This window comes from Rosa chinensis, chromosome 7 (assembly GCF_002994745.2).
Source record: "Rosa chinensis cultivar Old Blush chromosome 7, RchiOBHm-V2, whole genome shotgun sequence".
Classification (NCBI taxonomy): domain Eukaryota; kingdom Viridiplantae; phylum Streptophyta; class Magnoliopsida; order Rosales; family Rosaceae; genus Rosa; species Rosa chinensis.
In genome coordinates this window covers 49,792,838-49,864,637 of record NC_037094.1, presented here as the reverse complement: position 1 = coordinate 49,864,637, position 71,800 = coordinate 49,792,838, and the positions used below count along the sequence as shown (strand labels likewise).

The window sequence follows — 71,800 nt, the reverse complement described above, 5'->3', positions numbered from 1 at the left end:
AACATGTAATTGTGTGAGCCTGTTTGTAATTTAGTTTTACAAGCCTCACATACCTTTCAGTACTTCACCAGCTTCTCATAAAGCCATTTATACAATTTCCAGCACAATCCCTGATCGACACCACCAGTTCGATATTGGGCCATCAACAATTAATATGAAGTTTGAAGTGACCATGAGTAGGCAAAAGCCAAGAAATCATTTCAGTTTGAAATCCTCTTTGAGTAGCACGCAGTCGGAAGTAACCTGGGTTTACAAGCAATAAACCCTAAAAAGATAAATGATGTAGGACGAGAATGAGCCTGGTTTAGCTGGAAAACTAGAAAAATAAAGAAACAGCGTGGAATCAAGAAGAGTGATTGGAAAATAGGTAATTCATGCATAATGAGGTTACTAGCCGCTGCAATATCCAAGAAAATTTGGTTTCGGACTTTTCAGGTTTCTCGTGCTAAAAGTTAGGTTCTGGATTGTGAATCAGATTGGAGTAAATTTTGGCCAGAATATCCGTTTGAGACGCATGATACATTTCTGGAATGGGAATGACGAGATCTTCAAGACTCACATTAGTGAGCCCTAACAGATTTAGGCCAAAATATATTGTTTTGATTATCCGATTCGAGATTTAATATTTTTAGGCTAGTTTTACATATTTGTTTTAGGATTCTTTTTATTTAGGTTTTTTATTTTTCTTTTTAATTTGGATTCTTTAGGATTTCTTGTTAGGTTATGATTGTGATTAGGGTTATGACTTGGATGCCTATATAAGCACCATTATGCTTTGTACTAGAATCAGTTTTATCGTATCAAATTTAATAAAATGAGAGATTTTCTCAAATTCTCTGGTAGACTTTAGATTTATCTTTTTAGGGTTTATTGCTTATAAACCCTTATAAACCTAGGTTACTTCCGACTGCGTCAGGTGGTATCAGAGTAGGTCTTTTCTGTCTCTTTTATTTACCTTTGTAGCAATGGTTGATGAACATGCTCCAATTACAAGAGTGGATTTGGTTGCCCTTACCGCTCAGATGACTGCTGCCGTGAAAGCTCAACTGGCAGAATTTCGTAGGTTGTTGGAAGGAACGAACAACAACAACAACAACTACAGAGGCGGGGAAGGACAACGTGCTAGAGCTCCACGTGGTGGTGGAGGTGATATTAATTATGATTCCGAGGATCTCATAACCAAGGCTAATATTCCTTACTTTTCTAGTCATATGAGCGTGGAGGATTTTCTGGATTGGCAGGTTAAAGTGGATAGATTCTTTGAGATCATGGAGGTTCTAGAACACAAGTAGGCTAAGATAGTTTCTCAGAAGCTGAAAAAAGTTGCTGCTTATTGGTAGGATTAGTTGCAGAGTTCTCGTCAGAGGATAGGAAAAGAGCGTGTTCTGACATGGCGGAAGATGAAAGGTCTTCTTAGCGAAAAAATTTTGCTTAGAGATTTTTTAATTAAGAATTACCCTCCTACGGTTTTTGAGAAGAAGTTAAAGTCCAAAGAATTTTCTTTGCCCGTTGAGATTAATAGTTTATCTGAAGAAAAGCCAGAAGAATTTCTAATGGAAGAAACTCCACAACAAATCATCCATGGTAACCAAGAAGATGTTAAAGATGAAATTGCTCATGAAGACATGGTTATTAGTAATGAAGAAGTCTTGAAGCCTGAACTAAATCTTTCAAAACCAGATGTCATTCAAGAATGCAACCTTAAGAGCGAAGAAGAATCTACTAAGGTTGCCTATGAAAGCCAAAATGCATATGACAGACTCATGTATGGTATTGGGTTCATGATTGTGCCATCAGAATATGCAGAAGATCCGGCCAATAATCCACAGGTTCAATTGTCTAATTTTTTCTCAGGTCTTTTGTCTACCTATTCTTGTCCTTTATTCAAGAGGAACTCGAGGGTGAGTTCTTTCATAGTGGAAGAGAATGATGTAGGACGAGAATGAGCCTGGTTTAGCTGGAAAACTAGAAAAATAAAGAAACAGCGTGGAATCAAGAAGAGTGATTGGAAAATAGGTAATTCATGCATAATGAGGTTACTAGCCGCTGCAATATCCAAGAAAATTTGGTTTCGGACTTTTCAGGTTTCTCGTGCTAAAAGTTAGGTTCTGGATTGTGAATCAGATTGGAGTAAATTTTGGCCAGAATATCTGTTTGAGACGCATGATACATTTCTGGAATGGGAATGACGAGATCTTCAAGACTCACATTAGTGAGCCCTAACAGATTTAGGCCAAAATATATTGTTTTGATTATCCGATTCGGGATTTAATATTTTTAGGCTAGTTTTACATATTTGTTTTAGGATTCTTTTTATTTAGGTTTTTTATTTTTCTTTTTAATTTGGATTCTTTAGGATTTCTTGTTAGGTTATGATTGTGATTAGGGTTATGACTTGGATGCCTATATAAGCACCATTATGCTTTGTACTAGAATCAGTTTTATCGTATCAAATTTAATAAAATGAGAGATTTTCTCAAATTCTCTGGTAGACTTTAGATTTATCTTTTTAGGGTTTATTGCTTATAAACCCTTATAAACCTAGGTTACTTCCGACTGCGTCAGGTGGTATCAGAGTAGGTCTTTTCTGTCTCTTTTATTTACCTTTGTAGCAATGGTTGATGAACATGCTCCAATTACAAGAGTGGATTTGGTTGCCCTTACCGCTCAGATGACTGCTGCCGTGAAAGCTCAACTGGCAGAATTTCGTAGGTTGTTGGAAGGAACGAACAACAACAACAACAACTACAGAGGCGGGGAAGGACAACGTGCTAGAGCTCCACGTGGTGGTGGAGGTGATATTAATTATGATTCCGAGGATCTCATAACCAAGGCTAATATTCCTTACTTTTCTAGTCATATGAGCGTGGAGGATTTTCTGGATTGGCAGGTTAAAGTGGATAGATTCTTTGAGATCATGGAGGTTCTAGAACACAAGTAGGCTAAGATAGTTTCTCAGAAGCTGAAAAAAGTTGCTGCTTATTGGTAGGATTAGTTGCAGAGTTCTCGTCAGAGGATAGGAAAAGAGCGTGTTCTGACATGGCGGAAGATGAAAGGTCTTCTTAGCGAAAAAATTTTGCTTAGAGATTTTTTAATTAAGAATTACCCTCCTACGGTTTTTGAGAAGAAGTTAAAGTCCAAAGAATTTTCTTTGCCCGTTGAGATTAATAGTTTATCTGAAGAAAAGCCAGAAGAATTTCTAATGGAAGAAACTCCACAACAAATCATCCATGGTAACCAAGAAGATGTTAAAGATGAAATTGCTCATGAAGACATGGTTATTAGTAATGAAGAAGTCTTGAAGCCTGAACTAAATCTTTCAAAACCAGATGTCATTCAAGAATGCAACCTTAAGAGCGAAGAAGAATCTACTAAGGTTGCCTATGAAAGCCAAAATGCATATGACAGACTCATGTATGGTATTGGGTTCATGATTGTGCCATCAGAATATGCAGAAGATCCGGCCAATAATCCACAGGTTCAATTGTCTAATTTTTTCTCAGGTCTTTTGTCTACCTATTCTTGTCCTTTATTCAAGAGGAACTCGAGGGTGAGTTCTTTCATAGTGGAAGAGAATGATGTAGGACGAGAATGAGCCTGGTTTAGCTGGAAAACTAGAAAAATAAAGAAACAGCGTGGAATCAAGAAGAGTGATTGGAAAATAGGTAATTCATGCATAATGAGGTTACTAGCCGCTGCAATATCCAAGAAAATTTGGTTTCGGACTTTTCAGGTTTCTCGTGCTAAAAGTTAGGTTCTGGATTGTGAATCAGATTGGAGTAAATTTTGGCCAGAATATCTGTTTGAGACGCATGATACATTTCTGGAATGGGAATGACGAGATCTTCAAGACTCACATTAGTGAGCCCTAACAGATTTAGGCCAAAATATATTGTTTTGATTATCCGATTCGGGATTTAATATTTTTAGGCTAGTTTTACATATTTGTTTTAGGATTCTTTTTATTTAGGTTTTTTATTTTTCTTTTTAATTTGGATTCTTTAGGATTTCTTGTTAGGTTATGATTGTGATTAGGGTTATGACTTGGATGCCTATATAAGCACCATTATGCTTTGTACTAGAATCAGTTTTATCGTATCAAATTTAATAAAATGAGAGATTTTCTCAAATTCTCTGGTAGACTTTAGATTTATCTTTTTAGGGTTTATTGCTTATAAACCCTTATAAACCTAGGTTACTTCCGACTGCGTCAGGTGGTATCAGAGTAGGTCTTTTCTGTCTCTTTTATTTACCTTTGTAGCAATGGTTGATGAACATGCTCCAATTACAAGAGTGGATTTGGTTGCCCTTACCGCTCAGATGACTGCTGCCGTGAAAGCTCAACTGGCAGAATTTCGTAGGTTGTTGGAAGGAACGAACAACAACAACAACAACTACAGAGGCGGGGAAGGACAACGTGCTAGAGCTCCACGTGGTGGTGGAGGTGATATTAATTATGATTCCGAGGATCTCATAACCAAGGCTAATATTCCTTACTTTTCTAGTCATATGAGCGTGGAGGATTTTCTGGATTGGCAGGTTAAAGTGGATAGATTCTTTGAGATCATGGAGGTTCTAGAACACAAGTAGGCTAAGATAGTTTCTCGGAAGCTGAAAAAAGTTGCTGCTTATTGGTAGGATTAGTTGCAGAGTTCTCGTCAAAGAATAGGAAAAGTGCGTGTTCTGACATGGCGGAAGATGAAAGGTCTTCTTAGCGAAAAAATTTTGCTTAGAGATTTTTTAATTAAGAATTACCCTCCTACGGTTTTTGAGAAGAAGTTAAAGTCCAAAGAATTTTCTTTGCCCGTTGAGATTAATAGTTTATCTGAAGAAAAGCCAGAAGAATTTCTAATGGAAGAAACTCCACAACAAATCATCCATGGTAACCAAGAAGATGTTAAAGATGAAATTGCTCATGAAGACATGGTTATTAGTAATGAAGAAGTCTTGAAGCCTGAACTAAATCTTTCAAAACCAGATGTCATTCAAGAATGCAACCTTAAGAGCGAAGAAGAATCTACTAAGGTTGCCTATGAAAGCCAAAATGCATATGACAGACTCATGTATGGTATTGGGTTCATGATTGTGCCATCAGAATATGCAGAAGATCCGGCCAATAATCCACAGGTTCAATTGTCTAATTTTTTCTCAGGTCTTTTGTCTACCTATTCTTGTCCTTTATTCAAGAGGAACTCGAGGGTGAGTTCTTTCATAGTGGAAGAGAATGATGTAGGACGAGAATGAGCCTGGTTTAGCTGGAAAACTAGAAAAATAAAGAAACAGCGTGGAATCAAGAAGAGTGATTGGAAAATAGGTAATTCATGCATAATGAGGTTACTAGCCGCTGCAATATCCAAGAAAATTTGGTTTCGGACTTTTCAGGTTTCTCGTGCTAAAAGTTAGGTTCTGGATTGTGAATCAGATTGGAGTAAATTTTGGCCAGAATATCCGTTTGAGACGCATGATACATTTCTGGAATGGGAATGACGAGATCTTCAAGACTCACATTAGTGAGCCCTAACAGATTTAGGCCAAAATATATTGTTTTGATTATCCGATTCGGGATTTAATATTTTTAGGCTAGTTTTACATTTGTTTTATGATTCTTTTTATTTAGGTTTTTTATTTTCCTTTTTAATTTGGATTCTTTAGGATTTCTTGTTAGGTTATGATTGTGATTAGGGTTATGACTTGGATGCCTATATAAGCACCATTATGCTTTGTACTAGAATCAGTTTTATCATATCAAATTTAATAAAATGAGAGATTTTCTCAAATTCTCTGGTGGACTCCAGATTTATCTTTCTAGGGTTTATTACTTGTAAACACAGGTTACTTCCGACTGCATCAGTAGCTTCTTTACCATAAGCAGAAGACCCAATCGAAAGCATAGTTAAATGTTATACAATTGATGTTGTAATGAAGACAATAGCTGGGATCAAAAGCACCTTTGCACATCCATTTCCGAATAAATCAGGAGCAGAAAATCATAAAATTATTCCACTAGAGAACCATCATAGTGTAAGCTATTTGCTTCACATTAGCAAAGATCCATTCCTTCCAACCAAAATTAACAGGAATATTAATTAAAGACTTGCACACTTGTTTAGCTGTAGTACAACCTCGAAATAGTTGGAGCATATTACCATGATAATAACAACTATTAGGATCAGAAATAAGTCTTCTTCTAAACCATTGTTCGTTAATTAAGTATACCACTATACCTTGAATCAAAGAGCCGGATAAAAGCTAGCTACCTGTTTAGGAGGGATGGGAAGAAACCAGACTTCTTTCCAAGTATACTTGGGAAACTTTTGGCTATCACAATAAAAGCAGACTTCATTGAGAAGACTCCATTACAAGTACTCCCCAAATGAGTTTATCAGCAAACTCATATTTAGGACTACTACAAAAATGGATTTAAGGACATTCGAAAAACATCTTTAAAGACATTGGTGGACGCTTAAAATTTTTGACCTTATCCATCCTACAAACATATCAAGATAAAATAATATATACTTACCCAGTCCTTAGATTTATTTATGGCCCTCAAGGAGCCGTAAATTGAAAAATTGGATTATGAGATTATGTATTTTTTGATTGGATTAAAAAAAGGTTCTCTATCATGGAGTCATAGTAAGTAATCTTTTAGGACGTTGAAAAAACATCCTTAAATGTCTATAAGGACGTTGAAAAAGTGTCCTTATTTATATTCACAAACGTCTTCTAATGTCTACAAGGACACTAGAAAAAGGTAATTGAAACTAAAAAAAATGACATCTAATAATTATAAGGACACAAGAAAAACGTCCTCATATCTCTCATAACAACATCAAGAAAACTATAATATTAAGTGACATTCGATTCCAATCCCTTCCCTGCCAAAATTCTTGAAATAGAGCATTGATATTAACACGTGTAGTGTGATGAAGCTAATTTCGGGTCGTACTTCACAGTCACTGCCTGCTTCATTCAATGAGGACCATCAGTAGCTTCCAAGGTTACACTACTCCGCCACCTCAGATTAAACTTGAGATTACAGGATCTGCAGTGCATTTTGTAATGCTCTTGATCTTAAGAAATTATCTTCAATAAGATTCTATCTTCTTAAGATGAACAATTCCTAATCAAAAACCGAGTCTCCGAGTCGAAATTTGAGAAGAACGCGCCGTACGCTCTTGAGAGACAAATAGTAGGGTTTCACCCCTGTCCGGAAGCGTCCCCCTACGCCATAGTCTGACAGGCCATTGTCAGGCTTCACGTGAGTTAGGTGTGAGGCTGGGTCTCCCCATTAACGTTCTCGTTCCGATGGGAGAGGCTACGGTGGATGTCAGTGTGGTGAGGGAGGGGAAAATCGCGATTGTTGGCTTCTGGTTCTCTCTTCGATGGCCTACTCAACTGATTCGATCTCGGACTTGGAGGCAACCAGGTGGTGAGGCGTCCGGTGCGGCGTGGCCGGGGGCTACTCGGACCAATCCTATCTGGTTAGGATCATCTGATCCTGATCTGGGTTGGCGTGTTTCTATAGGACTTCTCCATGGTGCGCCGAAGATGGTTTCTTTGCAGGGTTTGGTTTTGATATGGGATGACAGATCTCCTAGGTGCGTTGAAAGATCGCTGGCGGCGGGGAGGCCATGTACAGGGTCCGGCGGTAGTGGCTGTAGTGGAGTTGGGCCAAGCCTAGCTGGCAATTTGTGGGTTTCCTTTTCCCTCTATTGTTGCTTGGGTTTGGGCCCTCCTTTTAGGCCCGACCTTGGCTAGTTATGTTAGTTCTATTTTTATTTACTGTAGTTTTTTTTTATTTTGGTTGCGTCTTTGGCTTGAAATAAGTGTCTACACTTGTTGTGTAGGACTGGTAGGGCCTTGTGCCAGTATATGCACTAGGTAGGCGGCGAGTTATTTGCTTCGTCAAATAGTAGTTATCGCCTAGTGGCAGAGTGAAGTTAAGTGTCGTCAGAAGTTTCCTCCGGCGGCAACATAGTAGGAAAGCTGTGCTTATGGTAATCATGCTACGTTGTAATCGTGTTACATATCGAGTTATCTTTCCGTTTTGTCATCGCTATGTCAAAGCAGATAGAGTAGCTAGTGGAGCACTCTTTGGTAGTTGGTGCCTAGTTGAATTCATTTCTTTGGTAGAGACTCCTGATATTATTTCAGGACATTTTCTAGATGCTTATTGTAATCAGGGGTTTAGGCTTAATGTTCCCCCCCCCCTTGTATTCGACAGTTTCATTAATTAAGGCCTGAAGGCAGCCGCACCAGCCCTTTATTAAAAAAAAAAATTATCTTCTTGTTCTGAATCACATCTATATATTCTTTTAGACTATTATATATAAACTCACGCTTCCCAGTTCTGATCAATTAGTGTGAATAGAAAGCGTAGGGATTAATTCATGTTACAGTGTGAAAAGAATAATAAACTCTGACGTGCAATGTTATGCTCTAAGCCTCTAAGTGTTAAAACCACATTCCCTGTTCCATCTTTTGCTAAGATCGACGCTGCATTGAGTAAGATGAGGAGGCTCTGTCCATAAGGATCAACAAAGCAATATAAATACAAGACTCAAGTTCTTGGCTACAAGGTCTAGTCTCAACTAATTCATGTGACAACGTTCCATGGATGGTTACGTTGCCATCACACTATTAAGAACAAATCCAGTCCTTCACACCCTTGGTAACCTTTTTCGACCTTGTTGACTGAGGATGAGTTTGGTTCACAGACTCCTTAACACTACTCTTTGGCTTCCATCAGCACCCAATATATCATGAAGTATAAGAATATTTTTTCCTAGAATTTTTATCTGCAACAGTTACAGACAGTTGCAAGTCCATTCAAAACTCTTTGGCATTCACATGTCTGCAATTCTGCTGTGACTCATCGCCCGAGTCAAATGTAGATGAAGCAGCGCCCCATCAACAAAAGTGTGGGATGCATGCAGCTTCTCCTATTTGACACAGTGGATGAACATAACCAAGCAGACTTGTCCTTGAGCTTGACACTAGTGAATAAACATTGATCAGTCACAGACGTGAGTCTCAAGAATATCCAAAATGAGTGACAATCTCACAACGTTATAGTCTTTTGCTGATACCATGATCGATTATATTCAATGTATATATGATCAACATGAAAGCAGCACGACGGTGACTGTTTTGACACCAGCCACGTACTGCTTTACCAGAATGATCTATATAGTACGACGTGTAAATGGGATGCGAAACAAAAAACCAAATACCTTTCTAAATTGTAATGTTCTTATGATGATCTAAGTAGTGCTGCCTGACGCCATTCAACTTCATGCAGACCCCTTCTCTGATGCTGCTTTTCTGTGGAAGGTTTGATTACCCACAAAGTGTATGCCCTAAGAAATTAAACTCCAAAGCGCGACTAGGGGGTCTGATGCAGATTTCTACAAGGAATGTGAGCTTCAGGCAAACTTGACTGAGTCCATGCGTTTACAAGAGATGTTTTGGAAGGAGAAATCTCGGTTGCGTTGGCTATCAGAGGGCGATCGTAACTCATCTTTCTTCCATGCTATGTGTCGGGTGCGACGCTCTCGTTCTTCCATCTCTCTACTTAGATATGGTGATCATGTTTTTCAGGATCCACTTGCTATTCAGAATCATATTGTAGATTTTTATTCAAACCTCTTTGCTAATCATGCAGATTGTTATGATTCGGGTCTCATTAGCCGTGTCATTCCTTCTTTAGTAACTATTGAGGAAAATGAGGCTCTAACAGCTATTCCATCACCAGAGGAAATCTTCTTGGCAATGAAGAATATGGACCCAGACAGTGCACCTGCACCTGACGATTTTAATGGACATTTCTTTGTTTCTTGTTGGGAGATCGTGGGTGCTTGTGTAATTGAGGCAGTTCAGTCTTTCTTCGAGCATGGTTCATTGCCACCTTCTTTTAATTCAAGCTTGATTATGCTTATTCCCAAGGTGGATCATGCAGACTCTATGAAGCAATTTCGGCCTATTGCATTGGCCAATTTTGTATTCAAGATTATCCCAAAGATTATCTCTATCCGGCTAGCTTCCATTGCTTCACGGATTATTTCTCCTCATCAACATGCTTTTGTTCCAGGGCGGAACATAGCGAACTGCATTATTACTACTTCAGAGTGTATTAATCTATTGGACTACAAATGTCATGGTGGAAATGTTGCAATTAAAATGGATATTGCCAAAGCCTTTGATACTCTTTCCTGGGATTTTATTTTGAAGGTTTTGGAGGCCTTTGGCTTTCACCCTATTTTTGTGCATTGGGTTAAGGTGTTATTGCATTCGGCGAAACTCTCTCTGTTAATTAATGGGAGGTCGGTGGGTTATTTTTCCTGTGGCCGTGGAGTGCGCCAAGGAGATCCTTTGTCCCCTCTTCTTTTCTGCTTGGCAGAAGAAGTTCTTAGTAGGGGTCTCTCTGAGTTGTTGAGTAGTGGCCGGTTGCACCCTATTTCTTCCCCAAGGGGGGCATTGGCTCCTTCACATGTTTTATTTGCTGATGATGTGATAGTTTTCTGTCAAGGAGATAAATGCAGTTTGGAGTTGGTTATGACTTTCTTTGAGGAGTATGGGCTTAATTCAAGGCAAAGAATTAACAAGTCTAAGTCTCAGGCTTTTCTCAGCAGACACATTCTTTACCAAAGGCATTCTATTAGTAGTTCTCTCGGCATTCCTATTGGGGAGTTTCCTTTCTCTTATCTAGGTGTGCCTATTTTCCGTGGGAAGCCTCGTGTCTCATATTTCCGGCCTTTGGTGGATAAAATTCGGGTGCGTCTCTCTAGTTGGATGGGCTCTCTACTCTCTATGGCAGGTCGTCTTCAATTGTTGAAATCGGTTTTTAACAGCATGCTTGTTTATAGTTTCCAGGTGTATGAATGGCCTATTTCTTTGTTGCGTCGGATGGAAGTCTGGTGTCGCAATTACCTATGGTCTGGCTCTATTGATAAGCGTGGTATCCCTTTAATTGCTTGGAAAACTTGTTGTTCACCGGTGGAGGAGGGTGGGCTAGGCCTTAAGTAGTTGATTGTTCTTAATCGCTCTCTCCTTCTTAAGCGGAGTTGGGAGGTTTTTTCTTCTCCTTCATTGGGTAGTTCTTTTCTTCGAGGTTGGTTTTGCCGTAATGGAGTTTTGCGTCGTTCATATGCTAGTTCCTCTATCTGGACGGGTGTGAGGCGCTTCTGGGATCTAATTCAGGAGAACTCAAGGTGGATTATTGGCTCGGGTGAGAAAATTTCTTTCTGGCGAGACAATTTTTTGGGAAAGCCTCTTCTCCATTTTTTTGGGCCTCACACAAATATGTCTACTATTGCTGATGGGTTGGTGGCAGATTTTATTCATAATGGAGCTTGGAGTCTTCCTGTGTTACTCCACAATCATTTTTCTGACTTGTGTGAGTTAATTAGAGCAGTGCCTATTGCTATGGTTCCTAACAAACCCGACAAGTTGATTTGGTCTCCATCCTCTTCTGGTGAGCTAACAGCAAAGGAGGCTTTTCATTTCCTACGCCCACATCTTCCGCTCACAGATTAGGGTAAGCTTATTTGGACAAAATTTATTTTTCCTAGAATCTCTCTTCATGTGTGGAAGGTCTTACGAGGTAGGCTGTTGTCAGAGGACTTGTTGCAGCGTCGTGGTATTTGTTTGGCTTCTCGCTGTGTTCTTTGTGGTTTACATGAAGAGTCGTTGATTCATATTCATATTTTTATGACTTGTCCATTCTCTGCTTCATTATTGGATAGCTGGGTGGCAGTTTTTAATTTGACCTATATGCCAGCTTCATTGTTGGATTTATTAAACCTGGGGTGTGTTGGTCATAGCTCCCAAGTAAAGGAAGTTTGGCTTATTTGTTTTACCACTACTTTGTGGTTTATATGGAGAGCTAGAAACAAAATGAAGCATGATAATTGTGTGGTTACTGTGGAGGCCACGAAGAGGTTAATTATGGGTCATGTTCAAGTTGCTAGCAAACTAGCCACAGGAAGTATGTATAATTAAGTGGTTGAGCTTCAAATCTTAAAATTTTTTGGGATTAGTTGTCGTCCTCGTCGGATTCCAAGGATTGTTGAGGTTAATTGGATTCCTCCAATTATGGGCTGGGTGAAGATTAATACAGATGGTGCATGGCAACGTGTTTCGGGAAGAGCAGGTTGCGGTGGAGTGTTTAGGGACTATCAGGGCTCTTTTATGGGTGCTTTTGCTTCTAATCTTGAGATTCCTAGTTCCGTCGATGCGGAGATCATGGCGGTTATTCAAGCAATTGAGCTTGCTTGGGTTAGGGAGTGGAAGCACATTTGGCTTGAGGTTGATTCAGCAATGGTACTTAATTTCCTTCGCGCACCCCATCTTGTTCGATGGAGGTTCCGTGTTGCTTGGGATAATTGTTTGCACCGTATCTCGCAAATGCAATTTAAATCTTCTCATATTTTTGGAGAGGGAAATCAGGTGGCAAATGCGCTTGCTAATGTTGGTTTGTCATTGTCAGGCTTGGTGTGGTGGAATAAGGCTCCTCCTTTTCTTCTGGATCTTTGTCGACGAGACTCACTTGGTCTTCCCAATTTTTGGTTTATTTGAGTTGTAGTTTTCTTGTCGCTTTTCATCTGTTGATTGACTAGGGCATAGCATAGCTTTTCTGTTTTTTGGTTAGGGGTATGGGCGTTGTCCTCCCTTCTTCTGTTTGTATCATCCAGCTCTTTTAATAAATCAGGTTGGGAGGCTCTGCTCTCTCCAATCATATTTTAACCAAAAAAAAAAAAAAAATCCAAAGCGCAACTTCCTTATGTTTCGGCGTAATTTAGATAACCCCAATTTCTACCAACTTCTTCAAGACTTCAAGTGATGCTGGCCATGTTTTAAGCAGAGTTCCTGGTAGTACTCTCTCAGTCTCTCTTGGTGTTAACTCAAATTCGTGGTCCTATCTCACCTAGACATGGAAATTCTGCTCATAATGATCATGATAACGTTTCATTCAACACTTCTGGAAGGAATAATGCTAGTAGACGGTGGCGGATCGTCATATATTGGGGCCGGACTGCTGGAGGTGGCCTGGCCCCCTTCCCCCTAAATTTTTTTTTTGGTAAATGTGACGTGCATATGGCCATGTATGATTGGCAGAAAATTATTGGAAAATTAGAAAGTAATTAGAAAGAGTACACCACCACACTAACCTTCTTACTTCTTGAGAGAATGTTACAAACTGAGTCTAAGACTCCTTTATATAGGGAGTGGAATTCAAACTTGAATTCAAACACACATAATCTACAAATAATTAAGCTCAATAATTTTTGTACTGATGTGAGTACTCCAGATAATTGATGTCGAATGAAAAAAAAAAAAAAACAGATTCTCTTTTGATAAGGTGCTATCACATTTTTTTAAAAAAAAAGCAAAAGATGCCCTATGAGTAAGTCACATGTCGTCGTCTACTTTTAAATTGTGGCCAAGCATGAAAGAGCTGTCATTTTCCATCTTTGCTGCAGTTTCATTCCCCTCTACGTCTGTATGTATCTGCATACATTTTGTAATTATTGTCATTTTCAATCTTTTAAATTAATCCCCTATGCCAGTAAATGAGGTTACAATTTTCAATGACTTGAGGCTCTTCCTTAAGGAAGAGGGACTCAGGCCACTCCATAAAGCTTGGAGCACTAGAAGGTGGAGGAAGACTGCTTGAGAGGAGGTTCCAAACATTAGCAATAATAGGACATGAACGGAAGAGGTGATTTGAGTCCTCCATACTAGAAGAAAGAAATATTAGTTGTTGTATTTTTCAGTCATCGATCTAATTAAAAAAGCAAAAAAAAAAAAAGGAAAAATAGAAAAAAGGACTTGATGAGCGCGTAAAGGGCGAGTTAAATATTAAATTTGAAATAGTTTGGTTTTTGATCACAGCCGCTCTCACTGGGTTTTCAAATGTCGGAGCCAATCATCCTCTCCGACGAAGAAGACCACATTCCGCCCTCAATCCTCGTCCACTCCGTCAAGAAACGCCGAACCGGACCCGGCCCAAACCCAAACCCTACTGTTCTAATCCTCGACGACGATGACCTCACCCCACACCAGTCCACCGCCTCCACCTCCACGCCCTACTTTGAATCGCCGAGCTCCGACATCGAAGTTGTGAAATGCACCAGAGCCCCGTCCGGAGACCTAACTAGGGTTCATGGTTCAGGCCACAAGTCCTCTGGTTCGTCAATTTTTCACCCTGATTTAACCAGTGAAACTGCTAGGGTTTTATGCTTGTTGTTGAATTATATGCTTATAATTCTTGTTACTAAACTTGATTCAGTTGATTGTTTGCTTCTTGTTATTGAGTGTTCATACATCACCGTTTGGTTTCATGTTGTTGAAATCGTTGGTTACTAATTGAGTTGATTTTCTATTATCTTATCATTTCAATTTCTACATTCAGGAATTGATGGGTTGATATGTTTGGAATCTGATGACGATGACTCTGAAAGCGGTTCTGGAGGGAAAAAGGAGAAGGAGAATGAATCCATCACTAGCAGTTTCGGCATGGTGGAGGACTTGGATTTGAGTTATAGAGATGTTACCATGACATGTTCTCTTGGTATGTCAAGGCTGTAATTTGGCTTCTACTGGATATTGGTTGAGTGTGTGCTTTTGTTTCTCGGCTTTTGAAATTTCAAACTGCTATATGAAATAACACATTTGGGAATATTTTTTTTTTCTTCCTCTCGTATGAAATTTTAAAATACATGTATCAGGACATGCTGATGTAGCAGATATTACGGAAGAGGAAACAAAAGAAGCAAAGAGAAGAAAAAAGATGACAAAAGATGAAAGGGCACAACTAATGGAAGAAAAGAAGCTGAAGAAGCTAGTAAGATGTTATTCTGATTTGTGCTTGGTTTTAATATTTCATTCAAACATAAACCTAAGCTAATCGATGTCCTTACAAAGCAGCAAGAGAAGATGCAAAGAGAAGCTTTGAAAGCTGAAGCAGCAGATATGAAAAGGATACAGAAAGAAAAGCAAAGGTGGGAGAAAGGGAAATTTGCCTTAAAATCGATTGTGGCTGAGATTGATTGTAAAGTTGTGGAACTGGGGTCATTAGGAGGTGCGCAGTTGATATTCATCCTTCAGAAGTAGATTGCGTGACCGTGTACCTCATGTCATTTTTTATGTGGTAGCTGACAAGTCATGTGATTTCTTATGTCAGGAAATTTGCTTACAAGGTTTGCTGAAAGAGGGCTATCATACCGTATAAAAGCAAATCCAATTGAAAGATCAATTGTCTGGACCATGACAGTTCCAGAACACTTTTCACAGGTAATATGTGCGATGAGATCAATTAAGGATCTTTCTTAAAAGCTTGCACTATGTCTATTATAAAGCATCTTTCTACGGGTACTTTATGGTCATGTCACTTCTCTAGTAAGTACTGTAAGTTCTACAATTGAATCCCACATTTGATATTAATAGTCTCTCTGACTCCTTTGCACCCTAATGTATCATAAATTCAGATTGATACAGGACAGCACAAGGTCTGTGTTTTTTAGGGTTATGCCATTATGGTGGGCTTTGACAAGAAAACTTGAAAATCTAAGAGATGGGAAGGTTTTGTTGGCTGCTTTAGGTTTTGAGAATTTAGAGAAATAGAGAATGAAAAGAGAAAGGGGAGAATTTGTGGGAAATAGATATCAAGACACCAAGCCTTTAACAGCACTCAATTTTCATTCTTTTCAATCTGTTATACTAGGCAGAAGTCAGCCTTGTTATAGGTTCAAACATATCTCCCATACTCCTACAGCTCTAGACTAAGATTCATTACATAAGAAACCTGTAGGCTACTAAGACATTCAATTTCCTAAAGACCCAGATTAGTACTCTTAATAAAATCTGACATTAAATCTTGAAGGGACTTTTAGTTCATATTGTTTGACCAAGTCTTAAGCTGTACATTCTTTTTGACCAAAAGGGCCGTAGTTTTAAACACCAAAAAAAGGCCTTAGTTTTACAGTTGGGTCAATGGCCTATGCTTCCAAATAGCGTAATTCCAATGTTGAAGCTACTGCATCACATTTTTTTGATAAAGCAGAGTTATAAACCATGAAGTTAGAGGTTTTGTGTGGGTTTCAACTGTATTGCTAGAAGCCTCAGTGTCAGAGGAACATGGTGTGTAATGATTGGTCACTAACATGGTTTAACTTTTTTGTTACATGCTTTTAGTAAGGTAGGTCTTTAAGGATTTTATGAATGTCGGTCTTACAAATTCTTTTGCATGAAGTCTTTGTTATATGGTCATAGGCTATTAGCAAGTATTAAGGCTAATTACTATAATTTGATTGAGCTAATTCCTATAGTTAATTTGTTGATTCTCTGTCTCTAACAAATTTCAAATGAGATGATGAATCAGAGAATAAAATAAACTGAAGTGAGACAAAATAGTGTACTTTGCGTTTGTCTTATTCTTCCACAGTTTAAATGTATCTGCTAAGGTAATTTAACATTTGTTAACAGTTAACTTCAATATCTAATTGCAGCTTTTTCCTGAAGGAATAGAGATCCATTATATATTGCTTGTGTATGAGGCAGAAGAATTTTGTAACCTTGTCATCAAGGATTCTCTTCTGGAACATATTGCCAGGGTTCGAAGTATTTATCCGTCTTATACAGTTTGTTATCTCATGAATAGGTCTATGGCGATGTATATTAATAATAGGTGAGAAGGGCTGGTTGTTTTTTTTCCTCTCAGTAAGTAATTGGGTATCTTATTCAGATTAGTCAAGCTTTTGTTTGTTCTTTTTAAATTGTGGGAGCCTATGCAGTGTTCATTGAAAACCTGAGTATCATCGGTTGATATTGAATACCAGCTGAATCAGTCTTTTGTTAGATTTTTAAAATGATATAAAGCAAAACGAAAGAAGTTGTCAAATTTATCTATTTTATGTTGCCATTCTGTTTGGTGTATATTATGAATGTATACCACAACTTTTCTTTTTAGCACTACTAATAATATAAAATGTTTTCACATCTATGTTGTCCATATAAATGTTGATTGCCTTGGTGAAAAACATGGAACAATATATTGTCAGATTTATGTTGCCATTTGGTTTGCTCTTTTATAAATATGATAAACAGCATTTTCTTCGTGGTACAAGTAACAAATACAAAAATGTTTTCACGTTGATGTCATTCATATAAATTTGATTGCATTGGTCAGAAACTCGAAATAATAATCTGTTAGATTGTGGGAACTTGTACTTGAATTTCAATATTTCCCTCTTTTCATTGCCAGCAGTAAGACCATGCATTTTTCTTGCTCCTGTCAATTGTTTTTCTTTCTTTTTATTTCTTGTGGTCTATAAATTTACCATATGTGATGAACCTGACATTGGAATCTCTATATATTGTTCCAGCGTGTTAGAGATCTCTTGAATTCGTGTATAGTAATGATGTAATGCTTCAACATTCTGTCAGGGAACAAGAAGCGTACAAGAACCAAACAAATATTGGACGGACATACCCAACTGCCAAGGAGGTTGAACTGGTAAGACAGAATCACAGAATACTCGTGATTGTGAGATGTAGGTGCTTTTTGTCTATTCATAGTTTTTTTTTGTAGAATAACTGATATTTATTTCTGTCAGTACCTTGACTTCCTCCCTTTTCGAACAGGAGTTTGCAAAGTTTACCACCAATTTTTTCAAAGTACATTCCAGGCAGTGCAGAGATGAGGTTGAACTTGCTGAACATGTTGTTGGTTTGACATGCAGCCTGTCAACCTGCAAATTTAGGTATCAAATATTCTTTTTTTTTTTTTCCTGATGAATTCAAACCTCTTTAGATCTGATGATCTGAGTATTCCTTCTAATCATACTCCCCAGTAAGTGCATTAACATCTTCATAATTTTATAATTATTATTATTAATTTTTTATTTATTTTGTATTCCTAAAAGTAGACCTGATGTAGTTACATACCTAAACTCAAGTTTTGATGTTCTAAATTCTGTGTTCCTTCGTATGATAATGATAGAGCATAACTTAGCAGATGTTGTAGTGTCATTAGGCACTGTATACTCTTTATTTCTTTGTAAAACAACTATGCTCTCTCTCTGCACAATTTCACATATAATTATTCGGTTTCTGATTTTGCTTTATAGAATTGCAGAAAGAAGTTAACTAGACTGGATGTAAATGCTAATGGAGCCCTTATCACGAAGGACCGCATTGACCGCGATTTATTAAAGAACAACTTATGGTGAGTAGTATGATGTAAATAGATCAACCATTAAAATAGAATTAGAAGATCACACTATAGCATATCGCATATCCTTAAGACTGCATTGTGAAATTTTTTTAAGGTGTGAGTATGTGACCTCCTATGATGGAGAAGGTAGCCACCAGTAATAAGGTGAAGCTATCTTCTAGGGTACTGAAATGAATATTTTTTTTTCTCTTAGTGCTGAAGAAGTCCATAGATAGTTAGGAGAAATTTTCTCCTATAGTTGTGATACTGAGGGAAGTTTGATATCTCGGCTTCACTTTCTGGGTTTAAAGGAATATCAATTCGAGTGTAAGCCTATACTGGGAACATTCTTTAGTCCGCGTGGAGATCTAGACGTGGTTTGATGAGGTTGATTTGACTTCTTTTGAGTAGGGTTGGATAGGACAGAAGTGAGGAGAGGATCCTGATGGACGTGGGGCGAAAGAGAGACTTAAAAATCTAGTTTCTTGTTCAATGAGGCAATCATCCTTCCCTAACTACTGCTCCCAAAGAACTGAACCATGGCCTTCTGAAATTAATACTGCATTTCTAAAATTCTGGGGTATATTTGCGAACTCGGTTCCTATAAATCTCCCAAACACTGGCATGCTTTTGCTTCACTCAGTCGTGCTCTTCTAACAGTATTATTATAAGCCAAAGAAATTTTAGTAAAAGCACTAGGAGAAAAGGTCAAACAAGCCTTCCACGTACAGATTATTTTGAGTTGTCTGTTTCTTAGTTATTTGTCAGTTATACTTGTGTCTGTATCTGACATTAGCTTTTGCATCCAGGTTAAGAGCTTTGGTAGCTATTCCGAAGGTACAACCGCGATTTGCAAAGGCTATATGGAAGAAGTACCCTACCATGAAATCTCTTTTGAGTGTTTACATGGACCCGATAATATCAGTAAGTATAATATGCCTATTTCTCTGCGACTGGTTTTGACAAATAATTAACAGATACATCAATTGATCTGACACTGGTTTTAGACCTATATACCCTTAATTTAAATTCATTTGGTTTCCTGCAATCCCGTTTGTATGTTTATATACTACATAGTTAACTACTAGGAGTCACCTATGCCCACTTTTCTTGTTGGCCGTTATGGCCTGCAACAGCTCGTCTTCGATAACATATTCTTACAGAACTGCATGCAATTTTCTTGGGCGTCTAAATGCAGCTTTTCAGTGTTTTTTTATTGTAGTTGATATCCAAGGAATTGACGAATTGTAATGTTTCTGTTTTGCTTTTTAATTTTTCATGAGAGTTAGACCGGACATCTACCTTAATAAGCAAGTTCTGATTTAGAGCATGGTTCCTGTTGGCTTATGTAGCAAATCTTGCTCGCGAGATGTCATTTATGATATTGGGTTACATATAGCCACTCCTGTATGAGAAAGTAAGGGAGATGATGAATGCAATGGCTTATGATCAAACTCCATACTTGTTATCCTCATGTGTTGTTGAAGAGGTTTGAAGCGATTTGGGCCAACTTTAGGTTCCGTTGCATGGGTTCTCTGCTTTCTTCTGCATTGCAAATGACTATTTCTTGTTAGTATATGTGTGTGTTTGTATTTACACACACACACGCATGCATGCACACATATACAGGATGCGATCATAAAATTGCATTGTAGTGGAGATTGATTGTTGCAAGACCCTTGTTCGTTTATGTGAACAAAACTGCTTGCTAGTGTTCTCTGTGACAAGTTACAGCTATTTGGAGGTTAAGGTTCGCATATCTATTCTAATCCATATTATATTTCGAATTGTATACCAATAAAACGAAATTTTGGTGACTATATTTATAACATCTGTGGGTCACACAATTAAAAGAAATAGGGAACACAAGAGTGTCATTTTGTTACATATTCTCCACACTTACCACCTCCACCTCCAATATCATATAAGGCAGAACTCAATACTGTTTGGTACTGTGTAATGTGATTCTCGTGAAAGGTGTGGCTTTTACATTCTATAGTTCTTGTGGTGTTCTTTGTTTCCATGGCTGCTTTATTTTGAAATGACAGGTTCATGAAAAGGAATTTCTGCTCAAGGATTTGACAACAGAAGGCTTACTAGGTGGTGACAGAAAAGTAGGTGAGGTTTGTTCTAAGAGAGTTTATAGGGTTCTTATGGCACAACATGGATGCGTCACAACTGATGATATTGAGGATGGTGCTAATTTCTTCGGGAGCTGATCGATTTAGCTCCCCCAATGTGTAGTACTTTTCCTTGTATGGACAAACTTAGGTTTGTATATGCTGGTGATCTAAAATTTATTCTGCAATAGAGCCATGATTTGTTTTTGGTAAATGTTATTTTTGGGGCTTAACTTTAGTTCTTGTGACCAAGGTCTGTGCCTAAGGTGAAGAATTGAAGTAAATTCCAGTGAATGCTGATTAAATTGACACTGCATTACCCAATCTTGGCTAGATGACAGAACAGAACACTTGCAAGCAAACACTAATTCGAGGTAGTCACCCCATTTCTAATGCTGAAGTATAATCACCAATTATTTGACAGGAATTAAAAAGATTACTATCATTTCATTAAAAAAAAAAAAAAAAAGATTACTATGAAGGTCATTGGCAGAGACCCTTATCCTTTCAAAAGCTCAACTTGTGTGATCAATGTTATTATAACTTTGGTGTTACAATTTACTGATTTCATCTGGTGCTCTTAGTTGGTAAAGTTCGCTTTTGTGAATTAAATTATAATTGTAATGAGTGGTATTTGCATAACTTTGAATCGGCCTGTGAGACTAAATTACCGATTTTAGTGAAGCATATGTATACCTCTGGTTGGCTTTTGGTTAGTGTTTCATAATTCATAATGAAACCGACCTTTCAAATAGGGTCTCTCTTCTCTCTCTGAAGAAAGACTTCTTCTTCTCTCTCTCTTCCTCTTCTTTGTGTAAAGTTTCATTCTTTTTGTGTTAAGCCGAGCGAGCGGGTTTAGGTGAGGTTCTCGTTTCGTTTCATTGGGAAATGGAATTAGGGTTTTTGGGTTTTGTTCTGTTTGTTTGAATCGTTAGAAACTAAACAATATGGATTGGAATTGAATTATTCATTGATTGAAAGAAGCTCCATATAAATATAACGGAAACAAACAAACTAAGCAGAAAATAGTTCCACCCCGTGATAAACAACTCCTAAGTTCATGGGATTTCCCTAAATACTTGGTAAACACTAAACAGACTCTCAGTAGGGTAAGACACTTATTCAAAGTAAATAACAAACTAAATACTTATCATGGCTTTGGGTTTTCTTGTTTTGTGATTGAAGTTTGTTATCTGTTCGCATGCTGGAATTTTGAATTTGTGTTTGTTGGATTGATGGGTGTGGAGTGCCTATAGTGTTCAGCATTTTCCAAATTGAGATAGGTTTTAGTGATGTGATCTAAATACCTCTTAATCTGAGTTTGCCGTTTGCTGTAGGTAGGTATCATGGCTAGGGTTTTCGTCCAGTCTACTAACATTCCTAGTGTGGTTGCCAGGCCAAAGCTTGGTCAATTTAAAGGATCTGAAAATTCTAGAAAGGCAACAAAGATGATGTGTACTTTACGAGCACCCGCATTGAGATTGAGCAGTTTCTCAGGACTCCGTAGTGTTAATGTTTTAGATATTATGGTGAAGCCTGGGCAAGACTTATATGCTAAGGTGGGAGAAGCGATCTCCTCCCGGCATCGAAAGGCTAGCAGATGTGTGCCTAAAGCCACGTCGTTTGATCGCTTCTCAGAAAAGGCAATAAAAGCGATTATGCTTGCACAAGAGGAAACAATGCGAATTGGTCACAACTTTGTTGGTACAGAGCACATACTTTTGGGTCTTGTTGGTGAAGGAACTGGGATTGCTGCCAAGGTCCTTAAATCTATTGGAATCAATCTTAAAGGTGCACGCGTTGAAGTGAAAAAGATCATTGGAACGGGTCGTGGCTTTGTTGCTATTGAAATCCCATTTACTTCTCGTGCAAAGCGAGTTTTGGAACTGTCACAGGAGGAAGCTCGACAACTGGGTATATATTATTTTTCCATGTCCTTTAAATATCTTTCACAAAAACATGATAGTACTTAATAAGAAACACCAACTTTCTCATTTGCTCATTTTGAGGGAATCTAGGTCTTTCTGGTGATTTTGAGATGCCTAGGTCCTGCATTGTATATCGACTCTATTCTATCCAACATAATCTTGGAGTCAATTGGCAGTTCATTTAAGAACCCTCAACATACTTTTGGGTCCATTTATGACCTTCACGACAAATGTACGTTATTGAAGAAAGATCGCAACATGACCGAAAAAAGAAAACGAAAAAGTGGAACATATAAATAGATTTCAAAGTTAGTAGCACGGACTTAATAGTTTGTGGTTGAAAAAATTTGACCCTTCATTATATTCATTGCCTATTTAGAATCTTTGGTTGCTTGGTTTCCAATGTAATGTCATTTTCTTGGTCATGTCTTTTGATTCACTGCATATTTTGAAGCTTTTGCTCCTTCCTGTAGAAAGAGGTTTTTTCTTATCTAAATTATTGGGATAGTTTTTGGGTTAAATAAGAGACATGATCTAGTGAATTTCAGGCCATAACTATATTGGACCTGAGCACTTGCTTTTGGGACTGCTTCGTGAAGGTGAGGGTGTGGCAGCTTGTGTTCTTAAAAATTTAGGTGTTGACCTCAGCAACATTCGCACACAGGCAAGCTAGTGTCCTTGGGTTTATCTTTCTTTCCATAGTAATTCGCCAAAAGTAAAAGAGTAATGAAAATCTATTTCGGCGTGAGCAGGTTATTCGTATGGTAGGTGAGAGCACAGAAGCTGCTGGTGTTGGAGCTAGACAGGGAACCAGTGGCAACAAAATGCCAACTCTAGAGAAGTATGGAACCAATTTGACCAAGTTAGCAGAGGAGGTAAGTCGGGACACATTTTATACTTTTTTATTTTTATCCTTTGACGTGTTACTGTATGCTGCTTTTATTTTGAGAAGGCCTATTAAATATGTTTTATTCTTGCATTTTCAGGGAAAGGTGGATGAACAGGATCTGTCGCAAAAGGAAACATGACAAAAAGAAAGGCAATTATCAAAATAATGGAGATTTTGAAATTATGGCTATTATGTCGGGGAAGCTTCTTACTGTTTGAGATTGTCCGCATTTTTTTTTTTTTTGAATAAAGGGCTGGTGCTGCTGCTCTCAAGCCTCGAGAATGTCTGTATATTAGTAACAAGAATTACAATTGGTTTGTGGATACCGGTGCAAGTTGTCATGTTACTTCCAATTTTGATTTTTTTTCTACATACAAATCAAGCGACTTTGGTATGTTAAATATGGGTAATACAAGTTACTCCAAGATTTCGGAAATGGGAGATATTTACATCCAAACTAGTCTTGGTTACCAGATGACATTGAAGGATGGGCACGTTTCTGATTTGCATGTCAACTAGTATGTGCCTTGATTCATAAATCAAATTAGCAAGCTAAACAATCCCATGACAAAATATGCAAGATATATCAACTGCATGTGTTTTTCTTTTTTAGGGCAAAGAAGATATTTTGACTTACGTAGCTTAAGAAAACACTAAAATATGAAATTTCTAGTACCTAAAAGGGTTTTTGTCCATTTACCCCATTTCTAAGGATTTTTTTTTCCACTAACTCCATTAAGTTTTTTTAATTCCCTCTTATTCAATACACTCTAAGAGAGTCTTCCCTAATACCCCATTAAATTTTTTTTTGGTTTTTAATTTTTTTTAATACCATTTTACCCCTCACTCCTCTGTTACTTAGAGAGAGAGAGAGAGAAACCATAGGAGACTTCACCGGATTCCGGTCACCGATCGCCGGATTCCGGCCAACTTTCGCAGGATTTCGGTCGTCGGATTCCGGTCTTTAGGGTTTATGGTTTAGGGTCCGGCCGCGGCTCAATAGGCGTCTATTGCCTCCCAATAGGCATCTATTGCCCCAATACACGTCTATTGCCCCCCAATAGAACTTTCGATAACCGGAACGGGAACTAATCTTCCTAAAATTAGACAAATAAAACTTTGATTTGAGAAAAAAAAGAAGAAATTATATCAATTTTAAAACGTTTATTGCCCCCCAATAAAACATTTTTTTTTTTCATCTTTTTTCTTTCTTTCTTGGCCTTCTGCCCCCATTTTACCAAAAAGAAAGAAAAAACAATACCAAATAGATGATGGAATTCTTTTCAAATCTGTGCATGTTTAAAACAAGACCAAATTGTACAACACTTTTTTTTTCCCCGTTTTTCTTTCATTCTTGGAGAAACAGTATACTGAAAAAAAAAAAATTTGATTTGGCCACCCAGAAAATAATCTGGGTACCAAACCGGAGCAAACCTCCGCCAAAAAAAAAAAAAACCGGAGCAAACCACCACAAGTGCAGCTGAGGGATCCAAGCTCGGCCTCAATTAGGGGTGGGCATAAATGACCGAAAGACCGAAAAACTGGAAGGAACCGATCCGGACCGGCCGGTTCGGGTCGGGTTTTCGTATGAAAATAAGGGCTTTCGGGCCGGTTCGGTCCTTGTAGTCAGTGTGCTGGTCTGGTCTCGGTTTTGAATTTTGAAATACATAAAACCCGTTGGGCCCGAATATTGTATGTATATTTTTATTATGCATCATTCTTTAATCTTTTTTATTTTTTTATCATTCATTCTCTCTCCTCTGTCTCCTTATTCTTCACGACTTAACTTTTCTTCTTTCTCTTTCATCTTCCTCTTTCATCAATCATTATGTCTCCCATTTCATTTCAGAAAAATTATCACGTCTCCTCTTTATCTTATTCTTCTCTTTTTCTTCTTTCTTTCCCATCTTCCTCTTCCCTTAGCTCGTCAGTTCCTCACTCCTTCCTCTCCCTCAGTTCCTCCACACTTAGTTCCTTTTCTCTCTTGGTGGAAGCACAGCCTCCAAACCCAACCCGGATCGGAAACTAGTTGAGGTTTCGGATTTGAACGGTTAAGTCTTCGTCCTCCTCCGCTACCGCCACCATCGCCGCAAGTCGTGCATTGACTGCAACATCAAGAATTGGAAGAACCCAGAACCTTTCTTCTCTTTTCCCCGCAATCCAAATCTCTTCTCCCTTTGATTTTTCAAAGCCAAAAACCTTTCTGGCTTTCTTTTCCCAGCAATCTTTTTTTTTTTTTTTTTGTTCAAGGACTGGTTGGGCCCGAAAGCTTGAAAAAACCGGTCCGTTTGTCCCGGTCCGGGTTTAGCCCGGTTCCCGTTCTCTGAAACTGCAAGCCCGGCCCGAAAAAGAATAGCCGGTCCCGGTCCCTACAAATCCAATGCCGGTCTGGGACCGTGCCCAGCCTTAGTCTCAATTGCTGTAATTCATCTTATTGTAAAATAGCAAAAGCGCCAATTCCAAAGCAGCAGCACCTCAGGATTTGAAAGACGACGTGGAAACTCAGCTTCTCGCCGGTGCTTCAAAGCTTTGACTCCTCGTCGCTTACCAGCAGCGATCGGTTCTCATCGCCTACCAGCTCTGACCTCGTACCAGTTTCGATTCCTCGTGGCCTACTAGCTCTGACTCCTTGCCAGCGACAACCGGTCCTCGTCGCCTACCAGCTCTAACTCCTAGATCGCCTACCACCGGCGACCGGTCATCTTCGGCCTCGTCTCGCCGTTGGCCATCTAGACCAGAGACCGGAGCTAGAGAGAGAGAGAGAGAGAGAGAGTCGATCGGAGAATGGAGGATGAGAGATAGAGACTGCAGCAGATCAAGGAGAGAGGAGAGAGATAAAGAGAGGGCCACATGTAATTAATTAATTAATTAAGTCAAGGGCAAAACTGTCATTTTGCTTTAAATAGGGTAAGTGAGAATAAAAATCTGTTGCTGGGGTAAGTGGGATAATTTTTGCTTATTTTGGTGCTTTGGGTCAATGACCCTACATAAAATCTAGTTGCACCCAACAAACTAGCGTAACAATAGAACTGAGATTGCATAAGCTTATATCCTTAACCATGCTTCAGCATTGCAATATGTATGCGAGCTTCCCATATTTTGTTCAATCAATTGCTCAATTATAGTCTTCGACATGAAAATTCAAGAGATTGGAAAATGATGTTTGATGAGTTGAAACCATTAAGCCTTTAAGCGAGATCACTTTCAGATTCTTCTATCAAAGACTCACTCACTGTAGTACTCCCTTATTAGAACATCGTCATCTCCGGCAGCTGCCCAGACCTAAACAGATCAAACCCCAATCCAGAATCAGAGCATGTCGACCTCCACTCGCTGCGTTTTGTACAACGCCGACCAGCCGTGAACCCTGCCCCAGGTTCCAAAAGCACACTGCCATCATCTCGGACCATCATCTAAAGGAAGGAGATGTGGCAGTGTGCTTTTGGATCAAACCCCAATTATTATTATTTTTTAAATAATTGACATTGATTTTATTTTTTTGTAAAAAATATATATATTAGGAAAATAAAGCATGCTCAATACATTAGTAGTTTTTTTTTCTTTGATCGAAGTGAGGTAGCAAGCCATCTCGGTTACGCTAGCGAGTTCGTAACACATGCACCCAGTCTGCTCAATACATTAGTAGTTGAAATTCAAATCACACAAAAAAGAAAGAAAAAGGGTATATCATTTTGCAATACTTGTAATAAAATCTACTACGCATACTTTAATGGAAGGCCTTTTCATAAACATTTGATTCACAAATTTTCACTTATTTCAAATACTTATCTATTTTGCTTATTTTGGTGTTTTGGGTCAAGGACCCTTATAGAAAATGTTCCCCGAGACTCTACCGGGGTTTCCAATATTTGATTCAATGCTGATCAATTTTGACAACCTATATTATAGATAACTGGTTTCTCATCGAAACACATCTTTAGTTGACTAATGTCACAAAGTCTTAATTCCTCAACGACAAGAAATCTGATTTCCCTTGGATAAACTTTTCTTTATTTGTAGGATTTCTAGTAATTATTCAATCCTCCTATCCAATCCTTATTCATTAGTAGCCACTGAATCACTTGAAATTGATTCAATCAATTATCTACAAATAACCATCGATCAATAGCTTGAAAAGATTTTATTCGTCTTAGTCGGTGCAAGTATTCATAATTGCTAAAGATACACAAATCCTCTCTTTCTAATTCTTGTATGCATCATCCCCTCAAAATCTGAATCCACTCCCATATTTAACTATGTCACCATATATAACAATCTAACATCTCTTACATTACTTCGATACATCACCAAATCCACCTTCCAAATTACGAAACCAGTTACACTACTTAACCACATTTTGACAAGAAAACTAGTATTCACTATTCCTAGATTAATGTTTAAGAAATTACCTCGTCAGACAACCGTTATGAACAATCGTCGTGTTTGAATCATTACCTCCGCCAACAACACATTTTTCTTAACCTCATTCCATTTCTAGTTGAGTAATAATAGGTGAACCACCTTTTGATGTATCACCTGCATCCCACCTTATGTGGCAACTGATGTAGCAGAAAGTCGAGAGCTCTTCTAATGACAACCACTAAAATGAGAACTAGTTGAGGACTTTCTAATTAACAGTTTGAGAGACCCACTTTTTGATTACATTACGGTAAATCTACCATTAGATGTTTATGTATGCATGTTTAGATCACTTATGAAAATTTTCTTCCATATTACTAATTGTTAAGGTATCGAACAAGATCAAATCAATATATGGACCAAGTAAATCTGTCAAACACGATCCCGATTATGAATGTCTTAACGATTTTCAGTTTGGTTGAAAAATTACATACATGATCTACACATAATTAAATATCTAAACATCTAACGGTTTATTTGCAGAAATGTGATTGAAAAATGGATCTCACATAAAAGTCCTCAACTAGTCCTCATTAGAAGAATGAGATGGGCCTCCGTCTCTAGTTTCGATTCCTAGCAAACCTAAGCCTCCGCCATGGTCTGGGGTCCCGACAATGGCACACGACGCTATTGTCAAAGCCAAGCAAGTTTTCACTCTCTATCTCTTGCCATCTTCTAGAGGCAAATCGATGTCAATTATGTTTGACGACTCCCCAACCGAGATCCCCCTTTTTAGAGGAGGTGTATCGAACCCTCTCTTCCACTGCGTCGATCGGAAGGGATGATGGTGTTACCGTTGCTGAGTGTTCAGGGAAGCCAACACAAAAGATCGTGGATCGGGTTCAACAGTGAAGGGCACGCCTCAAGGCCCCTGAGATTGTTGTTGACTGGTGGCTAAGGCCAGCTCTTCGGGCCGAGTTTTCTGTTTGTCGACCTAAAATTACGACAATAGGGAGTTTTGCACCTCGTGGAAGACTGGCAGAGGTGGGGCTCTAAGTTCGTGTTGCTGCATTTTGATCTGCCAGATCGATGGTCGAGGCTCTCTGGGCAGCAGGGTCCTTGAAGCACTGCCTTGCTAGTATGACGTCGTTCATAGACGCCGGTGGCGGAAGCAGAATGGGAGGGGTGCCCAGAGAATTTGGGATTCCTAAACCTTGTTGGGTGCCCAAGTTGATTTGGGTGTACTTAATCTGGGGGCCTACATTAGTTGGGGAGCCTCAAATGTTCTAGGTGTCCATTGCAACTCGAAATTGGATTTGGCCCCAAGTACGGACCAGGCTAACGGGTTCAGGCTCTCTAGGGTTTCAGATTTAGGATCCAGAAGGATGGACGCAACCAAATCTCCGAGCTCTAGCTGGGAAGGCAGGGAGAAGTTTTAGTCTTTCAGTGAACTATTTCTATATACTATGTCCTAGATTTTCCATAGTTATAGGCTTGCTTTAAATAAGGGAGCGATAAGTTCAAATATAGTTGGTCTATCCTATGTATCACTGTGGTTTTTTATCATGAAGCCTTATTCTATCCATTGTGAGGCAACGAGTGGATATGTAATGGCTCTTGGCATGAGCTTTTATCAATAGAGTTACCATTAATTCAAAAATTAGAAAGGTACATCGAATGCAAGTGGTTCACCTAACATTATTCTTTCTAGTTTCATCTCACCCTGCTTTATACTTTTGGAAATTGATTTGTAATAACAACCAAAACACATAAATTGTTACTATAAGCTCTTAAACAATTTGGAAAGCTATGGTCCAACTCTATAAGCTTCACATATGTCAAATTTCCTTGAAGTATGCTTTTCAGACCTAATCACGTTTTGAAAAAAAAAAAATACCAAGCTATCCAGCTTCATCTTTTCATTTCTCTAACCAAATATATAACGCATTGTCTCTACCAAAACACACAGTACCAGTAGCTTCAGATCATCCGAACCACAAAGATCCAAGTATGGAGTTTCACCTAACTCGACAAACATCACACCTTCAATAATCGAACTAAAATATATAATTCTCAAATAAAACACAAATCCGCCACAGCTTCATGCCAACACTTCTAGAACTATCGATCACTATCCAATTCATATTTTTCATCTGTCTTCTCCATTTTCAGTGATTAAGTCATAACAAGAATTAGTTTGTTTAAAAGGTTAGGTTAAAAATAGAAAAAAGGCCAAAAAAAAAAAAAAACAAACGATGCCTCTATGAGCTGTGAACAGTGGTGGTTCAGTAACCTCATATTCCTAATTCTTTCATTCTTCACCAAAACCTTAATTTGAGCATAAATATTTCAGTATGATTTTGTATGATTGAAATCTCCATCTAAAACTCATTTTATTTTTAGATCTATATCCTCTCATCACTTTTTATTTTTCTACTTATAGAACATATATAATATTCTTATACTTGTTAAACATAAAAAATGATCGGTTTGAAGCATAAAATTGTTGAACAAAAAATGAATGAGTTGGTCTAAAATATCGGTTACTCAGTGTAAATAACTCACCCCGGTGAACCATATCCAACTTTTCGTTTGAACTTCCTCAGTGTAAAAGCTATTTTAAACTTGCTAGGTTTAGAATCCATGGATGCTGAGGCTTTTTATTAACTTTTTTTTGTAACTAAATTGTGAAATAGAAAGACTGCTTATGAGGAAAGAAACGAGCTAGCGTATCCATAACTACAATGACATAGCACTTCAAACATTATATACATAACGGTCGGCAGCCTGAGTGGGGGAGGGAGGATGTGAAATATATGGCATATGCAAAATTATATTTAACAAAGGAATGCACGTACCCATAATTGTTTCTTCTTTATTATTTGTTCTAGAAAATTAAAAACCGAAAGTAATTCATTTTAAAGAAGTATACGAACAAACATTGAAAAAGTGTGAACAAAATCGGAGAAAGTTATTAATAAAGTTAATAGTATCTTTAATAGGTTGTAGAAGTGGTTATGCTTATATTGCATGAAGTAAGTCGTTGGATAGATGTGTTGCAAAGTTGGAATGACATAAACTAAGTTATGTCATATAACATGTTTGGCATGGCAAAGACAACAAAATCCTCCTTGAAAGGAAGATATATTCTGAAAAATACTACCAAAAGTAATATTTGTTTCATCCCGTTTAATGAGATTGATGATTTGGTGCATATACTAGCGCCTCACGCGTAATACAACATGGTCATCAAGTTTAGGGTAAATAAATTAAGCTTAAGCGAATAGGGAACCCTACTTGGTTACAGACTACTAAGTACAAAAACAATTTATTCTAACAACAGATATCCGAAATTGTAAGACCGAAATTGTGATTTTTAATTATGAATACTAAAACTAAATTTGAGAACCAAAAATAGAAAATTACTCATATGAAAATACAATACTAAAGTGGTTAACGAAAAACTCAAGACAAGAGAATGTAGGGTTCTAGCCTGCTAGGGAGGCTCCTTCACCCATTAATGTTATGTGCCGGAAGCTAATCTAATGCAGATGCAAATTTCTTAATTAGGCAGTAGTTGTATCCAAGGCGGTTCAAGGCTCAAGGACCGTATATTCGCAATTACGGTATTAATGTGCCGGTTCAAGGATTACACTAACTCAATTAAAGAGAGATAGAGTTGGTTCAAGGGTCACTAACTCACTCTAATCGACATAAAGATTGGGAATTAGACTACTAAGCAATTCACCCATGCAATCACGCAACGGGGGTAAATGACCATGCTTATAACCCCTACAATACCAAATTGAGCGTTCTAGCTTAGGCCTGTCAAGCCTCTAACTTCGTCCTACACACGCTCAAAATACACACCTTGGAGTTTACTAGCTAGACTCCTAGACATACATTTCAACCCAACAAAAATTAATATATGCATCCATCAAATTAGATCATGGCCTGATTGGTTCATGAAAATTGTTCTTGATGATCTTATTAAACAGCGACAAGCGTGGCCCGTAACCCACCATTATACCGATACTGTCCCAACTTAACCACCTGTTAGGTGTTGGGTTTTAATCACAAAAAGCCTCGGTACAATTGGGTAAGAGCCACCCAACCCCAATTTGGGCTCATGATACGTGCCTACGTGGAGACGCAATTGGAGAATGACCCGCTTTGATACCATGTTAAACAGCGACAAGCGTGGCCTGTGACCCAACATTGTACTGATACTGTCCCAACTTAACCACATGTTAGGTGTTAAGTTTTAATCACAAAAGGCCTCGGTACAATTGGGTAAGAGCCACCCACTTATAAGTTATATTTTATTTGTCACTTTTTCAATGTGAGATTTTTCCTCTCCAACAGATCTACCTTTAACATATGATGTAACGGACGTGCGTCACGTACCTCAGTTCCCCACGGAAGAAACTGAAGTAACCGTACATCAAGTCATTCCCATATGGTGTAATGATGTTTATTATTAAATGAGGTTTCCATTCTAAAAATAATAATAATGTATATCAAGTTTTTGATGTGATGGTGTTGGCTTTTTGTAGATCGGAAAGGTTCAGTACATATTTTGCTTGTTTTTTGGTCAACATCGAGAGAGCACACAATTCCTGCATCTTCCGTCAACTTTACCGGCCTCTTAATTTATTTGACAAACTAATCGTAAAATCAATTTATTTCTCGTTGGTTTTCCTATAGTTCCAAGGCACTAAAAAAGATCTCAATTAAAATATGGGATACTATTTCATTCCCAGCTAACTATAGACAGTTAGAATCTCACTTGGAACAAAATGGAATGTGAGAACTAGGTACATACAACACCTCCATTTTCTTCGGTGAAATGTGACAACTTGCCAGCACCTCATCCAGATCGATATAGTGCTGTTGGGGGTAATCAGTTGACTTGTAGTTATAATTTCTTGCCCTTGGAAAGTTCTTGGCTTTAGTTAATTCCTGCTCTTATGTTTTCTGGTTTTAATTTCTCCAATCCTTGCCTTTAGTAAGTTCTTGGCATCATAAAATCAGTTTCAACAGGGAAGAAGGAGTGGCATAGATGTTATGGAAGAGAACTACTTGGGGTTGGGGGTGCTTCTAGATTTGTTTTCTCAAGTGCAATACACCAAGTCTGGTTCCTGGTACGTTGTTGCCTAAAATTGTGAGCAAAGCCAAAATCCAAACTGATTTGGGTATGCTGTTCTGTCCTTCAGTCCTATTTGATTGAACCACCATTTGCCATTTTTATGTACCTTTCTTGTTTCACAAAGTTAACTTGAAATGCAGTGTTTCTCATACGTACCTAACCAAAAGTGTCAAGTTTTCATTACCTTCTGCATGTGTTTTGTTTTGATGAAGAAAGTTAATTAATGGCCGGCTGCATTCATTTGAATCATCATATATAACTAACAACCTGAAATCCAAAATCGAGATTCAAAATCTACCACACAGAAGAAACTCATAGACAAATGCAAATAAAAAAGAAGTAACCAAATATTGCATGTGCTTGCTAACCCTAGCTAGCTAGCTAGCATGCACGTGGTCAAAACGGAACTCCTCCCAAGCCTCTTTTCAAATCCAATTTCTGTTCTGCAGTGAGGCTGCTCGAAGGAAACTTGACATTGAACTTGATCCTCAAGTTTCCTTTTACCCCAGGTTGGCTTGAGATTGGCATTCCTTCACCTGGTACAACCATTTCATCCCCAGGAGCTCTGATGACATCATCGGGTAACGGGACCATGAGCTTCCTTCCATTCAGGGTGGTCAGATCAAGAGTCCTACCGCCGGTGAGCGCCTCCAGCAGTGTTATCTCCTGGTGGACTATGAGATCATTCCCATGCCTCTCGTACACGGAATGTTGTTTCTCTTTGATGACGAAACCTACATCTGCTGTATTAGCTTCCACCTTGTAAGTTATATTGGTGCCGTGCCGGAAACCAGGTTTTATGTTGACTGTCAAAGGCTGCTCCACCATAGTCTCCTCCCCCAAAGCATTCGTCACTGCTCTCGTCACCTTCATCTTCTTCGTAGTACCCTGATAAAGCTCCTCCAAGCTACACTCCAATGGACTATACACCATTGAATCTGTCCTCCGACTACCAAATCCAAACACGGTAGCAAAAGTATTTTCATCCTTACTAGGAGGAAACGAAAATGACGATGCCGTCCTATTGGAGTTGGCTATATTTGCATGCTGATTATCGTAGTTGTGTCGTTTCACAGGGTCGTTGAGAATCTGGTAAGCCTGGTTGATTTCCTTGAACTTGGCCTCGGCCTTAGCTCGAGCTTCTTCCTGCAAGTGTTTGTCAGGGTGCCAAAACATGACCAGTTTCCTGTATGCTTTCTTCACCTCATCCGGGCTCGCGTTGCGATTCACTCCAAGTATTTTGTAGTGATCAATTTCCATAGTAGTGGAAGATATAAAAGAAGCATCTGGTTTTTCTTTTGTGCGGGGATTTCGTTTTCGTTTCGATGCCTGGGGTTGCTTTTCTCCTTTCTTCGCCATTGGTATTGCTGCTGTGTTTTGGGAGGGGACTAATGACTTGTGGAGCGTGAAGGCAATAGGTTCAGACTGGTAGAGTTTAAATTAGACATAAACTCTCTCCTCGGTTTTCAATCATCTATAGATTGTGATAACGTTTTTATTTGAAAGGGTCCAACATCATCTTTAGGATTGTGACGACACTTTATTTGAAAGCGTCCAACTATTTATACTCGGGAAATATCCAACCATACTCCGCAATACAAATTTTGCTAACAATTTTCCAATATTAACTTTTGTCATCTGAAAGGAAAAACAGAAAAAAAAAACTCCCTTTTTCCAGGATTGTTATCGGCTTCTTTTATTCAGAGTTCAGAGAGACGGTCTCTCTCTTCCATAGTCTGATTCCTCCAGGAGGAGATTGCCGATTATCTAAAGACCAATTTTTGTGAGAATTAAGAGCAAATATCAAATGAAATCGTATTTACTAGAATGTAGGAATTGGGTACAAATCCAATTATCTCAACGTCTTCCAACTTTCAATCATTATGAATTTGAAAGTTGTATGTACGATACGTGTGTTTTCCTAATCTTATTCATCGTCTATTTCACCAAAAGGTGATTATTTTAAGGTACAAACCCCTCCAATTACAAATACAAGTCCCCCTGTAACAATAGATAAATAACCCCAAATTATCTAGGTCACAAGCCAATTCTATAAACTGAATCAGTTGACAAACTCCAGTCCTGTCAAAGGCTTCCCTTCATGAAGTTGAATGGCAGTATCACCAACTATCTGCGATATTGAGCCAACATAAACCAAAGAGGTCACAAACAGAAACCAATATTAGTTGTCACGAATCTGCTCCTTTTTTTTCAAATTGGGTGCTTACTTTTGACATGGATCTGTAAGAATACTCTGTAACTCCTGCAACATGAGGTGTGATCAGAACATTATTGAACTTCAAAATGGGATCATCAGGATCAAATGGCTCAGTCCAAGCAACATCAATGCCCAAGCCACCTAAGTGTCCGGACTCGAGGTAATAAAGAACAGCTTCATAGTTCAGGAGACCCCCTCGGGCAATATTTACCAAAAGGGCACCCTGGAATTAAACATGAAAACAAAAGAGGATGAGGATGAACACCAAGACACCAAGAATGATGAACAGATAAAGCAGGGAAAGCCATGTCTCCCTCCCAATTTATAGACAGATAATGATGCTAAGTTCTTTATACAAAACTGTACATATTTTCAGAGTTCATGTCCTTTGTCCTTATCTTCAAAGATTCTCTTGTTCAGCTCCAATCAACACACACCACAATAGAATGAAGATAGTAATTCTCTAAAAAGTACATATCTTCTTGGCAACCCTAGGCCGAAAAGTTTTGCTGACAGCAGCACAGAGCAATTTCTAGAACACACCCACACCAACCCAAATACCTTGATAAGGCAACTCCAATGGTGAAGGCAGAAATTTTTCTTTGAACATGCCATAAGTATTTAATTTTCCATGTGGCACCTGCCAAGTGAAATTTCCACCTTAACTGAAACACTAGCCTTCTAAATAATCTTATATGGTCTGTAGGGATCAAAGTGATGATGAGTGACTGAATAAAAAACAACAAGAAAATTCCAGAGCTTGAGCTAACCATAACCTCTTTTCAACAGTATGTTAGGTTTTAAAAGAACAGTAAAGGACCACCCACGCTTTCAGTCAACGAATATAGCAATTCTTCTTCCATATCAATGCATACAATCACTCTTAGCCATCTTAATTTTCAACCTGAAACTAGCCATACAAACTCTCAAACTTCTTCATCTCAACTATGAAGAAGAAAATTGGTAAACTTCAAGCGGAGGGACATCTGCAAGGTCCTACCACCGTAAAGTCATCATCAGATGACACTCCCAAGCTTCTACAATCTGTATAGGACATCAATCGCAAAAGTGAAAAGGAAATGGCAAAGTGGGTCCCAGTCACAACCCTCGGGCAACAAAATTTACCTAGGTTGTCCCTACTCCCTAACTTCTTCAATTCTATATTGTTTTGGCTAAACTTCAGACATCTTGTGGCTGCATCGGGTTGGATGTGTAAATTGGTTCTCTAAGTTCAGTGAGAGGCCCACTAAATCTTCAGGAAGGAATCTACACATTATAAATATATGCTGGTGTGTGCGCTCGCTGGTGTCCACCATTCCATTGCAAAAAAGTTATATTTCTGAATCAAATTGCTGTGTTGTAAAACCAAACCTTTCTCATCGATGCTATAAATGACTTGTTTACAATGCCAACCTGAAAGAAAAATATAGAAAAGTAACTAAGTAAGACAATCAAGCATTACTTGCACTTCTGCAGAGTGATTGACTTCGTGTTGATTTCCATCTAACACACATCAGACACGCAATTATGCCTATTTTAGCTACATATTGAGTCTATCTTGGACAAACTATTGATACCTACATAACTAGATAAAAATATTACAGTACAAACATGTGGAAATACAAGACTCAACTATGTTTATTTTACTATACTGCAGAGAGAGAGAGACAGAGAGAGAGAGATGTGGAAATACAAGACTCAACTATGTCTATTTTATTATACTGCAGAGAGAGAGATAGAGAGAGAAATAAGTCACCCTACTTCAGATTAACTCCACATAATTCTTACATGGTAGATGTAACAATGAAATGAGGTCACCCTACTTGCCTATCCCTTCCGTGTCTCTCTTTTCTTTCTTTCTCTTTTCATCAAACAACTTTCTACCTTTTTTGTTTCTTTACTAATCAATTTTAATCAGCAGTGCATCCATTTATCCTTTCTTGTTTTCTTTTCTCAAATTCCTCCCAACCACTATCAGAGATATCTGTGTCTACTGGGGAGTTATCCACAGTTTGGAGTGCAAGTAAAACATAATGAAGACGTCATGTAGGATGAAGGGAAAATGAAGGAATAGCATATATGTCCCACTACTGAGAACTCCATGTTTTTCAAGACTTCCTTATTTCAGCATGTTCATATTTATGTAGTGCTGGAGTAGTTTGTGCAACATGAACAGTCATCATTCACAACACAAGTATATGATAAACAGTTGGTTTTTGAACTTACTGTTTCACTATTTAAACACAAACAACAAACAACAATGTCCGCATTGCTTGCAAATGAATGGATATCTTCATGACCACCCTTCTCGTCAACCAAGTCACCTAACGCTGAAAATATAACATGGATGGTGAACGTGATATGTAACATTGTATACGACCTTTTCTTAATCAAAATTCAGAGTTAAGGCTTATCCAGTCTTACATACCATTTGATTGGCACGAATCTTCTGAATGAGTGTCCCAATTCCGTTTTGTGGCAATAATTTTCACACCAAATGGTTTCAAGCGCTTTGCCAACTCCATTCCAATATTTCCATATCCTAAAATGAAGACCTGCATCCATTCGAGAAGAAATACGTTCCAGGTTAAAAAAATAAATAAATAAATAAATAAAAAGGAGTATGAGACCTCAGAAAAATTTCAATAGCACAATTGGACAGAAAAACATTTTGCAAAAATTTTGAGTTTGAATGTTTTAGTGTGGTAACATTTTTGTGAGTTTGAAATCTAACAAAATGCTTCTCTGAATGCTCTCATTTAAAGAAGTCTGCTGGGTTTGAGTGTCTGACAATAAGCGTTTAAGACTTATGAGTTTGGTTGGTATTTTCCTCTTAATATTCCATGTAGGAAACTACTGTGTACAAAGTAGAACATTGATAAACTATAAATCAGAATTCAAGTTGTATTATGTTTAAAGAAGGAAAGAAAAATAGGTCTGTAATCATACAAGTGACACTTCAACTTTTATCAATTCAATGCTGCTAAACATAGAGTCCCGCATCATTTTAAAGTGCAAAGTCCTATACTTCATATAGAAGACCATACTACAGAAGCACTACGATGGTAGTTTTTTGTTAAGAAAATAAAGATTATTATTTGATAAGGAAGAGAGAGAACTGCAAAGCTGCATTCTAGAAAGGAAGTCCAAGAGGAGAAGGACTAACTGTTTTTCCAAGTAGTGTTTCACCAATTGGGTCTCCAAGCTTTCTCTGCTTTATAGAAATTTGCATCTCATTCTATAATGGTAACAAAAGGCACTCATCAATATGATATGAAGAAAGGCATTAACAAATAAGATCATAAAAATTGATTTAGTTTTAATTAACATACTTGCTTTCTGAGAAGGCCCAACATGAGATAAATGGCCATTTCTGCACATGAGGCTGCATTTCCAGTGGCATGACTCGGAATCCTAGCGACTTTAATTCCAAACTTAGTCGCAGCATCAATTTCAACGCCTTCAGTTTAAAACGTAAACAAATATACATGAGATATCCCAAATGCTCAATTTAAACAATTTGACAGGGATGTGGAAATGACCTTCCAGTCCAACACCATACTGCATTATAAGCTTCATCTTTTTTGCACGAGAGAGGACATTAAAATCTAACTTCATGTTTTTCACTATACAGATATCATACTTCTCGATAACATCAGACACATCAGCAAAGGGTACATCTTCAACCTACAGTAATAAAATTGAAAACTCAGTGAAACATATAAAGGAGAAATTTATTCGAATGAGAACAACTCATACTTTCTTGAAACTGACAACAATCATAATAGATGCAGCATTCTAACGACAGATTAAAAATTTACAGAATAGTGAACACGAGAAAATGAGGAGGAAAACATAGCACGTTTGAATTATCGAAAGCAGAAATTCCATTCATTGATACTGTAAAAATTTTAAAATCTGTTAATTAGCTTTTTCTGATGTACAGAAACAACCTTTTATTATCAGAAAAAAAAAACAGAGAGAGAACAAAATAAGGTACATGATGTACACTGATACATCTAACAAACTTAAAAAAGCATCTATAGAAACAAAAAAATAATAAATACAGTGAACCAAATATTGTATAAAGCACAACAGCATTCCAGTCCAAACTGTAGCATAAAAAGAACTATTCCTAAACTATGGAGAAACTGACATGGAAAGTGAAGCCAAACATGAAACTCCAGCCGCAATTGATCTACCACCTCAACCCCAGCTCCCTATCCTCCTATTTGTTCCATCTACAGCACCCAAAAGAGTCATCACAGCACAACCTCCCAACATCATTCCCTTTTGTCCTCCAAAATATCTATAGCTCTCAGCCTCTCACACATAAAGGCCTTCCAAGAAACTGGAACATCCCATCACAATCTCACATTAGACTGCATAAAGAATCTTTGTCATAAAGTCATTGCAATGGGGGCAATGATGGAGCAAAATATCTAAACCTTCAGGAGCCTTTTCACAAATTATGCACCACTGTAGGCAGAGGCAACAAGAAGGCCGTATCCTCTTAGCCAAATTACAAGTATATGTTCTCCCATATTCATCCATATTGTAAGAGAACAGACAAAAATGGACAGAAAAGTTATCCATTAATTGTTTTTGGTAGAGTGTACAACAGCAAATACCTGACTCTCCAACTTCCACACTCTTTGATCCACACCAGTAAATCAGCCAGCCAACCCCCACCTCTTGATCATTTAGATTTCTTCAAAACCCAAAATTCCACACTAGGGCACAAGGATAAGGATGTACACATAACCTAGAAATGGAAATGTTGTGAAACCAGGGCACTCATTTAAATGAGGAAGGTCACAGAAAGTTATCGCCTCAAATTCTCCTCTCACAATTTTCCCATTTTCCACCCCTAACCCCACAAAAAAGAAATGAAAGTATGAAGGCCTTGAGAACTGTCTTTCCAAGGGGATCAGATTAATCCTCTCATCACGATAATGGAATCCCATCCATTTTCATGTAATCTATCTTACCCTTTATGACAACATAGTATTATACCAGATAGAATCCCATTCTTCATGGAAACACTCATGTTTTACACTCAACCTTTGCAGATTGAACCAATGAAAATAGGGTGTGAAATCACAATTATATTAACCACCAATATGGGACAAGTAACTGAGATCACATGCAAACAGAAGTTTGAGTGGGAGACATAACTAATTCTCCGCTTTATGCCAAGTTGTATTTAAGAGAAATAAGAAATTCAGTATGCTAGACAAGTTAGTTTTCTTGTTTTTGGATCTGTTTAGGCCCCCATCCATCCCGAGAGAGAGAGAGAGAGAGGCATGTGCTGCAATAACATATCTTTGTCTGCTTCGGTTTTAAAAAAAGATGTTGGTTAGGAACATATGTGTGTGTGTGAAGTGAGTGAGTGAACAGCCCAAGTTTGTCAATAATGCTTTTTGGTCCAAAGTGCAATATACATGGTAACCAAAAGAACCCATCTATGCTATTTTACTATCATTTAGGAGTTGAGCAATATTTGAATGTCATTCAAGAGTTGGTCATAGAACCAATATGAGAATTAAGAGTATGCATCAGATATTGAGTCTTCAGATGTGGCCCTAAAGGCTAAAGTATTTTGATATAATTAATCTTAAAGAAGCAATTTTCAAAGTTTTAGTTGAACTTGCACTGTTTTTGAACCTAAATTTATAGTGGACACAAGATCCAACTGTTATCTTTGGTTTACTTACGCCATTTGCTAAGGACCGATTGCATGGGAGATGGTCAGATGGAGCTCCATCTACTGGTACTTGAAGCTTGGCTCATCATTCAACCAATTCAAGAAGATCCAAAAACAAAAACAAAAAAAATAAAAAGAAATTGTCACAAAGAAAGAAAAGAATTGAAACAAATAAAACAATATGGACACCAATTTGTACATCTTCAACTACTGGCACATCCACACCAAAACCACAAGCTGAACCTAAATACTATACTAGCACAAAAGAAATTTTTAAAGTTAACCATCAAAACCCTGATAATCCTAATGGTTGGTTTATTTAATGGGTTTTCTAATAACCCAACCTATACTTCACTCCAACAAATAAAATACTCCATTTTCACAGGCCTTCAGATTACTGCCTACCTCAACATATGTTATGCAGGTCAGTGGGTTCCACAACTTGTGTGAAGAAAAAGGTTAATGACTCGAACATTAAAGCTATTTCACAACAAGAAATGAATTAAAAATCCCTCATGGGTTTGCTACTGCAACTCCAGCATCTTCAGTCAAAACATGATGGGCTCTCCAGAATCAAATAGGGAAAGGAGATTATCTTCATTCTTTTCCAAAGCCACTTCAAGGCATTTCTTGATAAGTTCATGGTCAACCCAAGGTAATTTCAACTACAAAAAGCGTTCATGAAGTAGAGCCTACGGAGAGAAACTTTCAGTTGCCTGGGTCATATCAACAATCATACCATCTTGCAATGGACTGGGTAGTTGTACCCGGTCTACCTGGTCAACCTATCTTTCCTAAGCAACTACATTTATGCAAGTTTATATTTGGATTGTCTCCTCTGCCTACTTGAGTATCTACTCTTGTCTGCATAACTAGAAGGGACAAATAGCAGAGGGAGAGAGAACTGGAGGAATCAGAGAGCGGAAGAAAGGAAATGAGAGAATAGATATTCTTCTTGATCTTCATGGGTCCTTTGCATGTCTGACTATCCTAAACATTTTTGACTCAGCAATCCTACCTAAATGCTTTGGAGATTGAACGATTTCTTGATGACAGAAAGAGTAAAAACAAAAAACAAAGATGGACCATGACAGATAGAGAGAAATAGCATAAATTCAAGGTACCTGGACAAAAGGGTAATCGTTCAAATATTCTCTCGTGTAATCCTGAGAAGCGGGGAAATGTGGCCCGCAAAAAAGAACACGGGTGATTTTCTTGTTGTTATCAACCATTCTCCCAGACTTGCTCAAGATATCAGCAGTGCAGCTGCAAGCCTTAGAATTAAGCAAACATTCCAGTGTTAAGAATTTGTTGAACTGAAGTAAAATACAAATTCTGGGGATATTCTGAAATAACAACTTTGGAGTAAAGAAAAGAAGCAAAACAAGACAGAGAAATAGAGGCATAAAGCATTATGCTTGACAGGTAAATTAGACACCTCTAAGTAAGAGGAAGTGAGATTTGTAAAAGGCGATGCACCATGGATGAGCATTTAATCCTAGCTCCTAATTCATGTTAACCAAAAGTCACCTTCCTTGATACTTGATCAAACAGAATTCCTATACAAAACTTTACAGAGAACAATTAAATAAGAAGCAAAGATTTCAAAGAAATGACTCATAAAGCTAACTAGAATAATCAAGGATGATAAATTTGTAAGAAAAATATGGAAAGACCATTGAAAAGTTGAAACTTGAAACAATGAGTCCGTAAAAATGTGAAGTAAAACTCAAGATTGTGACTTGCCTAAGCTTGGAAACTCCATTTTGAACACCAATCGGCGAAAAAGAGCAAAAGAAGCTTACAGAGCCATGAAATCGATCAAATAAAGCAATGGGTTAGTCAGAAGCATGAGGTTAGTTACAAGAATCACTACAAATTTTGAAACAGACATACCCAAAAAGAAAAAGTAAAGCAATATATGCATTATCTCAATCAATCAATCTCGTAACTAATCTGAACTGTTCGGAAAAGAGAAATGTATAGCTAGCTGGTGATGAAACAATTTACCCAGTATGTATGTTCAGTAGAGCCAAAAAAACCCTCCAGCAACTTTCCACTGTCTCACTCCTCCTCGGATCTCTGCCACTCTCGATGGCGATGATGCCTCACCTGCTCAGGGACCAGCAGAGTCAATTCTCTTTCTCTTTTCACCGGGAATTTTATATAGGAGAAATCCCAAGTAGGTCAGGGAGAAGGGCTACTCACTTGACACAAGAAGCCAAGAGTATTTTTGGCACAAGTATTGAGCCTTTGGAAGGGAGCTAAACGGCCTTTTAGTCAATAATACGAATTTTTGATGTATGAAGGTGATACTCTTTTTTACTTCTTTAAGCAATTTGGAGGCCCAAAGCAAAATCAGATTTGGGGTCCAAAGCAAGGTGGGGGGCATAATTGCAAAAGGGATTGGAAGTGGGCTCAACTATGGGCTCTAAGTTGGGCTTGGGTTCTTTCATGGCCGAAACTAATGAGTTCTCTATGTAAGACTCCGGAAATTTGTTATTAAATTTTTGGAATCTTCTGACATTAATAAAGTGTTCGTTAGTACGATTTCATGGTTCGAGGGTAGAGCGGAAGTGTTTCGGACGAATAATTACTCGAAACGTTTTATTTTCGAGGGGTTAAAATGTTGACTTTTTATTCGTTGAGTTTATAAGAAAACTTCCTTCACTAAAATCGTAGAGCACGTCGATACGAGTTCGTGGACATGCGGAACGCGTAAATCGGAGTTCGTACGAGAAAGTTATGGTCAACAGAAGTTATTTCCATTTTCGGAAATTTTTGAATAAATAGGAAAAAACCCCAAAATTTCCGGAGCTTCCAATTTTGGAAAGTTTCCAGAAATTTTCGAAAATTTTCCTTCTTTCAGTTCTCTCTCCTCGAAACCCTCAAACCTGCCGAAAGCCTTCCGACCCGACCCCATTTTTTGGTCGAATTTCGACATTGCCTGGCAACGGCACCGGCCCAGAACCATTCAGAGTTACCACACCGTCCTCCCTATGGTGGTGGCTTGCACCGATTCTCACCTACGGTAGCAGATCGAAGCTCCAAATTTTGGAGACGGCGAACCTAATTGGTTTTCGGTGCTCCGGCGATAGTTGGACTTGAAACTAGTCTTGTTTTTCTCGTGGAAGCCTCCTCGTTAGATCCTTGGTGGTTTGGTTGATCGATTTTCACCGGAGAAGCTTCAACACAATGTGAACAGTGATTTTCAACTTGCGGCAGCGATCGGGGGAGATCTAGGCCGAGTTGGCTCAACTCCCTGGTATTAAGTTGATCCTCGTTGTATGAAATCCATTTTGGACGGTTGGATTAAGGTGGTTTTGAGTTTGTTGGCGATGCAAGCGGTGCACTTGCAACAGCCTGTGGCTGCGAGTCCGGCCATGTCCAGGGCAGTTTCTTACTTCATATATCATCTACCCGTCGTTACGAGCGTTTTGATATATGGTTTGTAGCATTTGGAGATTTGGGTTTTTTTTTGTGTTTTCAATTATTTCGGTTTCCGATCCGTGAGGATCTGGCTATTCGATCGGCTTGCAGTTTTGTCATATCGATCGTAGAAGTATTCGGGAGACTTTGGGTGGTCTCGGATGAAGTTCCGCCTTGATTGGCGTTACTTTCAGGGTTTTTGTTCAAAGAGGCTAAGAGTTTAAACTTTAATCGCTTTGTGTTTTGTGTACTGAGATGAGACCGTATGTGATTAGGTACTTGATGAGGTTGTCTTAGATAGATTGTTGTGATTATGTTATCTCGTGTGGCGTGTGAAGATGCAGCGGGATTTAGAGGTAAGTAAATTCACAAGGTTCATTTATGAACGAAGTTACTTTATTATTCGGAATTATTTGTTAAATTGTGAAATCATTTTTCGGAAATAAATATTTGTTTTAAATTACATGAACTTGATCGTCTACAGTTCATAGGTAAGTAAAATGAACTTTATTATAAAAAATGATTTTTCACGGGTTTTACGAATTGTGAACTATAGTTGGTATTAGTAGCATTCTTGAATTGATGACTCTGTGTGTGTATGTGTGTGTATTTACGTGAAATATATATCTTGATGGTGTGACATTGTGAGAACTATAATAATTGTGATTATTCGGGTTATTGTTTTGAGCATTTACTCTTTTCGGGAAAACAATATATCATGCAATTGTTGATTTTTATTGTGTTGAAAAAGTACATTGATGTCATGCCCCGAATTTCGAATAAAAGGAATTCGAATCCGAAACACGATAACTCAACAAATCGCCCAAATGCTTAGAAACTTTTTTTTTTTTTCCATTTAAACTAAGCAACAAAATAAACTGGGTCCACACATGTCAATATAGGCTCACTCTGTAGAGTCATATATTACATTACACAAGTTTACGAATGAAGTTACATAACAAAATAATAAGTAAATACTCCTCAGAGCTCACTACACAGTGGAAGTCTTAACAACAATAAAGCCACAAAATTAGCTTCTTACTCGTACAGCTACTAAAAGAACTCAGCTTCACCTATGATTATCCTGACCTGCAGGATTAACACCTACAATATCAAATAGTGCACTGGGTTGCCACACAACAAACCTAGTAAACTTTTGAAAGCCTGTATGAGTAACTCAAATACTAAAACCACACAACTCACACGAATAACCAGGAAAACATTTCAACTCAAGGTAAAGAAAACACACACCAAGATTCTTTAAAACCCAATATTCTTTTCCCAAAAGAAACAACACAAGTCACACCGTGACAAAATCAGGCTTTCACAACAGAAAACTAAACGTCTTCTAATTTACTCACACAACAGAAAAGACTAGAACTCAGTTGTCCTAATCTAAATCATACAACAGAAAAATTAAAAAATATTGTGTGAAAAACTTATCCAACAACACCATTAAAACAAGTTTGGTAGTTTGAACTGTTGCGCATGATCGCGTCCCAACTGTTGTGCATGACTGCCTAACATATGTCGAGTTTTGGGACAACGCTGCTAACCAATATTTGTCGACTGATGGCCTTGCATAGTCTCATACAATGGTGATTTACCGTCATTTGAATTTTCATCAGACAATGACTCGATCGACGGTGAGTCTTCAAATCATGCAACGGTTTTGTGCAATCGTATGATGTAGTTTTTATAGCGCATTTAAACCATATTCTTTATTTTTGCTTTTATCTTTATTTATTTTAGTTAGTTAGTTTTATCTCGCCTTCGGCGGGTAATAAGTACCTACATATATTTTGTAGGGAGAGTCGGGCTACATGCATGTGTGTGCACTCTAAGTGCCTTGTCTGCCCTAGCGAGGCGACGATCTATTGTTAAATGGGTGCAACCTCCTAGTGGCAGAATGAAACTTAGTGTCGTTGGATTTATTTTCCAGCGGCAACATAGTAGGAAAGCTGTGATGTTGGTGTTTATACTTCGTTGTAATCGAGTTATCTTTCCGTTATGTCACTGCTTTGTCAAAGCAAATTGAGTAGCCAACAGTGCACTCTTTGCTAATTGGTGCTTGTTAGAATACATGAATTTTGTAGAGTCTTCTGATATTATTTCAAGACGTGCTCTAGATGTTTATTGTAATTAGGGGTTTAGGCTAAATGTCTCCCCCCCCCCCCCCCCCCCCCCTCTTGTATTTGGCAGTTTCATTAATCAAGGCTGGAGGGTAGCCGCACCAAGCCCTCATTTAAAAAAAAAAGAAAAAAAAAAGATGATCACTACTTAATCATTTAAAAATCTCAATGGGTTGGGTCAAGTCAAGTTAGGTTGTGTTAATATATAAAATAGGGCTAATTACTGTTTAGTACCCTGTGGTATGGGTTGAACATCAATTCAGTCCCTCGACTTTCAATCTCATTCTCACTTCACTATAAAATATGCATGCTTCTCAATCATAAGTTTTATCTATGGTTACAAAAGTTGATTTCTCTCTTTGGTATTTACTTGTTATCTGCTATTTGTGGGTTAGGTTATTGAGGATATGTCTCTATGTTGCTTGTGGGGTTGTTCAAAAGCACAAGTCATGGATTAGTGAATGAAGAAGAAGCTGATAGGATTGTATAAATTCCTGGGAAACCCAAGGTCTCCTTCCTATTGTTTTCGGGTGTAACTCTTAATTTCAACAAGAAACTTGTGATTGTTGGTTTGTAATTGAAATGAGTTGGTCTTACAATTGTGATTGTTGGTTTGTAATTGAAATGAGTTCATATGCTATTTTAACATTTTCACCTTATAATTTTTGCAGTATGGTACTAGCTTTGGTGTGAAATTCACACTAGATTTTTTTTTTTTTTTAATTAAATATCTTTTTGCGACGGCAAAGTATCCGTCGCAACTAAATTAGCCTTTGCGATGGCAATAGTTTCCGTCGCAAATGCTTTTTGCAACGGAAATTTACCGTCGCAAATGGATCTTGTGACGCCACCTATTGCAACGCTAACATTTCCGTGGCAAAAGCTTAATTTGCCGTCGCGAAAAGTATTTGCTACGGCAAAATCACAATTTGCCGTCACAAACTGCCGTCGCAATTAGAGTTTTTTTTAGTAGTTTAATGTGCCAGTTCAAGGGTTACCCTAATGTTACTCAATTAAAGAAAGATATATAGAGCCGGTTCAAGGGTCACTACCTCACTCTAATCTGCGTAAAGATTAAGAATTAATCTACTAAGCAATTCACCTGCGCAATCACGCAATAGGTGTAATTCATCATGCTTATAGCCCATACAATACCAAATTGAGGGTTCTAGTTTAGGAATTAGAGGGGGTCAGGCGTCTAAATCTATCATAGACGTACATGCTCAAAATACACACTCAAGAGTTGACTAGCTAGGCTCCTAAACATGCATTTCAACCCAAACAAAAATTAATATAAACATCCATAAAATTAAATGGTGGCCTGATTGATTCATGAGAATTGTTCTTGATGATCTACCTATAACCTATGATGTAACGAACGTGCGTTATGTACCTCAGCTCCCCATGGGAGAAACTGGAGTAACCACATCCAGTCATTCCCATATGGTGTAATGTTGTTTTATTAAACGAGGTTTCCATTCTAAATAATAATAATAATAATAATAATGTATATCAAGTTTTTTTGATATGATGGTTTGTTGGTTTTCTGTAGATGGGAAAGGTTTGCTACATATTTTGCTTGTCTTTTGGTCAACATGGAGAGAGCATACAATTCCTACATCTGGGGTCAACTTTAGCTGCCTCTTTATTTGACAAACTAATAATATTAATCAATCTATTTCTCGTTGGTTTTCCTAAAGTTCCAAGGCACCAAAAAAGATCTCAACTAAAATCTAGGATACTTTCATTCCCAGCTTACTATATATAGACAATTAGAATCTCACTTGGAACAAAATGGAATGTGAGAACTAGGTACATACAACACCTCCATTCTCTTCGGTGAAGTGTGACAACTTGCCAGCACCTCATCCAGATCGATATAGTGTTGTTGGGGGTAATCAATTGGCTTATAGTTATAATTCTTCCTCCTGGGAAGTTATTGGCTTTAGTAAGTCCTGCTCTCTTATGTTTTCTCGTTTTAGTTTCTCCATTCCTTACCTTCAGTCTTATGTTCTTGGCATCATATATGAAATAGGTTTCAACAGGGAAGGAGTCGCATAGATGTTATGAAAGAGAACTACTTGGGGTTGGGGCTGCTTCTAGATTTGTTTTCTCAAGTAAGTGCAATACCGTAAGTCTGGTTCCTAGTTGTTGCCTAAAATTTTGAGTGAAGCCAAAATTCACACTGATTTGGGTTTGCTGTTCTATCCTTCAGTCCTATATATTTGATTGAGCCACCATTTGTGTCCCGCTGCCATTTTTATGTACATTTCTTGTTTCACAAAGTTAACTTTAAATGCAGTGTTTCTCATTACCTAACCAAAAGTATCGAGTTTTCATTACCTTCCGCACGTTTTTTGTTTTCATGAAGAAAGTTAATTAATGGCTAGCTGCATTCATTTGAATCATCATATATAAGCATATAACCAACAAGCTGAAATCCAAAGTCCAAATTCAAAATCCACCAGATAGAAGAAATTCATAGACAAATGCAAATACAAATGAAGTAACCAAATATTGCATGTGCTTGCTAACCCAAGCTATCTAGCTAGCATGCACGTAGTCAAAACGAAGCTCCTCCCAAGCCTCTTTTCAAATCCAATTTCTGTTATGCAATGAGGCTGCTTGAAGGAAACTTGACATTGAACTTGATCCTCAAGTTTTCTTTCACCCCACGTTGGCTTGAGATTGGCATTCCCTCACCTGGTACAACCATTTCATCCCTAAGAGCTCTCATGACATCATCGATAATGGGACCAAGAACTTCCTTTCATCCAGGGTGGTCAGTGGGCGTGTATGCAGTCAATGGGCTGGTTGGGCTATAGCCCAACCCAAAATCAAGAGGAAAAACCCCCAAGTATAGGTATGTAACTAATATCAGCCCATAGTAGCCCACATAAATATATATATATATATATATATATATATTATACATCTTAGGTTCGCGATTTTCTTACCAGTCGAGTAGCCGATCGAGTTCATCAGTTCCTAATCCTCAATTCCTCATTCACAAGTTCTCAACCGGATTATCCAAAATCGGGTGCTCTTTGAACTCTCCAACCCGGTTAACTCCAGATCACCCACACATAGGTACTTCTAATTTCATCTCTCCCAAGCCCCATTGATGGGTTTTGCTTGTAATTGACTATGAGTTTTGAATTTTACAGGCTTCAATTGAAGTATTCGGAAGACCGAAACTTTTTATACTTAGTTGTTGAACGGTGAAAGTCTGAAATCTTCGGCGAATTGGCTCCAAATCCTGTGAGTTTCTCTCTTTCTAATTCTTTGAGGTGGCTGTGGAACTTTGGAATTTTCAGTGGAAGTTCAAAATTTTTTAATTATTTGCTTAATTACTTAATTGCTTTGCGGTGGCCAGTGGAAGTTTGGAAGTTTGAAAATTTAGTGGCTGCTGGTACCCTTGAGACAGGTACAGGGCTAATCAGACTTGCACTTTACAACGAGTAGGGGCTACTCGTTAGGGTTCACATCTTCGCTCTATTTTAAGTTTGACCAAGTTATTTGGAGCTATCCCAACAACTCTTGCAGATTTTGTTGCAAATGGACCAAATAAATTACAAGGAGAAGTAAAAAGTGTAGGTAAGGCTATGAAGCATTTTGATTTTGTGTTTTCCTTGCTTTTGGTGCATGATATCATGAAGATTACTGACTTCCTTTGTCAGTCATTGCCAAAAAAAAAAAAATAAATAAACATCTTGAATGCTCTAAATTTTCTTCCAATAACAAAATCAAAATTTTAAGATATGAGAGAAGATGGTTCAGATGATTTGATTATGAGGGTACGTTGAATCATTTGTTGTGAGCATGATATTGTTATGCCAGATATGTCTCTGCTCCTTACAAGAAAGGTACAGAGCGGGCTTGTGAACAAAATATTACAAAGGAGCATTATTATCGGATCAATATACTTAATGATGTAATAGACTTTCAGTTGGTAGAGCTGGATGGTAGATTTACATATAAGTCTTTGGAGCTCATTGTTCTTAGTGCTACATTGGTCCACGTGATAATTTTCTATCATTCAAACATGAAGATGTTTGCAATCTTGCTTTGAAGTTTTATTCTATGGATTTTTCATCATCTGATATGCTTGCTGTAGATATGGAGTGCGGGTATTTTCTAACAAATGTTCAGAGGATCCAAGATTTGCCAAGACAACTTATGTGTCTGTGGTTAGTTGAATCAAGAAAGTCAACATTCTTTCCTATGATTTATAGATTGATCTATCTTGTGTTGACTCTGCCAGTTTCTATAGCAACAACAGAGAAAACATTTTCATCTATGAACATCATCAAAAATAAACTTCGATAAGATGGAAGATGACTTTCTTGATGATTTGGTGGTTCTCTACATTGAAAAATAATTTGCTGATAGTATTGATAATGATTCTGTGATTGCTGAGTTTGAAATGAGTGGGCCTTGAAGTGTATGATTCAGTTAGTTTTAATTGTTTTACAACAAATTTATGCTTGTAACTTTTAATTTAAGGGGTTTTGGTTTTATGTCCCCCCTAGTTGTATGTTGTGAATGATAATAGTAAAGGAGTGAGGATGAGCCTCCCATTGGGTTCCAAACCTCAAAACGAAAATAATTCACGAGTTTGCAAAATTTTTGTGCACTTAAATCCAACCAACCACATATTCGGATTCTGGATCCGCTATCGATGGTCAGATTAAGAGTCCTATCATCGGTGAGCGCTTCCATCGGTGTTATCACCTGGTTGACTATGAGATCATTCCTATGCCTCTCGTACACGAAATGTTATTTCTCTTTGATGAGAAAACCTACATCTGCAGTGTTAGCTTCCACCTTGTAAGTTATCTTGGTGCCTAAACCGGGTTTTATGTTGACTGTCAAGGCTCTTGTCACCTTCATCTTCTTCTTAGTAAATTGATAAAGCTCCTCCAAGCTACATTCCAATGGACTACCAAATCCAAACATGGTAGCAAAAGTATTTTCATCCTCACTAGGAGGAAACCAAACTGACGATGTCGTACGTCCAATTGGAGTTGGCTATATTTGCATGCTGACTATCGTAGTTATGTTGTTTCACAGGGTCGTTGAGAATCTGGTAAGCCTGGTTGATTTCCTTGAACTTGGCGTCGACCTTGGCTCGAGCTTCTTCCTGCAAGTGTTTGTCAGGGTGCCAAAACATGACCAGTTTCTTATATGCTTTCTTCACCACATCTGGGCTCGCGTTGCGATTCACTCCAAGTATTTTGTAGTGATCAATTCCCATACTAGTTGCAGATAAAAAGAAGCATCTGGTTCTTCTTTTGTGCAGGGATTTCCTTTTCGTTTCGATGCCTGGGGTTGTCTTTCTCCTTTCTTCGCCAGTCGTATGGCTGTTGTGTTTTGGGAGAGGACTAATGAAAGGGACGAATAAATTGTGAAGCCAATAGCTTGTGACCAGTAGAGTTTATATTAGACATAAACTCTTTCCTGTTTTCAATCATCTATAGGATTGTGATAACATTTTATTTGAAAGGGTCCAACATCATCACTAAGATTGTGTTAACATTTATTTGAAAACGTCTAACTATTTGTATCCAGCAGATATCTAAATATACTCGGCAATACAGATTTTGCTAATAACTTTCCAATATTATCTTTTTTCATCTGAAAAAGAAAAACAAAACTCCCTTTTTCCAAGATGGTTATCGGCTTCTCTTCTTCAGAGAGTCTCTCTCTTCCATAGTCCCATATTCCCCCACCGTTGATTAATTATCTAACTAAGGATATTGCCGATTATCTAAAGTAATTTTTTTTTTGAACCATTCTCCACACGCCTGAAACACGGAGCGAAAACCCTAGGAAAACTAAAGCGATTTGCGTCCATGTCCCGTTCGGCGGCACGTCCTTAGGACGTTGTCTTCGGACAGGTAAGCTTGCTTAGCGAGTCTGGTAGTGAAGGCCAAAGACGAGATAGAGGCCGGGGTGCGACTAGGGAGAGGTAGCTGCAATCAGTTTTCCATTTTTTTCCCTCTTCGATCTAGTTCTCCAGGGCAGTGGACGTTCATAATGGTGTGTACGTGGATGACAGATTTACTGAGGAGACGGTTGCAGGCGCCGTCCTTGCCTGACGTTGCATGATTTACCCTATGGAAGGGGTCGAGGTCTAAAGGCGGGTGCAGGGTTCGATCCAAGAATTGCTCCATACGTAATTGATTTATGGACGCACTGGAGATCCAACATTAGATGTCAGACAAGGTTCATAGTTTTGTGGCGCAGCGCACTTCGATGGTGGAGGTGGTGCGAGTCCGACAACAACTAGAGAAGACGGTTGCATGTGGCATCGCTGCTGGGAGAGTTAGTAGGTGGGCCTGGACCTCGTTCTTGGGCCTTGGCTGGTGGCCGGGCTTGTGCCCTATTTTATGTTTTTTAAATAATTGTTTTATTTGTTAGGTGTTTTTATTTCCAATAATTCCCTACTTGTTCTTGGTAAGGTTATGTGGGCTGTGTCCCAGACTGCATACTCAATATGCCTTATCTGACCTAGTGAGGCGACAAGTCGTTGTGAAATGGTTGCAACCTCCTAGTGGTGGGATGAAATCTAGTGTTGATGAAGTTAATTCTAGTCGACTACATAGTGGGAAAGCAAGTTCAATTGTCTTATGGCTTTGTATAAGTTTTATCTTTCCGGTATGTCAACATTGTGAAGCAAATGGAGTTGGCCAGATATCTGGTATGTCAACCCTTGCTAGTTGGTGCATGTTTGAATACATAGAATTAGTGGGAGCTCTTGTTATTATTCAGGATGTTCCTTTATTACTAATTGTTCGGGGTTTAGGCTTTACGTCCCCCCTTGTGTATTCAGCAGTTTCATTAATGAAGTCTTGAGGGCAGTTGCACCAGCTCTTATTTTATTTTTATTTTTATTTTTAAAAAAAGCAATTTTTGTGAGAATACAATTGAAATCTTTTTTTTTTTTTTTTTTTTTTTTTTTAAACAACTCATATTTACTAGAATGTAGGAATTGGAGTTTATGTCTACAAAACGTCTTCCAACTTTCAATCATTATGAATTTGAAAGTTATATGTACGCTACAAACTTCTAATTGTTTTAGGGAATCAGAAATTGAGAGGAATTTGCTGTATATTCTTATTGATAATATGGGCCTCTTTATATAGAGGATTACAATGCATAGAATCTGAATCGTACAAGGGAAGTAAATCTACATTGAATAGGAATCGAAATCCTTCTAATGTAACCCTATCACCACACTAGTACAAAAAGTTAATCACACAACACTAATCACACAACGGAACACAAATCATCTGTTGTGTGTTGAAGTCAGTTTAATCATACAACGGTGCTGGTTGAATTCTGTTGTGTGAATGCCAACAAAGTGATAACTTTTTTATAGGAACTGCATTGCACAACGGAATTAAGCATGGTCCGTCGTCTGAGCCTTAAAAATTTAGCGGCAGATTTCCCTCCACTTCGGAGTTTTGGTTGGATGTTGAAAAGCTGAAATTTGGGCTACTAGGAGAACGGGTTTTATTATTGCCGTTGTGTGATTGAAAAACTAAGCACCAAAGTTGAAGGATGCTTGCTTGAATGTCTTCACCGAGATAGGGCTAGTGCAAGCTACAATAATCATACAACAGATTTAAGATTTTCTGTTGTGTGAACATGCAACTGGCGGTAACATTTTAACCAAAAATGTTGAAGGCGCCATGTTTCCCTCCATGATTTTACATTTTAATTTTTAGTGATACATTCAGACGACAGTGAGATATATTTCTGTTGTGTGAATAACTTCAGAAAATTTTTAGCTAGGTTTTGATTCCCACATCGTGTCTAAAAGAAAGAAAGAACAAAAAAAAACATGCGGCCGCTCTCTCGACACTTAGCTCTCTCTCGACTGCACATCGACACTTAGCTCTCTCTCTCTCTCTCTCTCTCTCTCTCTCTCTCTCTCTCTCTCCCTCTCTCTCTCTCTCTCGACACTTAGCTCTCTCTCTCGACTGCATATCCCTTACACTTAGCTCAAGAATCGAGCCCCCAAGATTCGAGAGGCACCACACGAGGCCACAAGTCTCTCATGGTTGTTCCATGGCAAGTTCATCTTTCAGACCATGTTTCTGAATCCCATTTGGGGTACTTTCGATTTGGCGCAGTGCAAGCAAGATGTGAACTTGACTGTCAGTGTGGTCAGAGAGCTAATGGGCGAGCAGCTTTTGAACGGTGATAAGGCTCTCTGTGTCGGTGAAGGATCAGCCTCGGCCGTGATGGCGTTGCAAGATTTGGGGTTTCCCAATGCTCGTGGTGTTTATGAACACCGATTCTTCTCCCTCAAGCGCAAACAGTTTGGGTATGAGATTTACTATGAGGACAAGTCTTTCGATTTCGTGTTCTGCAGGGATCTAGACAAGGTTTCAGTCCCTGCTCTGCTTGTGCTCGAGATTGAGCGCGTTCTTAGCCCAGGTGGAATTAGGGCTATGCTTGTTGGTAGCAGTGGTTTGGCTCCGAATAGCCTGATTAGGTCTGCTACCCCAATTTCTTCATTGCTGAAGAGCTCCAGTGTCATGCATGTTAATTATATCAGCAATTTCACACTGGTTGTGTTCAGGAAGAGTTACGAAAATGCGGGTCTATTTGAGCAGTATCGCCTTCCGGCTAACTGCCAATCCCTCACGAACAATAGACCTTTGATCGAGAAAATGGAGCCTCTTGTGAAGGAAAAGCCAGTGAAGGACGGGAAGATGGCTACTTATTTGCCTAATTTTATTGATGTTTCCTCAAAGAAGCGGTTGGTCTATATCGATATTGGGGCAGCAGAGCACCTGAAATCAAATGTCACAGACTGGTTCCTTCCTTCTTATCCGATTACACACAGAGCTTTCCATGTCTATTTTGTTGACCACAACACTTCTGTGCTATTGTCTTATGTCAAAAAGCCGGGAATCACCTTCGTTTATCATCCAGGGCTAGCTGGAATTAAGGACAAGGACAATGTTAACATTGAAGCAGATGCAGAGCCCTATGTCTCAGATGAAGGGTTTGATTTTCTTGTTTGGTTTAAAGAAACAGTGCAGCATGCCGAGTTTGTGGTGCTGAAGATGAATGCAGGCAGTGTGGAATTGAAGTTCCTCATCCACACGAGGCCACTTCCAATTCCCTGACCTCTCCCAACCCATCAGAGTAAGTATTCCAAATGCCCCCAATCTTTTTGGTGAAGTTATTGTTGTGTTCATTTGTTGGCCTGTTGGTTTCTGAGAAATGTATTAGAGGCCCCATTACTGCATAGAGCTTTTTAGTTCTGCTTTTGATTTCTATTTCCCTCTGGGTTCTGAAATGGGGCATGACATAAAAGTTGTCTTCTTTATATTCAATTGCTGTTTGGATTTCTGGGAAATTGGAGGGACAAAAGAGAAAAGAAACCTCTCATTCTATCTTTGTTGCCGGTATCATAAAGCTAGTGCCTTTATGTGCTTTAGGGATTCTTGAGGACAAGAGAAGTTGGAGAGTTCCTTAGTGGGGCTTTAGCAGGGGCAATGACCAAAGCTGTTCTTGCTCCTCTTGAGACCATCAGGTAAGGTTAACTCAGTAGTTACTGTATTTGATACACTATTTATGAAATATTTTAGGTTTCCATGGTAACTTAAATAAGTGAAGAGGTGCATAAGTACCTATAAACAATGGTGAATGCAACTTCTTAAAGCTCATTCAACAGTTGAAATAGTTTATGGACTGCAGTAACAATTGGATTTATAGAGCTTGTTCTAGTTAACAACGTAGACCCAAAGGATGTTGGTATTTGATTCCGCGCTATGGCTTCGTACCATTGTTTGGTTGATCGGTCTAGTTTACTTGTCTTGGTTACACCAGTCCGCGCGGAGGCACCTGTATTTGATCAGTCTACTAAGAATTACATCAAGATTCCGCTAAGGTTACTACTTTTTCTTTTCATTTACAAATGCATTAGAGTTATCTGTTTTGTTCTTGTTCGTTGTTGTTGGATGAGGAATTTATATATGTTTGAGGTCTCGAATATATAAATTACTGATTATATAAAGTTCTGAAATCAGTAATATCAACTAAATAGAAAACTATGCTCAGTATGTGTAATCTCCCTTTTGGCATTATGATTGTATGGCTATAGTAATATGATTCTCTGATGGATAGTTTATATTTTCTTAAACCGTTCAAAGCACAAGATATCACTTTGAGAAAAAAGTTCATACTTTCTTTAAAAAGTGATATCTTGTGCTTTGAACAGTTCAAGGCCTATTGGCAATGACGTAATTAGCATTTATTTGGGAACAACTAATTGCCTTTGTATTGTGTTCTGGAACTCATCAAGCAGGTATAGGCTCCGGCAGTTCTTGTAACTCTACTTGGTGCATTGAATATAATGGGTAAGTTTTAGATATGTTTGAGGTCATTTCTGTTTGCAATTCCTTTTCTTTCTTTTTTTCCTCAGTTATGTCTAATCTATTGAATCAGATGGTTGGTTTTTGTGGTATTGTGGTTTAATTTGCAATGCTTTTTCACGTCTTCAGATATCCTAGAATGGTGCTCTAATTGAATTCCCAGGTTTCAACTCTATGCATGTATAAGTTTTTGTGCGGTTTTGGTTTTTTTTTTTCCTTTCTGTTTTCCAATTCTTTGTTGACTCAGGTTTAAGGCTTATTTGAATGAGTTGTTGATAGGCATAATTTGGCTCAATCACAACTGATGCTTCAATATGGTCTGAGGCATTGCAGCTACTGGCCGAGGATTAAAGCAGAAAGTGGAATTAAAGGTCAGCATAATTTCAATAAATGTTGACAGTCCTTAACAAGAAGGTTATTCATGAACTCAGTTCAGTTTTCTTTTTCCATCATGGATAAGTCCTGGAATGTAATTAAAAAGATGAACTTCCTTCTTCAAAACTTCTTTTCTGTTGGGTGCATGCTTCGACCAGCTAAGAAAGAAAGCTATAGTAAATGGAAGAGGATAGAGGAAATCTTATAATTAACTTTCCATCTTTTAGTGCTTTGTTTTTGGTTTGAATTTCTATCTAATGAAGAAGGGAAAAGGTACTTTGCCTGGTCTTGATTCCCTTCGTGGCCATCTAAGGACTTGCTGACTTTAGCTCACAACTTGATTCATCTCCAGCAGCCGCTTTTAGACCTAAGTGGATATATGTGAAACTATAAGCTATTAATTTTCCTTTTGTTGCGATTCGATTCAAGGCAAATGCCACACCAGACTTTGCAGAACAAATTAAAAAATTTTAAAAATTCCATCATTATACTATGAAATAGTGGATTTAGCTCTAGCTAAATGTTACTGTATAGTTTGTGTATTTGAATGGGAAATAATCAATCCTTGAGTCTTTTCTTCTCTTTGGTAACTAAATTTTCAGATTCATTTCATTAGCTTGGATGAAAAGAAGTTTGGTGTCAAAGTTTGATCTATGGAATTGGTGGAAGTTGATAGATTGCTTCTGTGATTTCATTTTTTGTTATTGTATGGACTTAGTGGCTTTAGCTCACAGCCTCACAACTTCATCCATCTCTAGCAGCCTCTTTCATTAAAACTTTAACCTTTTAATTTTCCTTTCGTTGTGAATTGTGATTCAAGTCAAGGTAAATGCAGTGCCAAATTCTGTTGTTTTTGCTTTGGCTCAACTATTATGGCATCTTATTCTAGCTGGAATGGAAATATCATTTTCTCCTAATTAAAATCTCGAAAGAAAAGCTAGGATTTTGTTCCTCAATATGTCCAATATGTCCAACTTAACCTCCACCTAGAGAGAGGAAGCTTCCACCTTTCAAATCAAACTTGGAGAAATCAAGGTACATATCAGTTGCTATGATTAAAGCTTCAATCTTTTTACTGAATTTTGGTGTTTGGGTGTGGTCAGTTTGCTAATTTCTATCACTCTATCACTGTACCTTATGTTTATTTGAACTGGGTGAATGCATTCAAGGAGAAAAATGTCAACTCTTTGTCTCTGTTTAGTCACAATGGTAAAATTTAGAGCTAAATGCAGTTTTACTTGCTGAGACTTTCGGACATTGATTCTTAGTTTTGTTGGACTCAAAGTTGTGGGTATGTAAAGTGAAGATATATGCTTTCTGCTCTATGTTTAATGTGTTCTGTAAGTACAATTAGGAATTATATGGAAGTATCTGTAGGCACTTTTCGAACCATTGGGTGCAATTACTTGATAATGATGGTGAGGTAAAATGTGTGTCTATGGGTTCAAGGAAGTGATGCCCTTTTCGTTTTATATTTGTGGCAGGTGCCGTATTGCTTCATTTGATTTAGATCGTCAAGTATTGAATAAGTTATTGTTTCCTTGGAATTTAAGCCACAACCTTATTAAAGGTATGCATACTTGCCCATTTTTGCAGTTTAATGAGTGTTAGAGTTTAGTCATTACCCTTTTCTGTGAGCTACAATGGAAAAGTTTTAAGTTTTTTCTTATTTTTGTTTGCAGGAAGCAAAATTCATAAGACACAAGAAGGTTTTGTTGAAGAGAAAAGATATTATATCAGCTTTTGATTCATGTGTAGCTAGCTAGGAATGCTTTATTGTTTGGTACATTACCTAGTCACTTGAATGTATGGATGTTTGAAAAATGGTAATGGAATGATATGGATTTGAGTACATTTTATGTGGTAATTACTATCCAATATTTAGTCTTACAACACAATGCAAATCAATGTGTTGTCTGATTGTAAAAGAGTTCAAAATTGAGGCTTTTCCTACAAGAGTCGTTGGTTTGTTACCCAATTTGATTACAACATTCACACCACAGCCAACCAAATAGAGTACTTGTGTGAACTAACAACCAACAACAAAAGAAAACAAAGTTTTGTTGTGTGAGATTATAACACACAACAGAAATGAAATCATCTCCGTTGTCTGAGTAATCAACAGACAAGGGAGAAAATTTCACTTCAGTTGTTCTGTTGTGTGAGATTCATAACACACAACAGAAATGAAATCATTTTCGTTGTCTGAGTAATCAACAGACAAGGGAGATAATTTCACTTCAGTTGTGTGTTATTAATGTCAGACAACAAAGAATGAGTAATATCTGTTGTGTGTTATATATCTCAGACAACAGAGAATGAGTAATATCTGTTGTGTGTTATATATCTCAGACAACAGAGAATGAGTTATATCTGTTGTGTGTTATGAATCTCACACAACAGTGAATTCTTTCTTCTGTTGTCTGAATGTACTGACACATCCCCGCACATGCCATGCCAGGCACATGCTTGCACAGAATTCACACAACGGAAACAGATATTCTGTTGAGCAAAGTATTATCACACAACGGTGAAATCACCGTTGTCTGATTTTTCAATCACACAACACTCGTTTAGACCACGGTTAGTTTGGTCATCACACAACAGAAAATCACCGTCGTCTGATGACCTTTTTGTAGTAGTGCCACTAGGTCAAGTAACCTAGAGTTTGGGCTAAACACAAATAGAGATATCCTTAAACACTCCCCCTTGTGTTGTCCAAAGGCGGTGCTTCTCTCGTTGCCTCGTTAAAAACCTTGCCGAGTAACAAAAACCCAGTGGGACAAAAATAACCTCGTTCGAAGGGGAAAAAGAGCACAACACACCCTTCACGTTTCAAGGTGAACATGTAGACATCTCCCCTTGATGTCTGCGCCTCCCCCTGATGACTACGATCCTGGGAGTTCAGATAATTTCTGCAAGCCAATTCTTGCCAGATGTTTCTCGAAAGTGGATTTGGGCAATGACTTAGTAAACAAGTCTGCCTCATTGTCCTCAGATCAAACCTGGTTCACTTTGATCTTGAGGAGCTTCTGTTGTTACTGATTGTAGAAGAATTTGGGCGATATATGCTTGGTGTTGCCGCCTTTGATGTAGCCTTGCTTCATTTGTTCAATGCAAGCAGCATTATCCTCATAGATGCTCATTGGCTCATCTGTGGTAGATTTCAAACCGCAATTGCTTCGAACATGCGTAACTATGGATCGAAGCCATATACATTCACGAACTGCTTTGTGAAGAGCAATAATCTCTGCATGATTCGAAGAGGTAGCGACTAAGGTCTGCTTTGTAGAACTCCAAGATATCGCAGTCTTTCCAATGGTGAAAACATAGCTAGTTTGGGAGCGACCTTTGTGTGGGTCAGAGATGTACCCAGCATCAGCAAAACTTTCCAAAACACTTGTATCGTTTTCGGATAGGGAGAGGGAACGCAGTCCACCATGTGAGGCATCCCTGGGACTTGATGGGTCTGAATCCATCTTCTCTCTGTAGGGATAGAACAAGCCCATATCGATCGTACCACTTAGGTATCGAAAGATATCTTTAACACTAGTCCAATGGCGTCGTGTTGGCGCTGAGCTATATCTAGCTAGCAAGTTCACAGCGAATGAGATATTTGGTCTTATGCATTGTGCTAAGTACAACAATGCGCCTATTGCACTTAGGTAGGGCACTTCTGCCTCTAGCACTTCTTCGTCATCATCTTTTGGACGAAATGGATCCTTCTTTGGATCAAGACTACGGACGACCATTGGGGTGCTTGAACGCTTAATCTTGTCAGTGTTGAAGCGCCTAAGCATCTTTTGGGTATAAGCTGATTGATGAATCAGGATACCATCTTTACGGCGCTCAAGTTCTAAACCGAGCCAAAACTCGGATTTCAAGATCTTTCAGCTCAAACTCGGATTTCAAGTGTTCAGCGGTTTCCCTTAACTCTTTAAGGGTGCCAATTATGTTCATGTCATCGACATAAACCGCTACTATTGCAAATCCGGAACTTGTCCTTGTTATGAACACACATAGGCATAGTTCATTGTTGACATATCCCTTCCCGATCAAGTAGTCACTTAGACGGTTATACCACGTCCGTCCGGATTGTTTCAATCCATATAGTGAGCGTTTCAACCTTATAGCAAACGCGCTCCGTGGTTTAGAGCCACTTGATTTGGGTAACTGAATTCCATCTAGAATCTTCATGTATATCTCTGTATCTAGATCCCCATATAGATACGCAGTAATCACATCCATAAGCTGCATGTTCAGTTTTTCAGAAACTACCAAACTGACAAGGTAGCGGAATGTAATGACGTCCATTATGGGAGAATAGGTCTCCTCGTAGTTGATTCTAGGGTGTTGTGAGAAGCCTTACGCCACAAGGCGAGCTTTGTATCTTACAATCTCGTTTATCTCATTACGCTTTCTAACGAATACCCATTTGTGACCAACTGGTTTGGTGTTGGGCGGTATTGGTACAACTTTGCCAAATACCTTTCTTTTCGCTAGAGAATCAAGTTCTGCCAGGATCGCATCTTTCCATTTTGGCCAATCAGCTCTACGTTGGCATTCATCAACGGAGCGTGGTTCGATGTCATCGGTCTCAATAATCTCAAGCGCCACTGAATACGCGAATACATCATCAATGATGATGGAGTTTCTTTTCCATATCCCATGTACACTAGTGTAATTTAAAGAGATCACTACATTCTCAGGGATAGGTTCTGACATTGAGGCGTCCCCCAATGATTTCTCTTGGACATAACCATAATTCAGAACATTCTCATGGGACGGATTTTGAGTATCAATGATCAAAGGATTTGTTTGTGCCTCATTCGCTCTCTTTCTAGGGCGAGTATCATTCGAACTAATTGGTCTACCGCGCTTCCTTGTGGGACATGCGACCATAGACGCCACATCATTGCCATGCTGGGCAATGACGCCATTTCCTGGTGTCACAGGAGTGGCGTGATGTCCAGTATTCGGGACATTGATCCTTGCAGGCACGTTTGCAGCAGGTATGTGTGATCTCGTCACTTTGGCAACATCAGAAAATGCATCAGGCAGAGTGTCTGCTACGTTCTGGAGCTCGATTATTCTTCGCACTTCAAGTTCGGACTGTGCGGTACGGGGATCGAGATGTGACATAGTGGGGACAGACCACGACAATTACTGTCGTTCCTGTTGAACATCTGTGTTCTTATCTCCCCTTAATGATGGGAAGACTGTCTCATCAAAGTGACAATCCGCAAATCTAGCGGTAAAGAGATCGCCTGTCAAGGGTTCAAGATAGCGGACAATAGTTGGAGATTCATAGCCAACATAGATACCCATTCGTCGTTGTGGACCCATCTTAATACGCTGTGGCGGCATAATAGGCACATAGATGGCACACCCAAAAATGCGTAAATGCGAGATATCAGGCTCGTACCCAGTCACTAGCTGTAACGCAGAGTAAGATTGGGTTGTAGTGGGTCGTAGATGAATTAACGTCGCTGCATGCAATATTGCATATCCCCAAGCAGAAACAGGGAGATTGGTGCGCATAACCAATGTCTGTACTATCATCTGTAGTAGTTTGATAGCGGCTTCTGCGAGACCATTTTGGGTATGAACATGGGGAACTGGATGCTCTACATCAATCCCCAGTGACATGCAATAGTCATTGAACATTTTCGATGTAAACTCCCCAGCATTATCAAGTTGAATTGACTTAATTGGATGGTCAGGGTAGTGAGCCCGTAGATGGATAATCTGGGCAAAGAGTTTAGCATAAGCATTATTTCGAGTGGACAATAGTGTGACATGTGACCAGCGTGTCGACGCATCAACCAATGCCATAAAGTATTTAAAAGGTCCGCATGATGGTTGAATTGGTCCACAGATATCCCCTTGGATTCTCTGTAAGAACGGAATGAGTATTTTAGGATCCTCTGCATAGGATGGTCTCGGTCCTAATTTCCCGAAGGAGCAGGCTTTGCAAAATGAGCGAGGGGCCTTAGAAGCAACTAATGAGGATTTTGGTTGGGCCTGCGCGTCTGTAGCGCTATTAGAAGCAAAGTGTGTGACTACATCTCCCAACATGGTGTTGGACCCATGGGAATTAGTATGTATGGCATCATGGCCATGGGGAGGAACAACCATGGCATCATGCTTATGGTTGGCGCCATTGATGGCGTCATCACATGGGACTTGGGCAACCCTATGGCGCCCCAAGACGGTTGTAGCACCAGATGCTGCAATTGTTGCGGTCTTGCTAAGTCCAGGAATCAATTTTCGATTCTTGCTTCTTCTCACTCTGAAGAATGGATGTCCGTGTGAAGTCTTTAGTATACGGAGCATCATGTCATGACTAGGATGTCCTAGTCGGTCATGCCAAAGCCAATATGTGTCAGAATCCAAGAGATCTTCTCTTATCACATTGTTGGATTCAATTGGTCTAATTGTAGTGACATAAAGTCCACTAGATTAACACATAAGCTTCTCTAAGATGCGCTTTCGTCTGCAATCATTAGAGGTAATGCAAAGGAACTCTTTTCCGTTCTCATTATGTGTTTCCGCATGGAATCTATTGGCTCTTATATCGTTGAAGCTCAATAAGGTTCGATTTGCCTTAGGAGCGTAGAGAGCTTCAGTGACTTTAATCAAGGTGCCATTTGGCAATAGGAATTGGGCCATTCCATGCCCTTGAACTAAACCTGATGGCCCAGCCATTGTAGTCACAGAGGAATATGTAGGCAACATCTCTAAGAATAATTGTCTTTGTCAAAGAATGGTGTGCGTAGTCGCACTATCCGACATTGAAGTTCATCCATTCCTAAAAGAAAAGCTCATAATTAAAAAGGAGTCATAAAGAAAAGAACTCAACTTTTATTAATAAGCCAAACGGAATTACATCATCGTTTCTTTAACCAAAGAAAATCTAATCCAATAAACTAGTTAATGCAAAACAATGGTAGTCATCTAACTCCTTTCGGTAATTCCAATGTAAATGTGACCAGGTGAGTAGAGAGATGTCGGTGGAGCAAAGCTTGCTTAAGTACCACTTATCTCAAAACCTTCCTAGACATCACACTTACATTGAGTACGCCTACTTTGAAGAAAGACTAATATCATTGGCATCTACTACAAACGTAATATGGCAATTGCCTACATCTCTTGGAAAATAAAAAGACTATGTCTCCTAGCACTGATGATGATATGCTGGCATGGTTGATAAAACTAAACCTGTAAGTACACCTCTTGTCTCTCATTTCAAGCTTAAATCTACTATGTCTCCTAGCACTGATGATGATATGCAATATATGGTTAAAGTTCTTTAAGCTAGTGTTGTTGGTAGCTTGATGTACGGTATGGTGTGTACTAGACCTGACATTTCATAGGCTTTAAGTGTGGTGAGCAGATATATGCATAACCCAAGTAAAAGCCATTGGCAAGTAGTGAAATGGATTCTACGGTATATTCTTGGTACTGTGGATGTTGGAATTGTGTTTCAGCAGGATAAGATGAGTCAGTGTGTTGTTAGATATGTGGACTCTGATTTCACAAGCGATTTGGATAAGTGCCGATCTACTACAGCTTATGTGTTTACTCTTGCTAGTGGAGCGGTAAGTTGGAAGTCGAACTTGCAGTCTACTATTGCTTTGTTGACTATAAAAGCTTAATACATGGCAGTAACAGAGGGTGCAAAAGAAGCAGTTTGGCTTCTGGTTTGCTTGAGGACTTGGGAATAATTCAAGATTATGTGGATCTCTAGATAGTCAGAGTGCTATTCATTTAGCAGAGAACCAGATTACTCATGCTCGCACTAAACATATCAATGTCAAATTTCACAAGATTCGTCAACTGGTAGACGATGGTGATATAGAGCTCCTGAAAGTTGGTACGGAAGACAACCTTGCTGATATGTTGACTAAACCAGTTCCATTGAGCAAGTTCAAGCATTGCTTCAACTTGATTGGTGTTCGTAGCATTTGATTCTCCCTATGGGGATGTCGGAGCGACAAATTGATATATGATATTCTACTTGTGATATTATTGTATCAAGTGAAGCCAAGGTGGAGATTGATGACGTTGGCTTTCACTTTATGGGCTTGGCCCAAGTTGGTATCCCATGTGAACTGCATGTGCTAGGTTAATTGAACATATGTAGACATATATATGTCTTTGAAAAGGGGCAGCCGTAAAGGATGATTGAAGAGGAGAGAAATATTGAAAGCTATCCATCCTTGAATACTCATAGAGACTACGTACCTCTTCTTGTTGGTGACTTAGCTACTCCATAGTTGAAGCTTCATAAGCTTAGTTGTTGGTGTTGCTATGTATTGTATATGAGAAGTAAGTATTCATATTCTTCTCTATTTGAATCAAGAAGAGAGTTAATAGGTATGGGTGTATTGGGGATTTGCGTAGAGAAAGTTGTTCATAAACTCTAGTTGTATGTTTCTCCAAATTGATCATAGTGCAATATCTTGCCGGCTCCGAAAGTGGATGTAGCTCAATCACACCGATTGAGTGAACCACTATAAATCTTGGTGTTCTTTGTGGTTTGTTTATTGGTTGCTTTCTTTTGCTTTGTTTGTTACTCTTGAATTCATATCAATATATTGTTTGTTACGCTTCCGCATAACACAAACTGAACACGTCAACCGATTAATATCACCACGAGACCAAGATTGCCGCAACCTTGACAAGCCAACCCCGAGTTAGATGTCACAGTTCCCTGCAATCCCTATGGCCAAGCCCAGCCCTGGCCCAGGGTAGGCAAGGCGATAGCCCAGTGCCCAAATTTTGCAGTAGATGGAGCAAAAAAAATATTTGTTGTTTGAGAGGCTAATAGTACATCAAAATGCAAAAAGCTTGTCTCTTTCTTTTTTTGTAAAAAGGGTCGGTTGACTAAATATGTCATGCTCACCCTTGATTGGTGAGCACAGTATGGATGGCAACGTGTGAGAGAGAGAGAGTGAAAAAAGCTAAAGAGAAAGAGAGTGCAACGAGGGGCCCCAAATAAAGTAAAGAAAAGGGTTCGTAGAAATGAATAAAGCAATAGCAAGAGGAGCGGGCCTAGCAAGACCAGACTGATGAAATATTTTTAATTTTTTTTTTATATAAAGGGCCCAATTTTATTCTTCGCCCCGGACCTTGAATGTTTCAGGGCCGGGCTTGTCTATGGCATAGTTGGGTACTTAAATGTATATATAACCAGTCATGTTGCAGTCACAGACCAAATTGCATTGCACCGTACCGCTGATTTAGATACTGACTTTTGTTATAAGAAATACAATGGTCATAAACCTCATATAGATGCGGTGTAACCGGTGTTTCCATTTACTTTGGATTCAACAATACTAATTATTATTTATTCCTGATCCTCCTGGATGCCAAGGGTGAGCTAATTAAGCTAAGCTAGCTATTAATTAATTGCTTAAATTAAATTTTTGTTTTATAGGAATAAGGTTCCAAAATTAATTTCTCTTTAGTTTTCTTGTGAATTGAAGTGCCTGAAGACAAATGCCATTTCGGTTCAGATTATACAAATAATGAATTATTACAGTCCCTTGTCCAGTTGGGACCTCATCCTGTGATATAGTGATGATGCTCAAGACGTTCAACAAACAAGTTTTGGGAAGCAACTTGACTCGCAATTGTACGTCACATGCATAGAATCGGCCCCCATTCCAGTTTTTCAGTATCAGCGAACTGGCATTGGCATACCAAAACAGGAATAATGGTAAGCTTGGATCTCATGCAGGGCAAAAGCTCATTCTATATGCATGTATCTACTATATGTCATTGAAATATTAATTTACTAGTTATTCATAAGTATGTAAACTTGCAGCTTTTGACTTCTGTTGCTTATTTCTTGTGTTTGGGATTACTAGGATCTTTTCCAACCTGAAGAAGCAAAACTTCATTAAGCTCAAATCCAAATTTTTCCAGAAAATGGGGAAAATTTTCCAATGCTTCACAATATGGAAGCACAAAATTTTTTGGGCAAACTACTGTTTAGTCCATGAAGTGTGCCTTCGTCCTCGTTTCAATCCCTGTCTTTCTAATTTAATCCTAAAAGTCCCTAAACTCACAATTTCAGTCAAACCTAGTCTTTTCCCTCCATTTCTTCCGGTAGCTGGATGAGGTGTCGATTTTTCTCCTCTTTTTTATTTTTATTTTTTTTCCTTCTGTTTATCTCTCCTCCATCAAATGCCATGTCTGTGAGAAGTTCGCAGTTCAGTTGCACCACCAAGTTGAGAAAAAGAGAGTTGAGGTCGAACCCAAGGAGGTAACTTCATAATCTGGGTTTTGTTTCCAACAGCCTCCTCCCACATTCCTCCGCCAAGAAACTCCCCTACGATGAACCCATTTTCTCTTCGCCTTCGTCACTTCCCCAACCGGCAGGTTCATTCACCTTAATCACAACCTCGTGTCGGGGTGTCAAAATCGGAATATCCACCCATCGTGGAGGGACTTGGAGGTGTATTTTAGCTCCATGACCTAGTTCATCAGCTTCTCTGTGTTGCCCATTGTGGTGCTCGAATTTGGAGGATTCAAGGGAATTAGAATATGAGCTCTCTCTCTCTCTTCTTCTTCTTCTTCTTCTTCTTCTTCTCCCATGAGTCCCATCTCGACAGCTCTACCTTGAGCCACCACATCATCTCCCTCACCTCCTCCACCTATGGCCTCCTCACCCTTGACCCGCCACCGCCGCCCATCTCAATCAAACCCGACATCATCACCCGAACCCTAACATCATCACCACCATTGTTTATCGACCTACCAAACCAGGACGGGGAGGGTGACTATAAAAAGTCAAGAAATCTAAGAGAGGATAATCAATTAGTACCTGAAATGGGCTCTGTTTTTTTTTTTTTTTTTTTTTTTTTTTTTTTTTTGTGGAGGACTGGATCAAGACTATAGAGGACGATCTAGTGATGGACAGCGGAGATGAAGTTTGTATGATCGGAAAATGGAGTGATTGAGCAAGAATTGGGTCTGTCGCATGTGGAGACTAGAGAGTTTAAGAGGAAAGTAGGAGAGATTGAGATAATTAGATGAGGGCAAAGTGAGGAAGATTGAGGAGGTGAAGGAGAGATGAACAGGAGAGGGAGAGAGAGAGAGAGAGGGGAGGAGAAGAAAAACTGACACGTCTTTCAGCTACCGGAAGAAATAGAGGGAATGGACTAATTTGGACTGAAATTATGAGTTCAGGGACTTTTGGGATTAAATTAGAAAGACAGGGACTGAAACGAGGACCACTTCAAGAACTAAACAGAATTTTGCCCTTAAAGAAAATTGCATCACATAATATTATAACATCAATCCATACAAGATTGGGTAGGGTTTTCAACCCTAGCCCCAACAAAGTACTACTCACTCATAATTACATATACTAACTTCATAATCAAACTAAACACCAAAATATAATCTAAAGTAAAAGGGATAGAGTTGGTTTAGTGGTGTGTTGGATGGTTCTTGGTAGTGATGGTGGTGGTGGTGATTCCCTCTCTTTCTTGCTTTTGAAGATTTGATAATAAAAGATAGTGAAGCTTGTATTATGTATTGTGTTAATAGGTGGAGTAGATGGAGAAAATGATGATAGAAACGAGAGTGGAGAAATGATATAGTAGTGGTGGTGTTAATGGAGGTAGAGGATAAGAAATGGTAGTGGTGATGGAGGAGATAAAGTAGTATGGATAGTATGTGTTTGAATTTTGGGAGGTGGAGATAGAGGTTTTGTGGTGGAGACAAAGAGAAAGAAGATGTAATGGGGTAGTATGGGTGATGGTTGAAGAGTGTAATGAAGATGTGCTTATATAGGGAAGAGAGAGAGGTGTAAGATGATGAAGAAAGACAAATGGAGCAGCTAACTTCATGAATGGAGCTAAAAGGAAGAGTGTTGAAGTGGTAATAAATCCCAAAAACAAGGGAAAATGGTATGGAAGAGGTGGAGTAACAAGAGGGAAGTGATGATGACTTACTAAAGAGAGTAGAGTAGAAAAATATGGCTAAGGGAGAAGAGAGGAGCAGCTAGCTCTCTTTATTGTGCACAGGAAGCATGAAAATGAAGAGTGTTGGAGTGGTTTTGGGTCACCCAAAGTCAAGGTGACAAGCATGGGAGAGAAAATGCATAGGGATGCCTATTATCCAAAAGATAATATGATGGATTAATACTGCCATAATCTTGTAAGATTGTTCTAGGACTCTCCTTGATAATTGCAGCTTCATAGACCTCCCAAAAATGCAAAAGAAATCCACCCAAAGAAGATTTCCACCTAAACTGCCCTGTTTTGACTAGAATACGTTTTCTTTCTCTAAAGCTTTCGTCTTAGACAAGGATTGACTTGGTATTGCCGTGATTCTGGATGGTTCTTTCCTTATCCATGATCTGTGACATCATATATTCAATAATGATCAATAACCTTCTAGAAAAACTCCAAGTAAATCACCGAAAAATCTCCCAACAAGCTTCATGAAAAGCTTATCGTTTCTGCCTTACTATTAGGAAGCCTATTTTGCACTTGATTTCCTGTTACTCATTGATGATTCTGACTAGTTCTTTGGCTCATGTTAAAGTAACACATCATATATTTAAGGAATAATGGCCCTTTCTGTAAAGATGCAGTTGGAAGAATGCAAGAAATGCTTTCCAAAACTATTTCTGAAAAGCTGATTCTGAAACTGCAGTTTTCTGCTTTGCAGCAACTCTTTTGCATAACAATTTCCGTGGACTTCCCTTGTAATTTCCGGCCAAAAGAGTGGTCAAACTTAGTCCTTCGCATCAGTACTTCATGGTCTATGGCTTCATTGCTCCATTTAAACTCCTATTTTTTGGGGATTGCTTCACGAAGTATTTGTGCAGCTAAAAGTGGTGGTGCATGGAAAATTTGCCGAAATTTCACTTTTTCTCCTCTTGTCAAAATTTTCTACAAAACATGGAATTAGATTAGTTAACACTAAATTGGACTTTTAGAACAAGTAATTTCCATATTTTAGAGCACAAATATATATATAAATTATGATCCAATAAGGCTCGCTTTTTCTAAGTGAGCGATGGTTGTATAATGAGTGGTTTATTCCTATGTATCATCATGGTACCTCCACAACTTCATGTCTGTTTATCGAATGGCAGCGGAAAGAAATGTAATGGTCATTCTGACTTGAGATCAATATATTGGCATGACAGATGGATTTTTGTACAAGCTTCATATCAAGTCACTAGACCTCATAACACTACTTTCAACAAAGTTACAGATCTTATTGATGCAACAAATGGGCAGTGGAAAGCTGCAGCAGTGTACAGTCTATTTCCAAATGAGGTGGCCTCAAGAATCCTATGCATTACCCTTGGCAGAAACCACAGTCCTGACAGAATTATATGGTGCCTGGAAAATAAAGGGCATTACTCTGTCAAATCAGCGTATTGGATTGCAAGACAGGAAGTTATGCAAAATGCTCTTGTGTCTACGTCTAATGGTGATCCATAAAAGGAGCTATGGAGTTGTTTATCGAAAGCCAAAGTTCCTGGAAATGTTAGCATTTGTGTATGGAGGGCATACAACAACCTACTCCCAACAAGAGAGAGACTTCTAACCAAGGGTTTTGAAGGAGATAGAGGATGCATCCTCTGTAGTCATCAAATAGAAGATGTGGCTCACCTTTTTTATGAGTGTCCAACAGCTTCTACCATCATCTCAGAAGCACCATTTCACTTGCACAACACCCTACTACCTTCTATAAATTTCAAAGAGTGGATGCTCGAGAGAGCACTTACTTTGAGTTTTGATATTTTTGCATGGTTAATGATGATAGTTTGGGCCTTGTGGAAAAATAGAAACAACCTACTACGGTCAGGCAAAAAACAAACACCTCACGATATTGTCTTAAGCTGTTTTACATGGCTTGCTGAGTTTCAGAAAACATGAGGCAGTACAAAGCAACCTCGCTGGCAACAACAGCAGAGATGGAAGCCTCCAGATAATGGTGCTTTGAAATTGAATATGGATGCAGCCTCCTTTTAATGAAAGTTCTTCAGCTGATTCAAAAAAAAAAAAAAACAGCAACAACAACAACAAAAATAAAAGGTCATGCAAAATGGCAACAATAAGAATTTTGTGGTCACTCACCCTTAGATTTATTATTAAAGTTTGAGATTAAAAAAAATGAATTTTAAGTGTTTTGATCTCAATCCTGGAAATTAAATCTAATGGTAGATGACCACAAAATTCTTGGTCACTTAGTGACGATGTGTTCACCATTAATAATAAAAGTAACAAAAAAGATGTCATGGAATTGGCAAAGAGGGGAAAAGTTTCCAAAGAACTCAAATCTGCAATTATATGTATCATTAATAACTACAACAAGAAAGAAGGCATCAACCATCCATTGCACCCCATCATTTCCACGCTTTAGGGAATGACCCTGCAGCATCAATTCTCCTACTCAGAAAAGAAAAATGAGTCATCAATCCCATTTTCAGATTTGATTTGTCATTAATCGAAAATAGACTGCCCAAGTGCCAACTGCCAAGCAATGGCAATCAAGTTTTGTCCTCAAATCTAATGCCCAAGTGATTATAAAGAGTAGAGGAGATACCAGAGAGGTACTCTGATTAGCAGCTGTGTACTTCAACTATATCTAGTTTCCAACTTTCCATGAAGAGCAACATTAACCCTGGCGCCGATCATTTCGATGCAGACCGAGGGCATGAAGATGAAGAGTTACCCGAGACTAGTAAGGATCTAGAGATGAACAGGAGGACATTTTCCATGAGGGAGATGAAGCACAACTTAGCATTTGACGGTGCAGTCAGGAGAGCTTTTTCCATGAGGGCATCATTAGTTTCAGGAGGAGGATCAGGGTATCATAGGATTGACCTTGATCACCAATTTC

At 38.6% G+C, this 71,800-nt stretch overlaps 4 protein-coding genes across 6 annotated transcripts; 2 read left to right on the top strand and 2 right to left on the bottom strand.

The window, feature by feature from the left end:
- Positions 1–13,699: 13,699 nt before the first annotated feature.
- LOC112176038 (crossover junction endonuclease EME1B) lies at positions 13,700–21,837 on the top strand. 3 transcript variants are annotated; one of them, XM_040510216.1, is made up of 13 exons: positions 13,700–13,723; positions 13,897–14,191; positions 14,417–14,575; positions 14,733–14,848; positions 14,932–15,085; positions 15,188–15,297; positions 16,512–16,690; positions 17,449–17,518; positions 17,647–17,765; positions 18,140–18,229; positions 19,027–19,141; positions 20,266–20,335; positions 21,675–21,837. In XM_040510216.1, the coding sequence occupies exons 2-13, from the start codon at positions 13,918–13,920 to the stop codon at positions 21,689–21,691; spliced, it is 1,473 nt and encodes a 490-aa protein (XP_040366150.1). In that variant the 5' UTR covers positions 13,700–13,723; positions 13,897–13,917; the 3' UTR covers positions 21,692–21,837. The 3 variants fall into 3 exon arrangements, 2 of the variants coding, with proteins under 2 accessions (XP_040366150.1, XP_024169620.1); XM_024313852.2 differs by lacking the exon at positions 21,675–21,837 and having other exon boundaries at positions 20,266–20,576; XR_005802913.1 differs by lacking the exons at positions 20,266–20,335; positions 21,675–21,837 and having other exon boundaries at positions 18,132–18,229; positions 19,027–19,085.
- Positions 21,838–33,058: 11,221 nt separating this feature from the next.
- On the bottom strand, positions 33,059–34,388 carry LOC112175106 (dnaJ homolog subfamily B member 5). The gene has a single exon (XM_024312771.2). The coding sequence runs from the start codon at positions 34,019–34,021 to the stop codon at positions 33,059–33,061; it is 963 nt and encodes a 320-aa protein (XP_024168539.1). The 5' UTR covers positions 34,022–34,388.
- A 77-nt stretch (positions 34,389–34,465) lies between these two features.
- Positions 34,466–51,405, bottom strand: LOC112178087 (hydroxypyruvate reductase). Its single transcript, XM_024316297.2, has 12 exons — positions 51,198–51,405; positions 42,598–42,694; positions 42,334–42,387; positions 41,712–41,853; positions 38,423–38,567; positions 38,213–38,340; positions 38,047–38,118; positions 37,309–37,435; positions 37,107–37,210; positions 36,252–36,293; positions 34,891–35,103; positions 34,466–34,793 (listed from the first exon to the last, which is right to left on the bottom strand). The coding sequence occupies exons 1-12, from the start codon at positions 51,403–51,405 to the stop codon at positions 34,725–34,727; spliced, it is 1,401 nt and encodes a 466-aa protein (XP_024172065.1). The 3' UTR covers positions 34,466–34,724.
- A 2,842-nt stretch (positions 51,406–54,247) lies between these two features.
- Positions 54,248–55,294, top strand: LOC112178086. The gene has a single exon (XM_040511481.1). The coding sequence runs from the start codon at positions 54,248–54,250 to the stop codon at positions 55,292–55,294; it is 1,047 nt and encodes a 348-aa protein (XP_040367415.1).
- The last annotated feature ends 16,506 nt before the right edge of the window (positions 55,295–71,800 follow it).

What these genes read in the sequence shown, in the direction of transcription:
- LOC112176038 (XM_024313852.2), top strand. Translation starts at nt 13,918, where the DNA reads ATGTCGGAGCCAATCATCCTCTCCGACGAAGAAGACCACATTCCGCCC. An exon ending in TACCATGACATGTTCTCTTG is followed by an intron (nt 14,576 to 14,732) that starts GTATGTCAAGGC and finishes TACATGTATCAG; the next exon opens with GACATGCTGATGTAGCAGAT. An exon ending in CTGCCAAGGAGGTTGAACTG is followed by an intron (nt 17,519 to 17,646) that starts GTAAGACAGAAT and finishes CTTTTCGAACAG; the next exon opens with GAGTTTGCAAAGTTTACCAC.
- LOC112175106 (XM_024312771.2), bottom strand. Translation starts at nt 34,021, where the DNA reads ATGGCGAAGAAAGGAGAAAAGCAACCCCAGGCATCGAAACGAAAACGA.
- LOC112178087 (XM_024316297.2), bottom strand. Translation starts at nt 51,405, where the DNA reads ATGGGAATTGATCACTACAAAATACTTGGAGTGAATCGCAACGCGAGC. An exon ending in GAAACAACATAACTACGATA is followed by an intron (nt 42,695 to 51,197) that starts GTCAGCATGCAA and finishes TGAGCAGGTGAG; the next exon opens with GCATCATCGCCATCGAGAGT. An exon ending in TGGGCCTTCTCAGAAAGCAA is followed by an intron (nt 38,119 to 38,212) that starts GTATGTTAATTA and finishes TTACCATTATAG; the next exon opens with AATGAGATGCAAATTTCTAT.
- LOC112178086 (XM_040511481.1), top strand. Translation starts at nt 54,248, where the DNA reads ATGTTTCTGAATCCCATTTGGGGTACTTTCGATTTGGCGCAGTGCAAG.